Source organism: Myotis lucifugus, unplaced genomic scaffold (assembly GCF_000147115.1).
Source record: "Myotis lucifugus unplaced genomic scaffold, Myoluc2.0 scaffold_494, whole genome shotgun sequence".
Lineage (NCBI taxonomy): Eukaryota > Metazoa > Chordata > Mammalia > Chiroptera > Vespertilionidae > Myotis > Myotis lucifugus.
In genome coordinates, this window is record NW_005871542.1 from 380,799 (window position 1) to 440,293 (window position 59,495).

Here is a 59,495-nt window from a genome sequence, read left to right on the forward strand (position 1 = left end):
GAGGAGGAGGAGGAGGAGGAGGAGAAGAAGAAGAAGAAGAAGAAGAAGAAGAAGAAGAAGAAGAAGAAGAAGAAGAAGAAGAAGAAGAAGAAGAAGAAGAAGAAGGGAAGGAAGGAAGGAAGGAAGGAAGGAAGGAAGGAAGGAAGGAAGGAAAGGAAAGGAAAGGAAAGGAAAGGAAAGGAAAGGAAAGGAAAGGAAAGGAAAGGAAAGGAAAGGAAAGGAAAGGAAAGGAAAGGAAAGGAAAGGAAAGGAAAGGAAAGGAAAGGAAAGGAAAGGAAAGGAAAGGAAAGGAAAGGAAAGGAAAGGAAAGGAAAGGAAAGGGAGAGGAGAAGAGGAAGGAGAAGAAGAAGAAGGAAGAAGAAGAGAGAAACATTGATGTGGGAGAGAAACATCAATCAGTTGCCTCCCTTATGCGCCTCTACTGGGGACAGAATATACAACTTAGGTGTGTGCCCTGACCAGACATTGAATCAGCAACCTTTTATTTAAGTGACCTTAAAGTTAGTGGTGAATAACTAACATAGTGAACACTTGTCTAACTTGGTTAGATGTCTTGTTTATTGTCCAAAATACACACACTTGGTCTATAAGGCAGACACAAGCACTGATATATGTATGTTAATCTGTGGTTCACTTTTTTGTGTTTTTGTTTATTTGTTTGTTTGTTTGTTTTTTAAATGGTCAAGTACTGGGAACTTTAGTTTGGAAATCCTCCCACTGAATTTTTGCATCTGAAAAGGTATAAACATATGTCAAACTCATAGTCTTTCATGGCAGTAAATAGTTTATGCCTCAATAAAAATTTAAATAGAATTTGGGTTTGTTAAACTAAAAACCAGGTTATAATTTTGAGACAACAAATCAAAGTACCTTTGCTTTCAGCACTACTTTGTAGCTTTAATTGTTATGAGGTTAATGCATGAAGGTACAAGAGCAAAGAATCAGAGTGTCTGGGAGTTTCTAAACATGAACTCACACACACACACACACACACTCACATACACAATTAAAGAGTTTGTAAATGTATTAGAGTAATATGCATTACTGGTTAAATAGTTCCAATACAGATGGAAGGGAAAAGAAGGGTTAGGTTTATGATAGTTTTACTTTACAAATTCAGAATGATAAATTTTATCAGCACAAAAAGTCTTCTTGGAGCCAATTATTATGTGACAACAAATACATTTTTTATGAAAGAATGAATATGTGCATCTTAGCTTGAAATTTTTTCCTTTCTTAACACCAGAATCAGATTCAATTAAATAACTAATGTAATTCAATTGCATCCCTTGAATGTCTATGTGTGTCAGGCTCTACACAAACCTCTGACCACATGAAGATAACTGAGACACGACCTAGACCAATGTCCAGAGTGCACAGTTCTAGGGGAGCCAAGGACATGAATATGATATACAGAATCGCTTCAAGTCCTAAACTCACAGTCTGAACAAAATGCTCTGGAACCAGAAAGGACACAGTTAATCCTATCTGTGGTGAGAGGAGGCATCTAAAGAAGTCTTACAGCCCTAACCGGTCTGGCTCAATGGATAGAGCGTCGGCCTTCGGACTCAAGGGTCCCAGGTTTGATTCCGGTCAAGGGCATGTACCTTGGTTGCAGGCACATCCCCAGTAGGGGGTGTGCAGGAGGCAGCTGGTCGATGTTTCTTTCTCATCGATGTTTCTAACTCTCTTTCCCTCTCCCTTCCTCTATGTAAAAAATCAATAAAATCAATTTTTAAAAATGTAATCTCCTGTCAAAGTGAGCATAAAAAAGTTTTAAAAAATAATAAAAATAAAGAAGTCTTACAGAATGAGTAGTATTTCTTCAGGCATATGAAGTGGGGGAGACCATCCAGAGAAATACAGCAAATGCAAAGGAGCACAGTGTTGACAGAGCGTGTTATATTCCGGAACTAATGGTGGTTGGGACACAGCTGTGAGAACCAGCAGCCAACACTTCTGGCAGCCAGGAGAATGAGTGCTTCAGTCCTGGGCAGCTCATCACGGCACACAGTAACCACTATACCCAGGGAGACAGTTCATCTGGAAGCTATACAAATGTTAGAAAACACAGGTTTCTGTTGGGAACTAGTTAGTAGATAGAATATATTGCTTACAAACCAGTAAGGGCTCCTCAGTGTGTTTAGGCTAAAGTCCAACGCATCATGAGCCCTTCAGGCCCATTTGCAATCTGGCACCGATTACATTGCCAGTCTTATCTTCTGCCACACTCCCTCTCTCCAGGCCCTAATTGCAGCTGCAATGCCAGACGTGGTGCCTTGTTAGAGCTGATTAACACAGTGTCGGGTCCATGGATTTGGTGAGTGGTTCTTTTTGATAGGATGATCAGAAACAGTTCTTACATACGGAATAGACAAGAGTATATATTTACAGTGTTGCCCTAGATTTATGGTAACTACCTCACCATCTTTCATAATATATACATAGGGACCTAACCATTTCGTAGAATATCACACTAGTCCATTAAACCAATGAAATTATGTTATTCCGATGAGCAAGAAGTTGGCTGGCCAACTGGAAGTCTTGGTATGCCTCAGGAAAGTGGGAGGTTAACCCCCATAAAGATTCAGGGGCCTGACACATTAGTGAAGTATTTAAGGGTGCGTCAGAATTTTCCATCAAATTAAGGGACACATTATTGTATCTGTTCCTTCTCCGCACTAATAAGGTAACAATTCTTGGTAGGCTTCCAGCTCTGGAACCAGTATACTCATACTTGAGAATGCTGCCTGACCCATCCACTAAGTGCTAGGGAAGGGCTGCAAGATTTGAATCAGGCCCAGAACAGGAAAGGGCTCTACATAAGTCCAGACAGAAATATGAGCATCCCTGATGCTTAGGCCATTTGATCCAGCTGACACCACAGTAAAAAGAGGTTATCTATAGTGGGAAAAGTCACCATGTGGAGTTGAAAGCAAGCCCCAATAGGAGAACCTCAATGTATAACCTGCAGTTCTAGAGAAAGACCATGCCTTCTGTAGGAGACAATTCTATAGCATTGGAAAACCATCTTCTCATGTGCTACTTGTCACTGGTAAAGATAGAGCGTTTACCCATGAGACATCAAGTGTCCATGTGCTTAGAGCTGCCCATCATGAGCAAGTCAGACTCACCAAGTCAAAGGTTGGGTGGATCCAACGGCAATTCATTGTTGGATGGAGTCATACATTCAGGACTGGCAGACAGCTAGGCCGAAGGGTATAGAGAAGCTGCAGGCCTAAGTCACCAAAAACAGGAAAGTATGAGAAACTGTCACAGCCAAGAGGAGACTAAGGAGACATGACAACTAAATGTAATGGGGTGGATGGGATCTGGAACAGAAAAAAAAGGCACTAAGCAAAAACTAAGGCTATCTGAATAAACTGTGAACTTCAGCTAATAATGATGTATCAATATCAGGTCATCAATTATAATAAATATAACATGCTAATGTAAGATTTTAATAATAGGGGACACAGGGTGTGGGATATATGGAAATTTTCTATTATCTGCTTAATTTTTTTGTAAACCTAAAACTTTTCTAAAAATTAAGTCTATTAATAAAAAATATGTAACAATAAAAAATTGAACTTGGACTTTTCACAACATATACAAAAATCAACTCAAAATGAATCATAGAACTAACTGTAAAACCTAAAACAGTAAAAGTTCTAGAAAAACAATACAGGAGTAAATCTTTCTAACTATGAATTAGGCAAAGATTTCTAAGAAAAAAAAGTGCAAATCATTAAAAAAATTGATAAATTGGAGTTCATCAAAATGAAAAGCTTCTGCCTTTTAAGAGATGTTGTTAAGAAAATGAAAAGATATGTGGCAGACTGGAAGAAAATGAACTCAATACAAAGCATTTGCTAGACTACATGAAGAACTTTCACAATTCAATAATAAGAAAAACACTGTAATTTAGTCAGGGAAAAGAATGGTCTTTTTAATAAATGGTTCAAAGTTAGTTAGATATTCTTAAAGGGAAAAAAATCTTTGTCCTCTAACTTATATTGTACATATGTCTTTAATCAAATCAAATTTATTCATTCAATCAAAATTTAAAATTTCTGTTGCTTAAAATTTTTTAAATGAAAACACAAGTCACAGACTGAGAGAAAATATTACATATATAGTCCAAAATATTTTCCATCTAGATGGAAATTCTGTATGTATATATATTCTAGATGGAAATTCTAGATGGAATATATAAAACATTCTTACTGAACTGATATTTCATAAAAGCTAATAAACATATGAAAAGATGTTCAAAATCATCAGTCATCAGGGAAATGCACATTAAATCCACAATGGAATTCTACTACACATCATTGGAATTGCTGGTGGGACTGTAAAATGGGATGATCAGATTGCAAATAAGGAAATATATTATAGTTAAACATATACATCATATAACATAGCAAATTCTGCTCTCAGGTGTTCTATTAGTCGGGATTCTATAGAGAAGCAGAACCAATAGGAGATATGTATATGTACATGGATACTTGTTATGGGGAATTGGCTCATACAATTATGGAGGTTGAGAAATATCACCATCTGCTGCCTACAAACTGGAAACCCAGGAGAGCCAATGGTGTTATTCAGTCTGGGTCCAAAGGCCTGCGAACCAGGGCAACCAATTGCAGTCTGAGGGCAGGAAAGATGAGATGTGATGTCCCAACTCAAAGAGTAAGGAAGAAAAAAGGGGTGAGTCCTCCCTTTCTCCTCTTTTTGTTCTATTCAGGCCCTCGATGGGCTGAGGGATGCCTAGAGCAACCTGCCTTACTGAGTCCACCAATTCGAATGCTAACCTCATCCAGAAACACCCACAGAGACCATCCAGAAGTAATGATTAATCTGAGCACTCTGTGGCCAGTCAAGGTGACACTTAAAATTAAGAATCATAAACCATTAACCTTCATAGGTGTTTACCCAAGAGAAATGAAAACCTGTATCGACACAAAGACCTATACACAGATGTCAGTAACAGCTTGGTCCATAATATCTGAAGACCAGAGATAACCCAAATGTCCATCAGCAGCTGAGTGGATAAACAAAGTATGGCTTGTCTGTGCCATGGACCATTACTCATCAATAAAAAGGAAAGATACATTCAGGAATACAGATGAATCTTAAAAACATTACACTGAGATACTAAGTGAAAGACGCAAGGCACAAAAGAGTGCGTATGATTCCATTTATATTGAAACTAGAGGCCCAATGCACAAAATTCATCCAAGGGCCTTGGCCCCGGCCCCTGCCCGCCACCGCTCAGGCCCCCACCAGCTGCTGTGGCTGGGGGTGGGGGGAGGGGTTCTGCCACCTCTGCCTCAGCCCCCACCCGCGTCAGCTTTGTCCGGAAGGAAGGATGTCTGGTCTAATTAGCATATTATGCTTTTATTATTATAGATCCTAAAAAAGACTCATTTAATCTATGATGGCAGAAAACAGACCAATGGTTGCCTGGGTTGGGGGTTAGGAAAATTCACTAGAATGGGGTACAGGGAACATTTTTGGGGTGAAAAAAATGCTATATATGGTTGAGTGGTGATTATGCATGTATTAGTCAAAATTCATCAAAACATTCACCTAAAATGGGTATGTTTAATTGTAAGTAAACCTTACCCCAATTAAAAAGTTTACTGTAAAAAAAATGGTTCCAACAGTTCATACCAACAATATACCAGCGTCCATTTCCTGATAGCCTCTGTATTTTAGTTATTGCACCTTTCATATTTTTGGTGAAAGTGTAATTTTCACCTTTTGAGATAAGCTCCTGTGGGTTATGTGTTAGGCATCTAAGAATGAAGACCACAAGCCTACAAGTCATTGCCAATAAAGCTATTGCCAATGAGAGCCACTAAGGTGATCATTTATGCTTCCTCCTGCTTTCATTTCTGAATAACTATCCTAATATTCTACTACTCTCTAAGAATGTCAACATTTCAGGTTCATTCCAATCTTGTAGTCAATGTCCATCTTTTATTTTTTGTCATCCTTACTAAATCCTAGGTCCTTATAAGCATGGTAGAACTTTAAAGCTAAATTGTGGAACTAACACCACAGAGTTGCATTAGCCCAAGCACCCTCCATCAGCATCCTCTTCCCCTTTTTGATGTAGACAATTGCTGTTTCTTCAGTCTTCTGCTGCTCCAGCCACCTCTGGTTCCTAAGCTACTCCTACATGGGAATGCTAGGGCCATGGCGGACCTTAGAAATCACATGGTCCAACCTTCTCAGTTTACAGAAAACTGTCCATAGTCACCAGCCTGCAGCGGCAGCTGGATCTGGAATTTCAGACTCCTGGCTCCTAGACAACCACGGTTTCTACTAGACACCAGCTTTGTTAGTCAGCAGATTTCCGCTCACATGAGGCAATCAGATGTGGATCCCCCAAAATTGCAGTTCTTCACACAGCAACGCTTTGGGAACTACTAAAAATATATAATATCGTGAGCTTATCCAAATAGCTTTGTCTGAAGAAAAAAATATGGTTGTGATTTTTAAGATTTAACAAACAATGAGATAATGTGCTGGAAGCCTCTCCAGTGACATCTGTAAGTAGGGCAAATGTATTTGTTTGTCTAGTACAATGATTGTATGTTTGCTTAGAACAACCCTCATTTCTGACTTTATCCTGGCATGATTTAATAGTGTCTTTTTTCACACTGAAAAAGGCCTACTTTGAAAGATAAATTATATTATCACTGTAATTACTTGAGATTTCTAGCTAATAAGCAGCCTTGTCCCAGCTGCTAATTTCTTAGAAATAAGTGTTTGGGAAGAATGGCTTGTAATTACTTTCTAAATTATGCTAGGTTAAAAAAAATAGCATTATTCTCTTCTTACTATTTCAGGAGAAAAAAAATCAGCCAACTCAGTTGCTCAATGTGATCAAGGATTCCAAGTGTCCGTCCATCTGGTCTCCAAAGCAAATTATGGTCCCACTCTGTGAGAAAATACTTTCCATAGAATGTAGTATTAAAGCTTATCAAATTTAACTTGTATACAAATGGAAGGGTTTGAATTTTGCTACCCATGGAATCCCAAAATTGACAGTACACATGTACTACATATATGCATTTGTAAAATCTCTTGTTATAATTTCGGCCGAGTAGGGCTAAGAGGAAGGCCCGAGTTTCTGGAGGCTGCCTCATGCCAGGAGGCCTCATGTCTTCTTCGGGTGCCACTTTAGACCACAGAGCTCCTTAAGACAAGGACCTATGACTTTCTCTCTGAATCCCACATTTACCAACCATGGTGCTTTCAACCACACGTTTCTCCATAGACATTGAACCGATGAAGGACGCTTTCATTCAGCACAGGTTCGTGAGGTAAGGCAGTGACTTCATGTCTGAGGGCTACCGTAACCACTACCACAGACTGGGTGGCTTCAGCAACAGAAATTCATACTTTCACAGCTCTGGGGGCTGGACATCCAAGATCAAGGTGTTGGCTGCATTCTGGGGCCTCTCCTTGGCTTGCAGGTGGCTGTCTTTTCCTCTTGTCTTCATATGGTCTTTCCTCTGAATATGTCTGTGTCCTAATCTCCTCTTATAAGGATACCAGTCATATTAATATATGCTTTTAATGCATTTTTATTGATTTCAGAGAGGACGGGAGAGAGAGAGAGATAGAAACATCAATGATGAGAGAGAATCATTGATCGGTTGCCTCCTGCTCCCTCCTACCAGGGGCCAAGCCTGCAACCTGGGCATGTGCCCTGACCGGGAATCAAACCATGACCTCCTAGTTCACAGGTCGACACTCAACCACTGACCCACACTGGCCTGGCAGGACACCAGTCATATTAGATTAGGAACCACCCTGATGACCTCATTTTAACTTAATCACCTCTTTAAAAGCTCTATCTCAAAATACAGTCAGCATTCTGAGATACTGGGGGTTAGGGATTCAATGTATGAATTTGGGGGAGACACAATTCAGCCCATCCAGGCTATATCTAGGATTTTTCCACGAGCCACCCTTGAAAAGCATTGCACAATACTGTTTCATACACTTCTCCCTCACCACCTGGGAGGCTTGTTTCAGACAAGAGGAAAATTAATGTACCAATTCACTCCTGTTACAGATGTCAAGCCGGGAAGCATGGGCAATCAGGCATGTCCCCATGAGGACCACAGCGTGCCCTGGTGCTCCATCCTGAGAGAAGAAATGAAATGTTATGTTCACTAACTCAACATCTGCTCATTCTCAAAGATGAGAATGAGACAGTGCCCCCCACTTCAGCCTTAGCTGTGCTTACCGGAGAGGCAGGAAAGAGGTTCTTACAGCTTCTTACATACAGGGCTTATCTCTGACAGTTCCTGTCATGCTGTGTTATTTTATTTTATGTTTCTTTGGTGTCTTCTCAACTGGACCAAGTCTTTTCTTTCTATATCCCCACAACCCAGCCCAGTGTTTGACACTCAATAGACAATTAATAAAGAATCAAATAAATGAATTGAAAAATGCTTTTCCAGTATTTCTTTCTCAACCACCCAGCGGACACACACATGTGGACAAAATGTGTTCACTAACAGAGTCCTACATCCGGCCACGCGATCATGTGTGAAATTGTCAGAAGATTTAGAGAACATCAAAATCCCACAAGGCACCACTACATGAAAATGTTACTCACGAGCACGCAGATGGAGAGAACGTGCAGATCAGTCAGGTTGGCTGGTTTTCCATGATGGTTAAGTGAGGTCCCAGAATGGGCTATCTCACAACTGCAGCTCAAACTCTGGAGCCCCTCTGCCTAGGATTGTTACTTACTATTGTGTACTGGCTGCATGGCCTGGGGCAAGTTACTTAACTTCTCTGCATCTCAGTTTCCTCATTTGTAAAACAGAGACAATAACAATACTGCCTACTTCAAGGGCTGTTATCAGGAAGGAAGAGTTAATACATATCAAGTTCTTCGGACAGTACCTGCAAGATAAGTGCTGTGTAAGTGCTTGCTACTCTGGCCATGTTAATATCGCCACTGTTAATGGAAAGAGAATCATTTAGTTGGGTCCCCATCTACCCCTGAGTGCACCAGGGGGCTCCTCAGGGCCCTCTGTCCCTGTCCTCACGGGCAGCCCTTCTCTGGGCGTCCCCGCCTGAGTTCCCGCCCTCCACACCTGGCTCTGGCCAGAGGCTGCCCAGGTTGAGGCTGCTTGTCTGTCACTGCTGTCCGGGCCAAAGACTGCATCCCTTTTCCAATTTGTATGTCCTGTGAGGTCGGAGGCAACAATAAAGGCCATAGCCGCCCTCTCCAGAAAAAGGAGGAGGGAGAGGAGTATGAGAGGGAAGCCTTGGTGCTTCTCAACAGGAAAGCACAGCAGGGGAAGGAATGGAAAGGAGGGAAAAGAGGGGGTGGGATTGGAAGGAGATGGGAGATGGGAGAATGTAAAGGGGAGGGGGGCAGGGAGTCCACGGGAGATGGTAATGGACGCTCCAGGTCAGGTTTGAGAGCTTTTTCAGTGTCTCCCCCACATAGAATTGACCCACAGCCACCAGCTCCCCAGCACCAGCTGTTTCCACTTCCGGAGCATATGTTCAGTCACATAAATTGTTTACTAACTTCACATCCAGAGGAAAACCTGGGGCTCATCTACACCAACTAGAAGAGCAGAGATAAGAAGAAAAAAACTCAACAACAAACGAAACGAGAAAGCAGGCACAAGAGCTACGGGCCCAGGAGACTAGAGCAGCACATTCCCCTTTACTTTCATGCCTTCCAGGATATGGGGGGGTGGGAGGTGAGGAGGTGGGGCAAGTGTTGTGTGTGCTCAGCTTCCAGCGCCACTGCAGCAGGTTAGCAAAGCCACTGTCCCGACTTCCAGAGAGAACTGCATAACCAAGAACAGGATAGCACAGCAACCCATGACAGGAGTGTGAAAAGTACCATATTTGAAATCGGGGTCACAGTGAATGACTCTTCAATTCATATTGTGTAGTGTTAAGAGGACAGATCAGATCTCCAGTTTGAGTCCCAGCTCTGCTGCTTGTGAGCTGTGTAACCTGGAGTGAGTTACTTAACCTCTCTGTGCCTCAATTTTATCATCTATCAAATAAGGGGTTGTTGTGGATAAAACGAGCTCATATTAAAGCTTTTGAATAGTGCCTGGCATTCACTAAGCCAATGTAAATGTTCACTATTTTTATTATATACTAGAGGCCCGATGCACGAAATTCGTGCAAGAGTAGGCCTTCCTTCCCTTGGCTGCCAGCACTGGCTTCTCTCTGACACCCAGGACCCAGGCTTCCCTCGAAGCCCAGGCTTCTTCCAAAAGGTCGTCCAGAAGGACATCTGGTCTAATTAGCATATTACACTTTTATTACTCATATATTTTTAGCTAATTTTAAAAACTAGAATTTATTATGCTCTGATTTAATTCTGATTTAATATGATGCCAGTCCTGATAGTCCTAAAGTATCTTTGTTAATTTCCATGAAAATACTACTGCTTCACCCTCCCACCCCAAAATAATACAAGCTTGCAAATTTCCTGAGTAGTAAGTATAAGAAAAGGCCACCTGCCAAAAGCAGATGGAATTTCTACAATTAGCATCATCAATACCAAGGACTTGATAAGTACATCTAACCTGGGGCTGTGGCCAGAAGGAAAATGGATTGGAGGAAGCAAATAAAAAATATGTACATACTAATTATAAAATCAGAAGAATTAGTATTCTAAAAATAATAGTGCAACCAGACAATGAGGCTAGATTAATATTTCGCATCTCTTTCCTCAGCATCTCTAAGGCAGTTTCCCTTCCTCCAACATACACACACACACACACACACACACACACACACACACATAAACACGCATGTGTGCACACTTTATATACACCCACACACACGTAAGCATACACACTCAGTCTCATAGGTATCTACAATCCAGGGAATTAGTTTCCAATGCAGAAATATTGAGTAGGATGGCTAATAGAGCACAAGTTTAGAAGTCAAGAAAAAGAGACCCTCACCCTGACTCTCGTGGATTTCTAGGTGAGGTGCAATCTATACCTTGAATCCTCAACTTCTGTGAGGCAGAACATATAATTTTACATTTTTCCCCAATGTCTTGAGCATATCAAGTAGGAGGGAGAGGATAAGGAGATGCTACCGGGAACCCCTTTTCCAGGTCAGGTTGTAGGCCCCGAGACTGAGTGCGAGGGTTCCCCCACCCCGCCCCAGCCAGGTGGAGAGCCCACCACGTGACTGCAACATCCAACCCCATGGGTTCTCAGATAGCATTTGGGTTCCTCTGCAGATATTCTTCCAGCCCTCCTTCCAAGCGTGAGTTGGGGATGAGTAGATACTGACTGTAAAGATTGTTTCCTTCTTCTGAGCATATATCCATCTAATATGGCTTTATCTGAAAATTTATGTCCAAGCGGCTACAGGTTTTGAGAACCCAGTGAGTAGGGCAAACCCCTCTGCAAAAGCAACCAGTTTGGTCATGGAGTTAAATTTAACATGGATCATGAAAGTCCTGAAAGAGCTTCAGAGGTTAACTTTGCCTCGTGCCTCCAAGTGAGCAATTGACACCACTATGAATTAAGTTTTCTTTCACCAGCATCGCTATAGCCCAACACAAGTTGGAAAAAATGGGAAAACTCCATTTTTCTCTTAAATGAAAAAGGGCTTGCCCCAAACTCGTCTTGTCTAAACATACTGTACACATGGTTCTTTATTCACCACCCCCAGTATGAACTCATCTCCTCACCCATTTCAACTGTAAATATTATATCAATTGAATGTGTTCTCTGATGGTTGTCCAGGAATAGCCAACACTCCATTATCTGAGGTGCAAGTTAACTATGCTCTGTAGGGCAACTCTTTTTAAAAAATATATATTTTTATTGATTTCTGAGAGGAAGGGAGAGGGGGAGAGAGAGAGAGAGAAACATCAATGATGAGAGAGAATCATTGGTTGGCTGCCTCCTACACAGCACCCACCGGGATGAGCCTGCAGCCTGGGCATGTGCTGTGACTGGGATTCAAATCATGACCTCCTGGTTCAGAGGTCGATGCTCAACCACTGAGCCATGCTGGCCGGGCTGTAGGGCAACTCTTTATCGCCTCAGCCTGCCCGAAGCTTCCTTGTAGGCCGCATGTCGGATGTCTATTGTACCTGCCTCCCCAAAGGGCCAGCCACCCCCAGAGAGAGGGTGAGTAAAGGGCTGGGAAGCGAAAGGGAGGAAGAGGTGGGGGCTGGTTACCTCCCACCTTAACTAACTTCATCATTTCTCCTTCTTCTTTGTGGATAATTAAAATGTGAACATGCTCTTCAGCATGTTGCCTCCAATCCTGCTGAAATTACCTGGACTCTCTATTTATGTCCAAATGACTTTCTTCCCCCAGCTCTCAGAGTACAGGGTCTGTGTTGTGTTTCATGAGAACATTCAGTAAAGCCATCCAAACTCATCTGACTATCACTGACAGGTTGGTTTCAAGCTGTGTTAATTAAAGGCGAGTTGACTCATCTATAAACAATAATTCCCTCATTTCCCTTTGAGCAATTGTCAAGTGTGCTTGACGCACAGCAAGTGACCTTCAAATACAAGGCAGGGTGGGGGGCTGGCCCGGCCTGTCAGTGTGGATTTGGCAGCCTGAATCGCTCCAAAGAATCCTGATTTCTTACGCCTGAACTACTGACCCCTTGGCCTTGAGAGCAGGACGGGAAGGAAGGTGAACTCCCGCTGATTCAGGACCCTCCCAGGCAACCTTTTCCACCGTGTCAGCAGTATCCACCTCACTTTCCTCTCCTCCCTCTTCCGCCCACCACAAGGCCTGTCCCTGGAAGCACTTGTCAGTTGCCAGAAATCATGACCACTGGGAAACAATCCAAAAAAGCTGGGTGGCTGCTTTATTTTCCATGGCCCCCATGGTAGCACGTGGCCCCGGTTTTAGCCGTGGGTCATAGGTGTGGACACAGCATGGCCTAAAGGACGGAACACGGGACCAGAAAAAGAGAGGCCTTCAGCGACTCCAGTACCAAGCACGTGCGTGGCCCGGAGGCCAGCCTTCTTAAGGGCCGGTCTGGGTGAAGGCCGAGAAATGTTCACGGGGTTTCAGACTTTTCTCCTCTAGCTCAATTCCTCAGAGCGATACTTCTCGGTGTTGAAGCTGCTGGTCTGAGGACCACACTTTTAGTGGGAAGACAACCGGGCCCCCACGGCAATGTCATGTCCAGGAGGTGGTCATGAAACAAGGAGGAAGGGCCCAGAAGTCAGCATGCCTGCCCAGTGGGACCATAGGAAACTCCTTTAAAAACCAATATCAGGTCCTGAGCTGGAGAAACATCTCTTTTCTTTGAAAAACGTTGCTAATATTCCACTTTGCCAGGAATATTGCAGCGCCTTGGGCTCCAAAGGCGAAACCGCCACATGGGGACCTGCCTTTCCACTTCATTAGCCCCTGATGACAGGCGCAGCCCAGCTTATGTCAAGTGATGAGAAACTGGGTTGTGTGAGCAAACATCCCTCATTCCCATTTGGCAAAGCCTTCCTACATAAGGTGATGAAACCTTCCTCTCTTTATCTTACCCCCTCAACTGCCTCGGAACCTCTCATCTTCCACATCCAGCCCTACGGATGCAGAAGCTGTTTGCAGATTCCCTCTGCTGGTGTCCTGGGTCATTCAAAGACGCCCATCGACAGCCCACCAAGAGCCCTGTGTGAGTGCACGCGGCTGTCACTGATAAAGCCAGTGGGTGGTGAGCGGTTCTTTTCACACTTCACATCCTGGAGCTTATCCTGGATTTGTGTGGGTGGCACCTGCTTGCACCATGCACCCTCGTCTGAGATTCTGCCTCTTCCACTGGAGCCGGTTGAGGCCTTCCTTTGCCCCTCATAAAGCAACAGCTCCTTGCCCAGTGCCGTGTGTCTAGCTGGCATGTCTACTCTGCTCGCTAAAATCCCCCCTGGAACTCACCGGTTAGATCACCCACTGAAATGTTTCCTGCAATTGACTTTCAGGGGAAAGAAGCCAGGCATCTAAAGGAAACAAACCGGTATCATGGCTTTTTGAAAAAAAAAAATATAACAAAACATCTTCCAGAATGTGTTGGGTCCCACACACATTTAGCTCAGGTTCTTGCCCTTTGGACATTGGCACGGACTCAGTAATCCCCCCTGGTGTTTGGAATGAATGGTTATTGTGGGGCCCCTCATCAAACATCGGACAGAGACCACTAGGTTCAATATTTTACCCTAAATCAGGAAATCAAACCAAGTTTTCTAAAATAAATATCAACTAACAGAATGAATAACAAAGAAAGAGAGAGAGGGGTTGACTGACATTCTTAGGCAAAAACTCATTTTCGGATGATTATGGTCAAGGCCTTATTCTCCTGAACCTCAGAATCGCAGCCTACTTTTCACTGTACTGGGTACCTGACATCCATTCTCACGGCTCTTCCCAGAAGCCCGGAGATGTGGGTGTTCTTAGTCTCCTTTTGTCAATGAGAAGGCTGGAGATCATCTGACCATTATGCTGCCTGGTCTTAGGGTGAGCAAGCAGGACAGACATACACACAAACCTCTTGTGTTGTGCTTTGCTTGACTGAACTTCACAGATGTTACATTTTTTACAAATCGAAGGCAAGACCCTCCACCAGCACAAAGATTGTGACTCACTATTGCAATACTTGCTTTGTTGGGGTGGTCTGGAGCCAAACCCACAATATCTCCGAGGTATGCCTGCATTTTCAACTGAGGCCTGCTTGACTCCAAAGTTGATGTTCTTACCTTTATGCCTAGCATCCAGAAAAAAAAAGTTCACTAATTTTTTTTTATCACCAATTCTTAACAGTCAATTTTGTTCAACAGTTACTAAGCACCTATCATGTCTGGGTTGTGATAGGGAGGACAGAATTACAGCTCCTGTCTTTAATTGAACAGAATAGCGCTTTCTTTTAGGGAATCTTTCCGAACAAACACTTTCAGAAAAAAAATTTTTAATTGAACCTGAGATGGTAACTTGACTCTTTGATTCAATTTTTTAACCAACCAGCTAACTTAGACAACCTTCACCAAATTAAGCATCCTGTGTTTGTTCATGCATTTAAAGCCCTAACTACTGAAAAAGTTTAATGTTTTCTCCTAAAAAAAGGAGATAAAGGTGTCTTTTCTTGTCATATCATGAAGATAAGTAAACAATACAGTGTCAATGCAGTTATATTAGCTTAGATTCTCATGAGGTGTTGCCAGGTATCAGACCATAAAAAAGAAGCAACACTGCCTGACCCATGTGGCTCAGTGGTTGAGCATTGACCTATGAACCAGGAGGCCAGAGTTCGATTCCTGGTCAGGGAACATGTCTGGGTTTTGGGCTCGCTATCCAGTTGGGGGCATGCAGGAGGCAGCCAATCAGTGATTCTCTCTCATCATTGATGTTTCTATCTCTCTCTCTCCCTCTCCCTTCCTCTCTAAAATCAATTAAAAAATATTTTTTTTAAAAAAGAAGCAACACTAAGCATTAGTTCAAGGTATTTTACTTAATGAGGTTGGAGTTTGGTTTCTGAAAATCCTAATTTTATATGCGCAATGACAACTGCTGAGCAGGAGTTCTGTGACTGGGGCTAGTTCTGTGAGGGGAGCTGCTTTGCATTACACTGTGGGCCGCCATTGCAGCCCAGGAGAAATCAGTGAGCGAATCATGCATGTTGGTGAACATTGTTGATGTCTTAGTCTCCTGAAGCACCTGGGCCTGGCCGCCACGGAAAACTGCGCCGAGTATAAGCAGGTCATTGTGTGTGAGTACTCAAAAGGATGTTTCCACAAGATGCTTCTGTGAGTGAATAAGGCTGCTTATTGTGAGCTTTTCTTCACCAAAAAATAATGACCCTGATTTACGAGGCCGATTTGGAACAGAGCCTAGTAAAATCCACTGCAGAGCGAAGCTTTGCTTTGAAAACCTTCTCTGTCCTTAGCGGTACACTAAGGGAGGATTTTCTTTCCTTAAGTGATATTTGTTAAGCCACTTTAACTCTGTTTTGGAACAAAATTGGGAATTTTAAAAAATTCATATAGTAATTAAATTTAATAAAATGTAATTCAACAGTTACAGTCCATGTTCTCTAGTGTCCAAAGTATTTGATTTATTACAAACTTATCAATAGTACCCATTTCTTAAGCTAATGTCTAATCTGTTATGAATTCATCCAAAAAATAGTAATTTTCATAGCAATAGAATAAGTGTTTTCAATGGCACGTATGAAGCTGCATTCGACCAAAGTAAAACTTTGGGTATAGCAACGAATATATAAATGAATGAAGAACTGATTTAGCAACCAGTGGGTTGATTGGCCATAGAAAAATTGGGTTGGGGGTAGACTTTATTTGTTTTTTAAATACTCCAATAGTTTAGCATGGGCCAGCACTGTTCTAAGTGCTTTATAGTTATTAATGCATGCAACTAGTCTTCATAACACTCATATCTAACTTAGAGATGAGGAAACAAGCAGAGAGAAGCTATGTTGCCCAAGTTCACACACAGCTAGTGCTAGGGCCAGGACTCAAAACCCAGCCAGTTAGATTCCAGAGTCTACACCCTTCACCATTGTGTCAGGGAGCCTCCCACATATGCTAGCCCTCTGTTCGTGAACACTTTCAAACTGGCTTGGGTTCTAGGCAGCTGGCCTACTACATCTGGCCTAACACCTCACCTGCTCACCTGCCTCTAACTTTCAAAAAGCTCATGTCTGTGGGTGAAACATTGCTTCTAGAAGGACACTGCTGCGATGGAAATGTACTAACTGGGAAAGAAAATTCCAAGGCCGTTAGTACTCAGTGACATTGAGCAGGGAATTCTCTTCTAAGCTGTGAGTCATCAGAGAGAGGTAAGGGCCTTAAGAAATAAAACACAAGATCACTTTGAAGGTAAAGAGAGAAGACAAATGAGCCCGCATCAGGTCCTGCTAGCAGGAAGTTCAGGTAGGGAATCTGAGAAGCCTGAAAAGAACTTTGTGAAATATTCCTATGAAAAACTCATGGAAGCATTGGTTTTAACAGTGAGAAAAATGGAAACACCCAAATACTCATCAATAGGGGGTTGACTAAATTACGTTCATATGATGACCTGATCCATTGTCATTAAAAGAAGTTCAGCACATTAGATAGGGTACGATTCCAGTTTGTAAATATGTACATAAATTAGTGCTGTACACGCATGCAAAAATCTCAACAGAATATACTTAAACTGAAATCTGAGGGATGAGATTACTGGAAATTACACATTTTGCGCTTTATACTTTAGATTTTTTTTTGCATCTTTGTAATGAATATGCATTACTTTTTATAAGAATGAAAAATAATCAAGAAACAAGTTTGTGCTTTTTTTTCTAGAAAAGATAAGCACGTGTGTTAAGGGAGAAAAGGGGGGAATCGGGCCATTGGTTTTCCTCATCATCCTGTCAAAACCAGCCACAATAACCCCCCGACACTGAATCCGAGTACAGCTTTTAGGCTGTTGACTTCTCAGCAGCATTCAAAACACACTGCACACGGCGGTAACTCTGGTTCCACTCAGTGACTGGCAGACCCCTTGCTCTGTGGGCTTTCCTACTCTCACTGGTCATTAACATGGAGGGCTCCTCAGAGCCCTGCCTAGGCCCTTCTTCTGACCTTGCCCATGTTTACTGGATGATTCCACGCTTGCCTATGTTTTCAATGAGAATGCCCCAGAGTCTCCGAATTTCTATTTCTAGCCCAGACTCCTCTTCTGACTCCAGACCAATGGGTGTCAATAACTCCATTAGAGTGACTTCAAACCTGCATGACCGAAACTGCATTAAAGATGACCTCATGACCTTCTGCACCAGCCTGTTCCTCTTTTGGGTTTCTTACTCAACTGGTACACTTTCCCACCTAGTTCTACCAGCCAGAAGTCTAGGCCCTCCCTATCCCTCCACCCCCAGTGCTTATCCACCTACAGGTATCTCACAAATCTCTCTACACCTCTTTGTCTCCATAGCTTCCACTTCAATTCAAGCCGCCATCTCCTCTCAATGGAGTTATTTCAATGGCCTCTTAACTGGTCCTCTTTAATCTATGCTTACCTGTCCTCACTAGCACTTTATGCATCAGAGTGGAAAATCTGAACACACCCGCCCACTGACATCCCCTTCAGTGGCTTGAAATGTGTTCTTAAAGCAAAATCTTTCACATGACCTAAAAGGCCCTGCATGGCCTCACCTTTACCTTATTCTCTCCCATACTGTCTTTGCCCCAGTCTCTTAAGCCTTCTTTTAACATGCCACTGGGCCTTTGCCTATGCTTTTACTTCTGCCTGGAATGCTCACTTGCCCTACCACCCATTCCCTGTTTATCTTTACTTTTATTCAGATCTCAACCCAAACATGATTTTTCTTAGGAAAATTTTTGCTACTCCCAAGAGAGCTCTCATCTCATGATTTACCTATCATTCATAGTACACCCCATTTTGTCAGTATACATTTACTTGTGAAATTTTTGGTTAATGCTTGTATTCACACTAGATCACAAGCTCCAGATTGTAGGGGAAACACCAGTTACTTGTTCTTATTACATCTCTAGCAACTATAATAGTATTTGAACTCTGTAGGTGCTTGGGAGATATTTCTTGAATACTATAAATGAAATAAACCCTATTTGCTATTTACCTATTATGTATTGATCTTTGTTTCAGTGGACTCTAAATCAGATGGAATTTTTATTAGGTTTTAGATGCAGTGTTATTTTGGCATGCAATGGGTTATTTATATATTTAAAGAGGAGATAAAAAATATTTCCAAACTTTTGAAATTTTTAATCAAAATACTGGGATGATTATTTAAGAGGATAACAAGAATCTTAAACTTATGTATGTGAAACAATCAAGACCATATTTCAATAATCACAATAATTAGAAAATAATAGTTCCATATTAATTAGAGATTTTTTAAATATAAAAATCACTTCATAATGTATTAGGAATAGTGGTATAATCTCAGGTAATAAAGTTATTAAACAAGAAAAATCTTGTGTTATTAAGTTGTTACCCTTCAAAAACTAATGGTTGAAAAAGCAGACAAACAAAAACCAAAAACTCATGCTTAAATTTGAAAAGTAGAAGACCTAAAAAAAGAGCAGTTATTCAAATAAGGAATTTACTAGTAGTTTGTCTTAGAAACCTATGCCCTCCTTGCTACATGGGGAGGTTGAGTTGAGGTGATAAAGCAAATCTTCCAAGATTAACAGTACAGGGTGACTTTCTTTTTGTGAGTGACCTTATTGGCTACCTAGCGCCTCTGTTCTTAAGTCTCATTTTAGAACACAGTTCACTTTGGTCTCCTAGTTTGGGCATGCGGTTTTCATTACTGTACATTGCTGACAGTAGAATGGATGACGCAATACAAGCAGTAGGAGATGATTTATTCTTTATGAGGGTCTATCGAGGTTTTGCTGCCTTTTGTTCCATGCACCCCAAGTCTTTGTCAAGACTTTGACAGACGGAGATACTATGCATACAAGAGATTCTGAGTTGCTCAGTATGATTTATTAGACGACTGGCTTTTCATTTGTTTGAGAAAGTGCTCTAAGTGGAAAGGGAGGACAGAACCCACATAAAAGCCTGGGAGCTGCCAGCCACTGAAACATAAAACTGGTTCAGAAGTGACTCCATCTAATAAAAAAAACAAAAACACCATGTCCCATAAATGGATAAGTTGAACTTCATGAAAATTAAAAGGTCTGATCTTTAAAAAGACACTGTTAGGAAAATGAAAAGACAAGCCACAGATGGGGATACATATTTGCAAAATCACAGATCTGATAAAGAACCCGTATCCAGAACATATAAAGAATTCTCAAAACTCCATATTAAACAAACATCCCAATGGAAAAAAAAACTTAGCAGAATGTTTGAGTAGACACTTTATCAAAGAAGATGTACAGTGACAATGAAGTATATGAAATGATGGTCAACATCATTAGTGATTAAGGAAATTCACATTTAAACCACAATAAGTCACTACCACATTAGAATGGCATGAAATCAAACCAAACTGAAACAGAGCTGACACTGTTAAGTGCTGGTGAGCAACTGGAACTTTCATCCACAGGCACTTAGCAGTTTCCTGCAACATTAAACACCCATTTCATACAAATCAGCAATCTCACTCCGACATATTTATCCAAGTGAAATGATAACTGGGTTTCACACAAAAACCTGAATGTGATTGTCTATGGTGGCTTCATTTTTAATTTTCCAATTGGAAACAATTCAAACATCCATGAACTGGTGGATATATAACCAATCAGTGGCATCTCCATATATTGGAATACTACTCAGCAACAGAAGGGAATAAAGGACTGATAAATGCAGCAGTGTGCATGAATTTCTTCCACCCTCCACGCCCCAGGAGGATGTCATATCAGAAGCTCACGTTCACCGAGGCTGGCCAATCCCCTCAGAGCAAAGAAAGGTGCCTTTGGTGCTTCTTCTTAACTCTCTAGGTTTCAGTTTTCACTGAGATTTTGGCCTGATCATTCCTTACTATCTCCTCAATGTCTTAATAAGATACTTTAGAATCTTTTTATCCAGAAATTTTAGTTGTCAGCAGGTTGATCCAAATAACATACTAGTAGCCCACCATGCTACCAGAAACAGAAGTCGAGGAATTGTATTTAATAACAGTCAAAGAAAAGACCTGGTAAGGGTTGATTCAGGACCCTGGATAGAGAGTCAGGGCACATCCTTAGGGAAAAGGAATGTTTGCCCAGTGCTACTCATAGCTCATCGCAGAGGAGGGTGCTGGCTCACAGTGCTGGATTGTGCAAGAGAAATTGCAGTGCCCGAGGGGTGTCCTTCCAGGAACAGCATCAGAATAATCTATTATGTTTAGTGAGCCCAATCCCATGGTTTCTTTTAAGTTACCACCACTCCCCCCAGTCTGTGTAGCCAGAACCATATGAAAATGGAACTGTGAAGTCCTGTATGCTGGTGGCCTTGGCTTGCCTCTTCCAGAACCGCCCCTGCCCTGTTCTCATCTTGCTGCTTCAGACTCAGTTTTCCTTTCTCCCTCTCCAGCTTCTCTTCACTTATCATGCTTGGTGCTCACCACTCTTCTTTGGAAATGATTTATGTGCCACTCCGACTTTAATACCTTTTCCATGTAGTCTCTACATCACATCAAAAAGAAAAATCGCCTCCTTGTGCCGAAAGCATACTATGAAAACCAATAGCTTCTTGCCCTGGCGGGTGTGGCTCAGTTGGTTGGAGGGTCTGCCTGTGCACTGGAAGGTCATGGGTTCAATTCCTGGTCAGGACACATATCTAGGTTGCAGGTTGATGTATCTCTCTCATCTCTCTCATATCTCTCTCTCTCGCTCTCTCTCTCTCTCTCTCTCTCTCTCTCTTCCTTCCTCCCTCTCTAAAACAAACAAAAATACCCAAATAACTTTTTTTTTCCTTTTAGTCACCAGCACTAAGAGAGATGCAAAGATCAGCTTTGGGGGCATATAAGGATAAACAATTAGAGTCATGGTGTGTTGGAACTTACCTATTTCCTAATATCTAAGATTGGGCTTGTGCAATAAAGATGTGTAATTATGTCATAAAACACTAAGCCTGCAAGTAGATGGTTCCGGGTTAGATTAGTGTCTCAGCATGTGTGAGGCCCTAGGCTCTTCCTTTCCGCTCTGTCCTCCTCCTGAGAAGGCTCGGTTCTGGGGTGTCACAGGGTGGCTGGCGGAGCTTCAGCCCCAAGGCTCCACACACCGTGTGCAAGGCAGCAGGAAAGGAAGGGGACGCTCTTCTCACAACCTTCCCTTTTTATTGGGGATAGCATTTCCTCATTGAGCACAGGGACCAGAATATGCTGTCTTATTGTCCTAGGGCTACCATCACAAAGTACCAAAACTGTGGTTTAAATAATGGAAATGTATCATCTCACCATCCTAGAGGCTCATGGTCTGAAATCAAGGTGTCTACAGGGCTGGGAGGGAGCACCTGTCCCAGACCTCTCTCCTGGGCTGGTCCCTGGCTGGTTCTCCTTTGTCCCTTTATATTGTCTTTCCTCTAGGCATGTGGTCTCTGTGTCCAGATTCCCCCCCCCCTTTTTTTGAGGACACTGGTCACATTGGATTAGAACTCACCCTTGTGACCTTAGTGGAGCTTAATCACCACTGTAAGACCCTATTGCCTTTAGTAATAAGGTCAAATTCTCAGGTACTGATGGTTAAGACTCCAATAGGCCTTTTCGCTGGTGAAACAATTCAACACAAGGCCACTCCAGAACCAAACACTAGGAAAGTGATTAGCTGGTTCAATGCTGCTGAGAGGTCAAGTAAGTGTGGAGGGAGGCTTGTCCACTGGACTCAGTTAGATGAAAATGGCCCAGGATATTGTCAAGGGTGGTGATATAGAGCGATGTAGGTGAAAACCTAACAGGAGTAGCAGGAGAAGAGAATGAGAGATGAAGAACTGGACACATCAAGTATGAACGATTTTTTTTTTCAAGATGTTCTGCTACAAAGTCAGCAGAGGCTGCCCCTGAGATGGAATCTTACTAGGGCACCATGCTTCCACTGTCTCCTCTGATCTGACCGGCTGCCAGCTTCCCCTTGCTCTGTCTGGATGGTGGCACAGAACAAAGCATCTGAAACTCTGCTCTTTGTGATTAGAAGCTTTCCAGTGGGGTCCCAACTAAGCAATCAAGCCCTCCCCAGACAGAAATCTGAACGCGGTGGCTCTCTCTGGATCAAGCTGTTTGTCCATCACCCCTCCTGGCTGCAGAGCCTAATCTGAACCTCTTCATGCTGACTGTTACAGGGCCGAAGGTGAAATATGGTTTAATTCTTTCACATTGTTGATGTTGTCAACAAACCAGATGTCCCTTTAAGTGAAATAAAACACTTTCTTTTCTGAACTCAGTTTGAGGTAACAATTTGAGTGTAATGCCAGGTCTAAATATAATATAAAAAGTAGGTTTTACCTTCTTCTAGAACAGCAGTTCTCAACCTGTGGGTCGCGACCCCTTTGGGGGTCGAACGACCCTTTCACAGGGGTCGCCTAAGACCATCGGAAAACACATATATAATTACATATTGTTTTTGTGATTAATCACTATGCTTTAATTATGTTCAATTTGTAACAATGAAATTGGGGGTCACCACAACATGAGGAACTGTACTAAAGGGTCGTGGCATTAGGAAGGTTGAGAACCACTGTTCTAGAAGAAAAAATTCTGGCTGTGCATCATGTATGCTTCAGGACAGGAGAGATCCACTCCCCCAACCCCCTGCCCCCATTTCACAGAGAGACGCAGAGGCTGGAGCAGGAAGCTCTGAGCCCTAGCCCAGCCCACGGGGATCTGCCCTCCTCAGAAGCCAGCCTCGCAGGGAGGAAAAGGAGAAACCTGCCCAGAGGGATGTAATAGGAAAAGACTTTCATCCTTTCCTTTTTACGCATTTTCTACATTGTGAACTACAGCATATATTCCAAAGGACATATGTAACATATACTATGTGCAGTTCCCGCCTGCTCTTTTTCCTACATTTTTACTGTGAAAAAACAACAACACTAAAACCAGATGCACAGAATGAGCCTTTGAAGGTCACTGCTCTGAAGGGTGTGCCTACGAAAGGAGATGAGGTAACATGACGTCCTGCATGTATTAACACCGACCCCCAGGGGGACCTGGGTAGAATAATAACCTCTTGGCTCACACTGCTTATCTCCCCTCAGCAGCACTGCAGGCGGGTCCTACACAGGCAGGAATCAGGGCCGGCCAGCCCACCCGCCTGAGCCCTGCACCCCTTGCCGCTGGCTCAGCAGCCAGGCAGCAGGGCAAGGCTGGAGCAGCGGGCTCTTCTTGTCATTGTTTAGCTGTGGCCTCTTCCTGCAAGATGGTGCACAAGGTCACAGCCGGCAGGAACTCCTGCTAACTCAGCACAGCTTGATGCAAATACTTAAAGGCACCGTGCACGTATAAACTGGTTATTCGCTCATTGGAAAAAATTTTAGAACCCTAGATCCAGACTCTCAATTCACATGGTAGAAGTCCTTTTAGCCAAACATTGTACCAATTGGTCATCTAATTAAAAAATAATTCAAACGAGTGGGTTGTATAATCCTAACTGCATTATAGAAATTGACTTTTCATTGATTCTTAACCAGCCCTAGGGTTCTTATTGGTAAAATGGAGTAACTATCTTTTTAAAAGATTTTATTTTAAATTACAGTTGACATTCAATATTATTTTATATTAAATTCAGATGTACAGCATAGTGGCTATGTAATTTACAAAGTGGTCCCCCCAATTATTCAAGTACCCATCGGGCACCACACCTAATTGTCACAGTGTCATTGGCTATATTCCCAATGCTGCACTTTACATCCTCATGACTATTTTGTAACTACCAATTTGTACTTCTTAATCCCTTCACCTTTTTCACCCATCCTTCATCGCCATACCCCTCTAGCAACCATGTGTCTGATCCCAAACATGTCTAACATTAAACATTGAGTAAATGTGAGCTATACACACATGTAAGAAAGAGCCCTAAAAACAAGGAAGGGCATTATTTCCTAACCTGCTTCTTCTAGGTTTGTGTTCACAGCCCCAGGCCTACTTTTCTGCTACCTGCCCTCCTCCCAGATATAAAACGGTGACAATTTGCTCCTTAAGGGAAATGACCAGTTCAGCCACCTTAAGTCTGCATTTGTGGCAATGGTTTAAAAAGAAAATCCAAAAAGTGAAGAATATGAACATGGTAGGCACGGCTGAGGCTCAAAACATGGTTGACTTGACACGGATGTGGAGGTGGGATCAGGACGGTCATCCGTGAGTCCGGCTGCAGCTGAAATTGTTTTCCTCCCTGAATAAGAGGGAGACATCCCACCTCCTTGTGGAAGATTGCCCACTAAGGATGTGGGGTTGTGTTTATGAATATTTAATTTAGACCTTTTAATGGGTTGGTTTTTATCATCCTTATTGTTTAAAAATAATTCTGACTTCATCTTCCCAAAAAACATAAATGAAAGCAAAATAGTGCTGAGAAAACATATCCTATGGCTTCCTAACCATTTGCTGGTTTTAGTGTCAGGACTCGGTGCTTCTTGTGTAGACTTGAAGTTAAGAACATTCTCTGAAGAGCTTCATCCTCCCGCAGTTCCTGTCCTTCACCTCTGTTACTGACAGAACTTGTGGGTGATTAATTAGTCACAGATCTGGAGTAGTCATGTATCTTGAGACTCCGCACCCCTTCCCCAAAATATCGAGTATAATGCTCTAGAGTTCATCAAGTGGAGGATGGTTATGCTAGTTCTCCCTGAACAGATTGAATGGCAAGAGAGAATTCACCTACTAGCTAAACTAGTAACTCCTGGACACAACCACATGCTGAAAGTGACAGGACGGGTGACTCAGTGTGAATCGAGAATGAAGACCTCTAAGATAAACAAATAATGAAGCGTATTGAAGAAAAAAGAATATTTAACTATATAAACTGTCCCACTATTATCTCTCAGTCGATCAATAGCAGCTGACATTTCATATGGTACTTTACTGATTATAAAGTGCCTTTTGGAACATTATCATATCCTCAAGTCCCTGATCTGAGAAAATGCAAAAGGGTGACTTCCCATTGGAGGTCCTCTTAATGAACTTGGAAAATAAATAATGAGGCCATGTCCTTTATTTATATAAACTAAGCGTCTGAGAAAGCTGTGATGGCTTGGCAGTAGGCTGGCCACATTAACAAAGGACTTAAAGCTTGTATCCTTAAGAACTAGATTAAATCAACTTAGACAAAAATCATGCTGTTTTATAGTAAACTTCCTTGGTCAAAGTTTCACCAAGACTCCTTAATCTAGACAAGTGCTAGATAAGGGAAGCTATTTCCCAAGGCCAGACTTTGCTGATGCCTGATGGGGCTGGGGCTGTTGGAGGAGTGCATCCAAGAAGTGGGAGAGAGAGAGAGAGAGAGAGAGAGAGAGAGAGAGAGAGAGAGAGCTCATGGACATGGACAACACTGTGGTGACTGTAGGAGTGTGGGTGGTGGGTGGAGGTGGAAGAGGGCATAGAGGTGATAAATGGTGATGGAAAAAAAGAAAAGAAAAAAAGAAGTGGAACATGACATTTCTTATCCTGAAACAAATACTTTTGTATCTTTCTGAACTCTGCATTGCTGGCATATGTGTGTAAATACCAGACTATTTGACACCAATATCCAGGTTCTCTTCTTCCTGGCATGGGTTCCTGGGACTAGTCCTCATCAATAGAATGTAAGTAGAAAGGGTGTATGTCACCTCCGGACTGAGGCAGGTAAGTGGACTGTGGTCTAGTCATTCTTCTTCTCTTCTCTAATCTGCTGATAGACTGCAAAGTACTGACAGAGGAAGCCAAGGTACCCGCAGAGGGCAAAGCCACCAGAAGGAAAGAGCCTGGATCCCCGAGTGAGTGTGTGGAGCGGATCTCCTGCCTCCTGAGAGAGCCACGTCAAACTGGGATGAATGTGAAAAACAATCTTTTGTTTTGAAAAGCCACTAGAATGTTCAGTTTTTTGTTACTGCAACCAGCATTGCTTGTTATTACTAATGCCAAGTAAAAATCATTTGTAAATATTTGCTATCCCAGAATTCAATTTAATTATTACAAAACTGAATCCATGTCTACTTTAATATTTGTGTTCTGGCATAGGACATACCATTTTTTAAAAATAATAAGAGTCCCAAAGCCCCAGGACATAGTTGTAAGGTGCAAATGTATAATGTCAAAACTTATTACATGACATCTGAATCCAAAAAACAGACAGGAAGGTGGGGTTTAAAAATAAAAAATGAATAAGTTATAAAAAATGCAATACTATATAAGATTGATCCAATATATTTTAAAAATTGAAAGAACTCTACCTTTTCATAAATGTCAAAATACCACAAGGTTCTTTTTATATCCTCAGGACTAGGCCAGTAAAAAAAAATTTTTTTTTAAATCTTTATACTGTAGAATTAAAGGTCATCTCTGGAGACCTCAATAATATACTTATAAATAATTTCTAAAATCCTGTCTGCACAATCAAGGGCTGTTTCTGAACCCTTTTCTATAAAAAAACGAGCTCACACCCTTGTTTTGTGATTGAGACGCGATTATTTCTGTCCCCTCCCTGGGGAAGCTGAGCTCATGAGGAAATGGGGGAAAGCATGGCCAATGTGTCCACTTCACCGCCTTCGCCTTCCATCCTTTTCTTAGCACCTAGCACTCTAGGGGCTGCCACTCCCTCAGTGGGACTCTTCTTCGAGTTTTGTGAGGCCCCTAACTCGAGCTTTTCTTGGGACGGGAGCGGGAACCCAGCGTGGGTGGGACTCCCAGTCCCCAGCGGGGCTTCAAGCCTGCAGCTTGTTCTGGCTTCGTGTTTCCACACCAGGACGCTCCTGCAGGCCACCTTTGTGACACTGTGACCTCAGGCTAATGAAATCTCATTTCTCTCTTCTCATCCCCAAGTCTCTCCCATTATTTTCCTTTGTTGGCTCTGGATTGCTCCAAAGGATGCCCTACCAAACGTTGCCTCTGGGGGCCCCAGTGTGTCTGGCTCAAGAGGGGGTGTTGGCTGGGGCCGGGGTAGACTGGGCGGTGATGTCAGGACACGGTCTCACTGACATGCCTGGTCTCGCCGGTCCAGCCTCTGACTGTGAATAAAACGTTTCCTCCACTTTTCTGTCCCCCAAAAAGACAAAGACAAATAAAGCCGGGTAAAGAAAGCAATCATTTACTTTGGTCTTGGGACATTTCTTTTCTCTGACATCTCTCCAAGGGCCGGAGCTCCCTCACACTGTGCACAAGGAAGTGAGTGACATCTTGGAGAGGGTGAGGAAGTTGCTGTACATTAGCGATAGCCATGCCCCCCTCCATCAGTGTGTTTACAGAAGAGAAGAGCCCCAGGCCACTGATGTAACTGTATAAAAATAAAGGAATGTGTGGCCAAGGAATAATCCAAATACTTGAACTGAAAACAAAGGGAAGGGGTCATTTTTACAGCCCGGCTCTAGTCCCTGAAGGGTGGATGTGGATGACTAGCCCCGGCACATCTGTATTTACACGAGCTGGAAGACAGAAATTACTAACACGCAGGGAGAGTCGGAGGGGGCGGGGAAGTACCCTGCAGCTCCTCAAGTCTCAGATGAAGTAATCCAGTGAGACTCCTCAGCCCGGCTAACGTTCCATCACATCTAGCATGACTGTGCCATCTAGTGGCTTCCCCAGGACTGCCTCCAGTGGGAATTTCCCGTCAACTACAGTCAAAGGGGGTCAAAGAGCATCTCCACGGCCTCTGCATGAAGCGATTTCCAAACAGCATGTAGCTATTTCCAAATTTCTCAAGTCAGTCTTGGAGTGAAAGCCCCATGAACTCCACTCAGATGCCTGACTTCACGCCACTGGTTTCATCATATCAGAGCCTCTGCTCGGTGCCAAAATGTGTAGCATGACTTTACCAGAGACACCAACCAGCTTCGCAGACTCAGTCACTGCCCTCCAGAAGTTCACTGCTGAGGGGAGAAGTGACAGACTTCCCTTTCCTTCTCTTAAGGTGGGGAGGGTACTAGCAGCAACGAATAAAGACACCGAAGAAGAATCCCCAGGCTCAACAGCCATCCTTCAAATAACCAAAAGCCGATGCTCTTCACACAGGAACAACATCGACCTCCCAAATGTCTTGCTCTGAAATGTTGACGATCTTTGCTCATTTTAGCTCTACGTGTGAAGCCTTGTCACACCAACTTCTGGCTCCCTCTTCCTTTCCCTGGGTCCTCCTGCTTCCTGTCCTGTGCTCTGAAGGCCACCAGTACCTACTTGCCTGAGGTTGTCGCCAGCCCTCAACTGTCCACCACTCTGACAGCTCCCTGCTCGGCACCTACATCTCAACGGGTGGGCTCAGTGCCAGCCTCAGTGAAAGAGTCAGAAGAAACTCGGGGAAGAAAACGATTTCCGGACTTTATTTTTAAAGCTGCTTTGAAAGGACTGCACGTTTCATGTCCATCTATAGCAGTGGTTCTCAACCTTCCTAATGCCGCGACCCTTTAATACAGTTCCTCATGTTGTGGTGACCCCCAACCATAAAATTATTTCCCGTTGCTACTTCATAACTGTAATTTTGCTATTGTTATGAATCATAATGTAAATATCTGATATGCTATATGTGTTTTCCAATGGTTGCGACCCACAGGTTGAGAACCACTGCTCTATAGGAACACATGGACGCTCCGAATGGAATAATAGCTGAGCCGAGAAGGAAGCAGGGCTGCGGCCAATGCCTCTGTATCTTTCAGAAAAGTTGGACAACTGACATGTGCCAGGATTTTTACAATGCATGCTGCTTTTGAAACTGGATTGTTTCAAATATTTGACTTTTATTGGGTTGTGGTTTTTCTTTTTTAGAGAAACAATGCCCAGAACCTAAAATTCACCATCTTAAAGTTACGTAGTTCAGCAGTTTTTAGGTCATTCGTGGTGTTGTACAGTCATCACTTCAAACTAATTTTAGAACATTTTCATTACCCCCAAAGGAACCCCGTACCCAGGGTGGTCATTTCTATTCCCTCTTCCCACAACCAATAATCTACTTTTTACCTCCATGGATTTGCCTGTGCTAGGTATTTCAGATAAATGGGATTGTACAGTATATTGGCCTGTACTGGCTGTCTCCTTTTATTTAGCATGTTTTCAAAGTTCATGCATCTGGTAGCATTATAGTACTTTATTCCTTTATGGCTAAATGGTATTTCATTGTATGGATACATCACACTTCATTTATACGTTCAGTAGTGTATGGACACGTGGATTATTTCCATTTGGGGCTATTATGAATTATCCTGCTATAAACATTCATGTACAAGTTTTTGTGTAAACATATGTTTTCAATGCTCTTGGGTATATATCTAGGAGTGGAATTGATGGGTCACATGGTAATTCTATGTTGAACTCTTAGTGGCCAGGAATGTATGAGGGTTCTCATTTCTCTTCCTCTCTGAGAGGAAGGGAGAGGGATAGAGAGTTAGAAACATCAATGAAAGAGAAACATCAATCAGCTGCCTCCTGCACACCCCCTACTGGGGATGTGCCTGCAACCAAGGTACACGCCATTGACCGGAATCGAACCTGGGATCCTTCAGTCCACAGGCCGACAACGCTCTATCCACTGAGCAAAACCAGTTAGGGCAGAATGACTGAGTCTTAAAGTCAGAATGACTGAGTCTTAAAGTCAGAACCATCGGTTCTCCAACCGATGCAAGAAAGTTCTCTGTGATTTTCCTGACAGTCATTTTATTCACTTCAGGCAATGACAGGGACCTCTTTTCTTCACAAGGCTCACCATTCTATTTATCATTTCTAGAATGCCCTTCCTTACATTTAAAGCTTGCCATCTTATAATTCCCTGTAAAGTTTGAGATCACATAAAAACTCCTGAACTATATCATGCCGCCTACCGTGTCCCTGTCCTCAACACCTCTCTCCATTAAGCTAACCATCTCCAGATGTTCACCTTGTCTACAAAGGCATGGATCCCATTCCTTTGCATCTTTGATGCCTTCTTCTAGATACTAAAATGTGCCAACATCCTTCAAAACATGCACACTCAAATGTGAGCAAGCTGTGCTCCTGGCAGTAGGGATACATCAAGAGCATCATTTGGCCCTGACACTTAGTAATGTATTCTAAGACTGACTTTTTGCAACTGTGTAATACAGTGGTTCTCAACCCTAATGCCACAACCCTTTAATACAGTTCCTCATGTTGTGGTGACCCCCAACCATAAAATTATTTCCATTGCTACTTCGTAACTGTAATTTTGCTACTGTTATGAATCGTAATGTAAATATCTGATATGCAGGATATATTTTCATTGTTACAAATTGAACATAATTAAAGCATAGTGATTAATCATAAAAACAATATGTAATTATATATGTGTTTTCTGATGGTCTTAGGTGACCCCTTTGAAAGGGTCGTTCAACCCCCAAAGGTTGTGACCCACAGGTTGAGAACCGCTGGTGTAATACATGAGCACAAATTGCACTTGCACCAATCAGCTAAAACCCTCAAGACTTTTATTGAATGATTTGCTATTATCCCGTTGTTCTCAGGCAGTTAGTTTTTAAAGCTCATGGGACTTGATCTTTTGTTTTTAAAATATATTTTTATTGATTTCAGAGAGGAAGGGAGAGGGAAAGAGAGACAGACACATCAATGATGAGAGAGAATCACTGATTGGTTGCCTCCTGCACACCCTTTGCAGAAACCTGGGCGTGTGCCCTGACAGGGATTTGAACCATGACCTCCAAGTTCATAGGTCAACACTCAACTACTGAGCCACGTGGGCTGGGCAGGACTTGATCTTTATTAAATCTCATCTTTTAAATTTTAGTCTATAAAACCAGCTTGCTAGCATCTGTTGGATTCATGAATCTGTTTCCACTTCACTACCTCTCTCAGCTTTATGTCAATCACAAATTAGAAAGGCATTTTTATTGGTCTTTGGCCAATTCATTCTTACGAACCATATGGAAAGTTTCTCTTGTTGTATGTAGCACTGTTATATCATTAAAATACCTGTTCACTTGCTTATCTCTCTATTAGATTGAACTCTCTTTGTTATTGTCAGTACTGGTTACTCAGTAAATGTTTGTTGAGTCTAGTTGAATTGAATCTTAGATGCCAGCTTAGAGCTTTGTTGATAGAACCACTTGCCAAACACATGAGACACCTGTCTCTTGCTAAAATCCTGCTAAATGTTTAGCTATGTGAAGCCATGGTCAAGAAAAAAAAATTTTAAAGAGCTGTTCTTGGTTCATTAATACCTTTTGCATAGCTAACAATTCACTTCCTACAACATCTTCCTTATTAATAGCTTATATATTTTTTAGCCTTTTATATGTGCTAGTATCTGTACTAAGCATTTTATGTATATTATATCATCCTATTCTTAGAGCAAACCCAAGATACACAGATTAATGCTGGTAATTGATAACCTTCTTTCAGAATGAATTGAGACCAAGCAGGGACTAGTAAGGCCTTACACATTCATTTCTAATGCTTTATTTGTTGTACTTAAAACAAGGCTGCAGAATTATAAAATGTAAATATTCACTAATTTGAAAGGCTGGATTCATTTTGTTTTTCTGTTCTCTATACTTGCCTGCATTTTTCAAGTTACCAAACGAATATTTCAAAGAGCAAATCCACAGATGCGTGGACATTTAGATGCTTGGGGAACTGCTGGGGCCGCCATTCTTTCTGACCCGGTCAAAGGAGGTGGGTCAGCAGATTTTACATTGCATCACAACACATTCAAGACATGTCAATAAAACATAAAAAAATCACTTCAGAATGGTCACAATATTCCTCATAGATTCTTCTAGAAGACCAATTCACCCCACAGCACTGAGGTGAGAGAGTAACCAGACTTCCTTTGGGTCTGTGGATTCCTATCAGTAGCTCCAACAATACGCTTCTATTTAAAGAGTTAGGCAGGGATATTAGGAAATGAACTAATAAAAAATCATAGTGCTCTGCAAATTTACTGCACATGTTGGCAAATAGGAGGAAATAAAGCAAATGGTTAACAATAATTATTTTTAAGTTACAAGATCAGGGTGTGTGTTTTTTTTCCCCACACTCTTCTTATATGTTCCAAATTTTCCACAGGAAAAAAAATAAAAATTTATTTTTATATATCCTCCTTTGTCTTCCAATGTTTTACTGTTCACCTAGACTCTAGGACTGTAGGTCCTAGAGCAGTGGTTCTCAACCTTGGGTGCACATTAGAATCACCTGGGAATCTTTTTAAAATCCTGATTTCTGGGCCTCATCCTCCGGAAATTCTGTTTCTTTGTTACTAATGTTGTGGCCCCACCCCATAACAAAGAAACAGAATTTCCGGAGGATGAGGCCCAGAAATTAGGATTTTAAAAAGAGTCCCAGGTGATTCTAATGTGCAGACAAGGTTGAGAACCACTGACCTAGAGGTTTGCCCGCATTCGCAGAGTGCTCCCCTTTAACACTAAAAGCTGCAAGTACTCTAGGGAATTAAGTGCCCCAGGTGCTATCAGTAAGGGCGTCCAGGCTCACAGCTTTCTGTCTGAAGAACATCAGGGAGCTGTCTCTCTAACGCTGGCTTTGAAACGGACAAATCTTCTGGTAATAGGCTGGCACATGGCCCACTTTTTATGATCGATCATAGAAATATGGCTGATGAAAAGGAAAGTGACATTTTAAATCGTATCTATTTGTATGTAAGGCTCGGAGCTGTTTTAATACCTCCGTATAATTCATCATTTTGAAGTGAGCCATTTATCTCAATGGCTGTGATCTATAGCTTTTTCCAGGACTGATGGGCCACATGTCACAGTACAATGGGCTGAGACAGCAGCTGTAAGTGATGAGCAAACACTGACGTATTCCTTAGAAACGGCTCTCCACACTCACAGTTTTCAAGAGATCTTATGTTGAGATAACAACGTAATGTGATCATCTTAAATTCTATATCTTTGCACCCAAGAATGCTGGGAGAAGGAAAATATATTATTAGAAGTTGCCTTTCTTATGGTTCTTAACTTTTCTGTTTTTAGTTTGTTTTTCAACATGTTTCAGTAGTGTCAGCTGCCTTAAATCTTCATTAAAGTAGACATTCAAAAAATAAGTAAGAGAGAGTCATGCATTTAGCAAATACTCATATTTCGACAAGTATGGACGTGGCCATGAAACCTAGTGTTTGGATATTGAAGTCTTAAGGAATGAAAGCTTTGCTTTTCCTGTTCGATTAGTTTTAATTAGTAGATATCTGCCTCTTAAGCTTTATTTTCTCTGCAACTTCTCCCCCACCATTTTCCCTTCCCAGGTCCCTGCCAGAGTTCACGCTGAACTGCTCTGCGTTCTGCCTCTCAGCTAGGAAACTCTGAGGTTTGCTTTCAACATGGAAAAAAGCCCCTCATGCATGGATCAAAACTGGCACAAGTTAAATCACTTCATTTCCTTAGACCTTAATTAAGGGGACTGCAAAAGTGTTAATTTAATTACACTTAAAAACCTAATTGAAAATCAGAAGTCCACCAACTTCTAGGTACACAAAGAATTTGTAAAAGGAAGAAAAAACGTGGTTTTAGGCTGCTTTTAAATTAGATTCCATTTTAATTTTATGAACTGAATTATTGATACTTGGGTGGTCTCAAATGTTTGATATGTTGTGTGTATGTGTGTGTGTGTGTGTGTGTGTGTGTGTGTTGTTTTGTTTTAGTGGTTAATATGTTGAGTCTGAGTCCAGATAGCCTTCCAGGATCACTAGCCCAATTATTATTCTTTCAGAAATTAATACTATAACTTTAAAAGGTAAAGAAGGAAGACCATACAGAGCCTAGTGGGGCAGCTCATGCGAGAAACCAACTTGCATGCTTTGGACAAACAGGCCCAACCTGCCATTTAAACAGTGTGGGGGCCGCATCTAACCCTGCACCGTCCCTGCAGGTGGCGTGGACTCACAGGCCCTGTGGCCGGTGGGGGTGGCCACAGCACAAGCTGACCCCCAGGGCCCTAACTCTGCAGGTGCAGCACCTCACCCCTGGTCTGTGCTGGGGCCCCCGCAGAGCCTGGCAGCCTTGGGAATGCCATCCTGAGATGAAAGAGGGGCTTACTTTGTCTTTCGTCCTTCCTGCTGCTGGTTTAATTGGGTCCTAACCGGAGGACATTTGTCAGGATACCAGGACAGCACTGACTTTCATTGGGTGCAGGCTTTCCATCCCGGAGCTGCTGGGAGACACCGGGGAGCCCAGGGCCACTTGTGAATCTTCTCCTGCTCTTTGCCAGGCACTGTCCTAGGCCCTAAGTGTGTCAAGTCCACAATCCCTACAATCCCAGGAGGTAGGACCGCCATGATCATTTCCAGCTTCCCACCCCTGAGGACCCTGATGGTGAGGTCGACACTTGCAGGGAGCACACGGCTGACCTGGAACTTGGAGGGAGGAGGCCTGGCTCCACGCTCCCACCCACCGGGCCCGCCGCACCCACCGAGCCCACCGCGTCTCCAGTAAGATGGGGACATTCGCCTGCGGTCTGTGTGGCGCCTTGAGGTCAGGAAGGGAAAGGCAGAGTTCCTCTCGGCTTTCAGGGCTACCTATAGTTTTTCCTTTTTAATTTTAAATGTGTGGTTTTTCTTTGCTAGATACGTCTGGAAAGCTCCGGAAAATTTTCCCCTGTTCTTAAAACAATATTTTAAAAAATAAAAAAATCTTAAAACAAAGATAGAGAAGGAAGGAAGAAGGCAACTAGGGAGGGAGAAAGGAAGGAGGCCCAGGCAATGGGAAGCATTTGTGGGAAGTCTGTTTGGAGGATGGGAGGAAGGACAAAGTCAGGTACCTCTGTCTCAGGTGGTGTCCTCGGAAAGTCCTGTGGCCACCAAGTCCTGGGAAACCAGCAGCTACCAGCAGCTCATTCCGCTCTCCGGCTTCCTCCAGGCTGAGCCTCTCCCACCACCCCTCCCACCCCGGCCCCGCCCCAGGAAGGAGAGGGTAATGTTCATCAGCTGTTGCTGCACGGTGTCCTTTGGGTTTCCAGTGCTCCCATCACCTGCACAATCAGTTTCTTGTTTTAAATCCCTTTATGGAAATGCCTAGAATGCTATCTGATCACTTGGCTGGACCTAAAACGTCCTGTAGTACCTTCCTTAGCATGTGGCAGGAGGGGTGGCCTCCCTCCCTTCCAAGTGCAGAGAATGGGCCTTAGGAACAGCCTTTCAATTCCTTTTCTCGTCCAAAAAATTTACAGAAATATAGTGTTAAGTCAGCCCAAATGCTCCCAGTTTGTGACCAGAAATGAAATTATAAATGCAGGATGCCAACGAGTGAAGAGGTTGCACTTAGTTTAACCTCATCCCACCCCTGCCCCTTCAAACGCTTACCTCCTCTCTGCCCATAATTATGTGGGTTTTGTTGTAGCTGGTTTATCTAGCTACTAAATCTAAGAGATTCAGACTCTCCTCTTTTTTTCAAGAGTTTTCCACCAAAAATGCAAAAATGGTTTTGGGGATGTCTCCCAACCACCATCCAGTGATATCATCAAATCACAGGGGTTCGCTGCAGTGTGCGTCCTGTCAGCCAATACTGACCAAGGGCTGCCATGGGCCAGGCCCTGTGCTGGGTGGGGGCAGAGAGCTGAGCTAGACTCGGTCCCTGCTCTCCAGCTGCTGGGAGTCTAGTGGAGGGCTGACCTGAGGAAGAGGATGGCAGGTGAGAGGCCCCTGTGGCTGCTCAGGAGAGAGGTGAGCCCAGCCTTGGTCTTTCCTGACAGAGTCAGATTGGAGAATCTGGCGAGACTTCTTCAACAAAGTGATAGAAAGTTAGGCCTTCAAGGTAAAGCCCGGAGAAGTCTACGGGAAGGTATTCGGGGTCTGAGCAGAAAGGGCAACCGTGGGGATTGAGGGGTGCAGAAGATGGTCCATGTTGAGCAAGGGGGATCCAAAGTGGGGAAGGCTACCATCTCAGTGATGGTCAGACACCCTGATGCTGGAATCATCTTGTCTTTCACACACACATTCTCTCCATTCTCTCTCTCTCTCTCTCTGTATCTGAGATCTGAGTCTGGTGGAACTGGCCCTCAGGGCCTAGGAGACACTGTGACCGCCTGTGACTCACATCTCCTCTCTGTGACTCCCTGACCTCAGCCCACTCTTCCCCCTGCTCTCCTTTCTCCAGTTGCCTTTCCTCAACCCCACCTTGGGGGTTTTATTTTCCATCCCTTTGGTGGCCCTGCCGTTTGCTTGCTTGCTAAATGATTTATACATTCCAGGCTGGATCCAAGACCATGTGGGATGAAAACCAAATGCAAATTGACTAAGGAAAGGCCAGAATAAACACAAACTTAAAGACCTCAAACTAACAGTTTCCAAGGCTGTGCATCCATCTGAGCTGCCCTCTCCAGCTCTCCAGCTCACTCGGAGCTGTCCTCACAAGGTCTGCCAGGCGCTGGAGGAAGGTCCCTTGGCGTCCCTTCTTTTCCTTTTGAAGATGAATGTGGTCTCAGGCTTCCACAGGGAGCCTCTGCTGGGTCGGCAGTACCTCTGCCAGTGCAGTGGCCCGTCTCCAGCCACACACACACACACACACACACACACACTATCCCTCCTGTCATCCTAGCAGCTCTGTCCCTATATTCCTGGGTCAGATTTTCACCTTCTGAAGGATCTTCAGGAACCACACCTCCCACCTCCTGGGGAGCATGTGTCTGGCCCACCCAGCGCAGGCAGGCACTATGGGAGGGACCCTGGTCATCACTGTGATCTCATTCCAGACTTTCTTCCTGGGACAGGACCTTGGACCTCGGATATATTTACAATAACTGCTTCCTCCTAGTCAGGCTTTAGGGAGTCAGCACTCTGGGCTCCAATCCCAGCTTTGTCACTAAAGATAGTTTGTAATCCTGGGCAAGTCACCGTAGCCCCTAAGTACCTATTCCTTCAGCCATTTAACAAATATTCATGTAGCAGCCACTGGCACTGGAGGTATAGAGATGCACATGATTGAGAAGATGTCTTAGAATTTACAGTCTGGTCGTGGGAGATAAGTGAGTTTTTTAAAATCATGGCGGGTGGGGAAGAGAACTTTAAGAAAACAATTTGGTAATATTAAGAAAAGTTGAAATATGAATGCCCTTTGATCCAACAATTCTAAGCCTGGGTAGGTACTCTAAAAAAATTCTTATATATTTACACAAGGAGAAAACAACAAAGATAAAAGAATTTAAATGTCAACTCAGAAGAGAATGAATGTGTGGTATATTCCCACAATGGTGTCGAGCAGTGAAAATGAATGAACCCAAGCTGCACACATCAGCATAGTCTGCCTCACAAACATGATATTAGCTTAAAGCAGCATGGAGCAGAAAACATGTGAAGTGTAATGTCATCTACGTAAAGTTAAAATATGCAAAATAACATTATATATTATTGAGCAGCAGCGGTATTTTTTTTAATGGATAGGAATGAATAACGCCAAATTTGGGTTGGTGCTGTCCTCTACAGAGAAAAGGAAGAATATGGAATATGGGTCATCAGCTGTACTGATAATGTTCTTTATCTTAACCTCAGTTGTGAATACATAGCTATTTACTGTAATGTTCTTTAGAATGTGTGTTTATTTTAAATGTTGCCTTGAAATTTTTTTTACTTTATTAAGGGTTGATATGTGCTATGATGTGATCAAGAGTGGCTGGCATGGGGCTATTTGGATTGAGTGGTCGAAGAAAACTTCTCAGACAGGTAGCAGTTGAGCTGAAAACATGAATGACATGAAGGATCCAGCCACAACAACATCTGGGGGAGGAGCATTACAGGTAGAGAGAAATTTTAATGCAAAATGTCAGGAATTGTGAAGGGTCTGAGGTTGTACATTGCCTGCAAGCTAGCAAGGTAGCCTGCCATTTTTGTGGGAGCTGGCAGTAGACACAAGACATCTGGGTCAGAGCAAGGGATTTTATTATTCATGCCAGCAGGCAGCGTGAACTTCATGTTCACATGGGTTCTCCATGCTCCCTTCCCAGGGGCACTGTTCAGAGGTCAAGTCAGTAAGACGTGCTGGTGGATTTGGGTGCGGGAGATAAGAGAACAGTAGAAATTTAAGGTGCTTTCTAGGTGTTGGGCTGCATCCACAAAAGAACAAATTGAGGGTCAAGGCAAGGGAGGACAAGGACACCTAAGTACTTGTAACCGTTGAGATGCCTAATGCATATCTAGGTTCTTAGAAAACAGTTGGGTGCAAGCATTTGCAATTTAAGGGAGGGATCACTGCTGAAGGAATAGACCTGGGAGGCCCTGTGGGATGACAAATACTTAGAGCCCTGAGATGAATGAGGTCGCCAGAGAATGCTTTCTGAATTCACCAGACTTCTCGGTCAGTGGAATCACCTGGAGTGCTTGTGAGAAACACAGACTCCCAGATCCCGTTCAGATCTCGAATTCTAAAACTTTATGATCTATCTAAAGTTTTTGCATAAATTCTTTCACCAGTATTTATTGAATGCCTGTTATATTTCAAGCACTGTGCTTGGTGGTGATGGGTGGAGCTATAGCAGCATTTTGTGGTCACAAAGAAAGACCAAGGGAACACTGAGATCTTGGCAGATTTTGTGGAACCAATGGCCCGGCATCCAAACTTGTCATTATGAGGGAAAATAACCCCCTATTTATTTAGTCCATTATATTTGGCCGGGGGGGGGGGGGGTGTTGCTTGTTTGTTACTTTCGGCCAAAAGCATTTTAACCTAATACACATTTTTTATTACTATATTTATAAATCTAGTAAATTTAAATAAAATAAAACAAATCATTATGATTAATGTTTCATTAACTCAAGTTGCGTAGGCTAAACTCCCTTAAACCATCATTCTCATTTACACACATCACTTATTAAAATCTCTTAGACATTTTAAATTGCTTGTATAGACTTAATAATAGTTGAGTTTCTGGTTTAACACTTCAAATAATTGACCTGGCAAGTTTACAACCAATTAAGCCAAAATGTTCTCAGATATTTAAACATCTCTTCTAAATCTAATAAGTTAAACTTACAAATATCGTGAATGTATCCTAAAACTATTAAGGAGCTCAGTCAAGTTTTCTTACATCTTCCAACTTAAAATCAATTTCACGTTTTAAATCAGAGTCATACGTTTCCACTTAAAGAATCACTTAAATAAGAAACACACGCAAGATTATTCCTAAGCTCAACATGAAAGTACCAATATTACGGGTCTGATTTATTTCATCATCGCCATATTTAATTCTAAACATTCCCAGATGCGGAAAGTCACTTACTCAACCAGGGAGCAGATTTTTTACCTCAAGAGAGTCAGAGTTACTGGGTCAGGAACTCATGACCACAATATGGTGAACATCTCAGATAAGCTGAGGTCCCTTAGGAGCAGAGTCAGAAGGCATGTGAGCGCCCTGACCCTTTCTGTGGTCACTATGACAACAGAGGACATCCTTCCGTGGGCTTTGATTTTAGAACCTTAATTCCAGTCTCCTCTTCGCTATTCTTCTGTATTTTTTAATTATTAGAAGAGATGAAAATCAACAGCTCCACCCAAGTGAGCTCACTTCCGTTATTACTTCATTGGCTTCTATGCTCTTGGTGCTCTGCAGACATTGCTAGCATATTTCCATGCTGCTCTAAGGGAACGTTAAGGCTGTTGGACTTAATCCTGAACAATTGGCCCCATGCCATGACTCTAAAGTCATGATAATGACATAAACCATTCCCCTTCCTTGGGACTTGTTAGGAATTCCCCAAATAGGATGATAGCATCTCCCATTTCCTCACAACTACTGTATTTGACTCGGCAGGATCTTGGCTCCAGGTGCTGCTGTTCACCCTCCAGTGTTGCCTGCCGGGGACATCCTGTTCATTAGCTAATCTGCCTCAGGCTCAGATGCATCAGCCCCTTCTCTCCACTGGGGTGCGGGGAGTCTCCTTACCATCCCCACCTCCGTTCTCTGTAGTCACCTCTCTAGCAGGTAGACAATGGCCTCCTGTTGGACTGTCCAGCCTTCCTTTTTTTTTAAAAGAAAATATTTTTATTGATTTCAGAGAAGGGAGAGGGAGAGAGAGAGAGAGAGAAACATCAGTGATGAGAGAGAATCATCGATTGGCTGCCTCCTGCACGCCCCCTCCTGGGGATGGAGCCTGCAACCGCGGCAGGTGCCCTGACCAGAAATCGAACTGTGACCTCCTGGTTCATAGGTCCATGCTCAACCACTGAGCCACACCGGCCAGGCTGCCCAGCCTTCCTGGTGTGGGAGTGAGGGCACCGGGCAGCAGAGCTGGAGCAGCATCTGTTTTAGACTCGTCACTGTGTCTAGATAAGTGTGGACTAAAACATGACAAGTATCAATAGTAGCAACAACAGTACTAACCATAATATCAGGAGCCAACCCTGAAAGCTTACCGTGTTCACCACCATAAGCTAGGTCAGTGGTCGGCAAACTGCGCTCGCAAGCCACATGCGGCTCTTTGGCCCCTTGAGTGTGGCTCTTCCTAAGCCTTAGGAGTACCCTAATTAAGTTAATAACAATGTACCTACCTATATAGTTTAAGTTTAAAAAATTTGGCTTTCAAAAGAAATTTCTTTTTTTTTTAATATATTTTATTGGTTTTTTACAGAGAGGAAGGGAGAGAGATAGAGAGTTAGAAACATCGATGAGAGAGAAACATCGATCAGCTGCCTCCTGCACATCTCCCACTGGGGACGTGCCCGCAACCCAGGTACATGCCCTTAGCCGGAATCGAACCTGGGACCCTTCAGTCCGCAGGCCGACGCTCTATCCACTGAGCCAAACCAGTTTCGGCCAAAAGAAATTTCAATCGTTGTACTGTAGATATTTGGCTCTGTTGATATTTGACTAATGAGTTTGTCAACCACTGAGCAAGGTGAATCATCATATTCAATCGCCTCAGGAACTCTGAGATAAGTGCTACATGTTTCCTCATTTTACAGATGAAGAAATGAGGCTTTAAAAGATTGTTTTCCACAGCCTCCAGCTGGCGAATGCCAGAAGAAAAACTTGAATCAGGTCCATCTGTGCTGTGCTCTGGGGACCGCATTAGTTTTAATTCCATCCCCCAGAGAGAAAGCTGGCTGCAGCACGTCCCAAATCCGTGTCTGTACCTCTGCTCAGCATCTGACAAATCAGGGCTGTTTCCGGCCTTGGTGATCTGGAGGGTGGCCAGCCCTTTGCACTCTTTTCCTCGAGGGCCCCTAACTCCTGCGCACTCTAGACTTTTCTTTCCTCCCAAGTGGCTTTGTACTTGAATGACTGTACGCAGACCGCCCCCACCGGCCAGATTCCCTCTCCACTCCATACCCCAAAGGCCAAGTTCTCAGCCCACCTGAGCCCAGTGAACTAAAACTACCAAAGAGCTCCCTGGGCACAAATAGTTTCTAACCATAAGAAATAGAAGTTTATTTAACTTCAATTTTTTGCACTGTGATGCCAAAGCGTGTTTATTATCCTGATATTTGGAACTAATAGTGTCTTTTCCCATTAAAAACACTATGAAGTACAGTGGTTAGGTTCCCATTCCAGCCCACCTAGGTCTAATAGCCATATGTACTTTGAGCCAAGCTCATTTACAATAAAGAGTACAGGACAAATGTCTATCACAAAACTAATGATTTTTTTTTAACAAAAAGAATAGAAATAGAATGTAGGAAAGTTTGTATTTATTAAAATGTGTAGACTTGGGGGAAAGCATGTTTAAAGGAAAGTGAAGATACGGATGGAAGATTTGGGAGATTCTAAAAGGGACTTCTGGGTACTTCAAAAGACTTCGATGGTGGAGGGCTTGGGTACTTGTAATATCTAATTATATGTCAGAGGGGAAAGTCTCCCTTTTCTCTGACACAGAGTTGTCACCAGCTCTGACTCTCAACAATGATACCTGGGCTTTTCTTGAGTCGTGTGACTCACAAGCAGAATGAAAAGAGGCAGGAAAGGTCATCCTGAGGGAACTGAGTGGGGAAAAAAGAAAGTTGAGGGAGGGCACAGTAGAAGGGGATAAAGAGGAGGGTAGAGTTGTCTGATGAACAGCTATTTGATCTATGAGTGTGCCTCGGAGTACAGTCCCCCTGGAGGGGAAGACAGGGTGACAGGTGAAACCCAACCTAGCACCCATGACCCCATCAGCTCTGAGCAGCCTGACTGCCGTCTGAAGAGAAGGGATAAGTGTGTTTTATGCGATGGAGTAGAAAAGAAGGGAGCCATGGTTAGTGCTGTGAATGGAACACATTTCTCTTTAAGGAAAAAAAAGAGATTTGTAGTGTCTGCGGATTATGGTGGTGTAAATGCTCCCACTGTGGGCATTTTCAAGCAACAAATGGTTTAACAATAACTGGCTCACCAATTCTTGAATATTTAATAATCAGCGTCCACATGCTGATGTGAGCTGCTCCAACACACCACTCCAACAACAGACAGGGCGTCTAACCACGTATATGTTCAGACAGTTGCCGATCCAACCTCCCTACTCAAGCCTGCACTGTTCTGCTCTGTGTGACATTTTTCGATGGTTAATTATTCAAAACTGACAGAATATTAATGAAATTCAGTAAAAGAGTATCTCAAAAAGCACATTCTTTGCCTAAAAACCACCAGAAACCCTAGGGGCAGAGGGCCATTTGATTCATCTAAGTTTAAATTCAAGAATCATCACAGAGCTAGATTCTTGCGACTACATTACATTTTCTGATGACTGTGCTTTTTATGTGATTTTTTTTTAAGTAAAAGAAAAAAAATCAGCCATGATCTTTTCTGGAACAATTTAAAACACTTAAACACCAGAGCATGTTTTCAGTAAAATTGTAATCCATTTCCAAAGTGGGTGAGAAATGGAAGAGAGCGTACCTGCTGATCTTATTCTATGTTCCCCGAATCACACTGTCAGAAGCAGGGGTCTCAGACTCCAAGTGCTGGAGAACGTGGAAAGGTTTCTGCACACAGAGTGCCCCCCCCATGGCGTGGAGTTCTGGGGGGACTTAAACTCAGAGAAAGGGCAGCCAGAGATCCCAGAGGAACAGGAGACGGGAGCAGCCACATCCCCTCCAGCATCTCCCTGCTGGTCTCCGGCCTACACAGTCACCATGACCTGATCCAGGGGTTTCCGTTTCAGATCGGGCACCGTGGCCTCTTTGCTGGGGTACCCCACGGGCAGCAGCATCAGCAGCTTCTCATTTGTGGGGCGGCTCAGGAGCACCCTCAGACGGGGGCCACAGTTGAGAGGAGTGGTAGTGACCGTCACCAGGCCTGCGTTCTAAAACGGGAGAGGAAAAGAGTACATGGAGACGTCAGCGGCAAAGTCCGGCTCTGCTTCAAGGCTGGGGACATTCCAGTCCCTGTTAGACCTGCTTGTTCTTTCAGTTCCCGGACGTTGGGCAGCAAAGAGGCACAGGGTATCTTGACTCTTGCCTGCTCTCCTCAATCCCCCCAGCCCCCACCTTCTTTTAACCAAACAGTGGGAAGGTTCTTGAAGAAGAAAAATGCCAGTCTTACCTTTCTTTAAGCTTAAGAAATAGGAATGGTTATTTCATGGAAAGAATTTTGGGGAATCCAACTACACTAAAGGAATGACAAGAAACCAAGTGGTTCCTATGATCCAACCATGGACAGAGCACGGTCCCCAGCTGATAACCCCACATCCAGTGAGAGAGGACCCAGCAGCCAAGGGGGGAGGCAAAGAAAATACTTCATCAACCTCTCCCCAAGCCCCCCAGATCATAAACAGCTGATAAAAATCATGTGTAGCCTTAAGGCACCTCCGCAGCTGGCCCTCTCCACCGCTGGCCCTCTCCACCATTGCCCCCCCCCCACGCCCACCTCCCCTGCTTGTCCAATCACCGCCAAGCCTGAGTCAGAAAGTTCTGGAACTGCCTTTGAGAGTCCAGCACAACTCGTCACTATGCCATCTGTCCAGATGGGGGCTTTGGGAGATTTCTCTTTCCTCCCTGGCAAATCAAGACCTGTACTCAGAATGATGCCTTATGGAACGCTAGAGGGCAGCAAACTCAACACTAAAGTGGCAAAAGGCTGCTGAGTCAAAGGCCTGGAGGCCACTTGAGATCTGAGCTTGCTTCTCCCAGGACACCCGAAACTAATCTAATATTGTACATCAACTATAATTGAAAAACAGAAAACTATTTAAAAGGAAAAAAAGATGGATGGAGGTGCCCTGCGGCACAGTGATTCATTTATTTATTAGTATACAGAATCAGGAGGGGGAAAAAAAAGATTTCAGCTCCTTTAGGACAAATTTTCAAGTAATCTATTTCTCTTTTGTGCAACAATGACCATACTTTGTGAGGTGTTTTTGACGCGCAGACTTTTCTTGGAGATAGTGAAGAAGCCCACAGTGACTTATTGTTCCTTGGCAGTATGATCACTCACTCTTATAGTCTTGTTTGCTTGACTTGTTTACCGGTTTACTGTCTCTCTCCACCCCAAGACCCCAATTCCCACCAGAACACACAGTTCATGAGGCGACTATTCCTGGTGTCTCCCAGGATCTGTCACAGAGAAGGAACTCGGAGGGGATTTGTTGAGGGAATGAACTGACTCAGGTGAAAGGCATACCTCAGCTACTCGCTTCATGCTTAGTATTGCTCGAGCTACTAGGTAGATGGACTTTTTTTAAGTACATGAACATGTTTCTAATGCAATACAATGTAAACTCAACTTCTCAGAAGCTCAATGATATTGTCCTCCTTACAGTTTTCAAGCATTTGATCAGCTCAGATAACAGCAAACACAGCTAGGAAACCACTCCCTGGAACTTCCAGGCTCTGAAAGTGTGTGTCTCCCAACACCCTTGACCTTCACATGTCACAGGTGAAGGCAAACAGAAGGGCCTTTCTTCTGAGCCTGCAATGATGTTTCAGGTGAATTTCCAGGAAGAATTCCAGCTCATTGAACCATTGTACTCACCCAGCCTGCTTTCAGAGTCAGTTTTCACATCAGAGTTACCTCCCTCAGGAATTCAACTTTATAATAACAATTTCCGAATGTCCCTGAACCAGAAACTCAGCTGCCCTCTGTGAATAAGGCCACCGCTTGGCCCCCAAGCATCACCTCTCTCTCCAGGGCCAGGTGGGAGGCTGACCTACCTGCAGGGCAGCGAGGAGGATGCCACACGCGATGGACACACTGATCTCGTTGTAGTAGTGGACCTTCTTTTTGCCATTGGCGGTAAAACCATGTACTTGTTTGAAAATGAGAATCAAAACAGGAGCTGTGTCCAAGTACTCTTTAATCCAATTAGTTCTGAAGGGGAAAAAAAGAAAGATATTTCAGAGAATATTTGCTCTTATGATTTTTTGTTCTTTTCACTACTTCGCTTATTTATGTTGCAAATAACAAGGTTTTGCAATGAGAAGACCAAAGCTAAGATTTGACCCAGACCTGATATATATGCTCAAGGCAATACAGTGGTGAGACCAGGCCTAACTTTCATAATTCCTCACAGAGGCAGGTTCAAACATTTGAACACCTAAAACAAAACTGGGAAACTGACGCCATCGTTGTTTCATTGTAAGAAGTCAAACCAAACATCCCTCATCCCACCACCGTTTGTACCTCAGTTTCTTCAGGTCTGTGACCCATCGTTGTCCCATCCTTTTCAAGTAGTTTATTTTCTCTTCCTCCTCAATGATCTCCCGGATCTGATGCTTCATGTCCGGGTCCTTCACAACCACGAAGGTCCAGGGCTCTGTGTGGGCCCCACTGGGGGCTGTTCCTGTCCCCCATTAAAATCAGAAATTAACACTGCAGGGAAATGTGAGACTGTGGATTAAGAATATAGAGGGAGATTCACACTTGCTGAAAATGAAGTTACCTCTTCTGGCAAACAGAGCCCTTGGCGGCAGCCCCTGGTGTGTTGCTGCTGCCTCCTTTCATTCGGCCTCACTGTAGGAGGCTCTGCACCCGCTGGTTGAGGTCAAGGCCAGTGGGTCTAGGGCTGGAGGGACCTAGCACTGCTTCTCGAACTAAGTGGGAGAAAAATGTCCCTAGGAACTGAATCAGGACCACAGAGGGAACTCAGAGGGGGAATTCTGATAGCCCAAATTCTCCAAAATGTCATCTGTTTTGATATCCTTGAAAAAGGATGAAGTCATAAAGTTTATGGTAAAATGTAAATGGTTAAGTCGTTTTTAAAACACTCCTCCAAAGGCAATGGAACTCTAAATTTTTTAGTGCCAACACCAAAGCTCTGAGTATGGACTGTGGGGCTTGTGGCTTCGTTGGGACACACAAGAACTCTTGGTCCTGGGTGCTCAGTGCACACATCAGTGTGTCTTCTGCCTCTCACAGGCTTCGGGAGCACTCAGCCCACACCTAGATCATCCCAGGGAACCCAACAAAGCTTCATAGTACATCTCGGTGCCCAAGGAGCTTGCATTTCCTTTTAGATTCCAGCCATGGCCTGGGCCAGCTTCTGATCTGGATCTGATCACCCCTCAGTCCTAGAAATGGCCCCACTGTTCCTAGACCACAGTGACCCTCTGGTGGGATATTTCAGAAGCAACTATTCCTTTCTTCCTACTGAGTAATTTAATGGCATAAAGTCTACATGAGGGGGGGCTCAGGCCTCCAGCCTTGATGACGTCCTTGTTTGCCACCCACGACTCCTCATGGTAGAGGGGGCATGATTAAGTTGTGAAATGCTTTAGCAAGTCAGAAGCTAAACATAAAGCACACATTTCTACACAGAGGGATTCCAGTTCAGTTTGTACCTATGTTATCTGCCCAATAAATATTTGCGTCACTATCCTAAGAAATAAATTCATCCCTAATATTTTTAATTATACCAAATTTATCTAAGCATCAGATGTGCACACACATATATAGATACAGATAATATACACAGGCGCAATTTAATAACTGCTATTAGTTAGATAAAGGACTCAACAATTTAGTGCATTTGTACTCTTAATTGAAATGAATAAAACTCCAATCACAGAAGACTCTCAAATAAGGGGCTTGCTCTTATTTCTCCTCCCACTTTCTTGTAGTTCTCATGTTTGTTTAGTTTTTTGTTTGTTTGTTTTTCTCTGTAGAGATAGCAATTTACATTGAAAATTAGTGTTTCTTGTTTGGTTTATTTTGCAAATTCACAAAAGTAAATTTGGTAGGTCATCAGAATATAGTGTTAGAGCATTGTGGAGTATGATAGAAGAGACTTGGTTCCAAAAAGAGAAATATATAAATGAGAGAGAGAGACAGAGAGAGAGAGGTGTTTTAAGGGGAGGGGAAAGAAAAATATTTATCTTCCAATGTATAATAGTGTGTTCAGAAATTTTTGTTTTTATGAAAGTTCATAATGTTCAGTCATTTCAGAAGTTTTGAACTATTGTCACATCTGCTCCCAAGGAGTTTATAATAGTCAGACGTTTATAGAAAGTGGGAATAATTATGTTTCTGGCAGTCCGTCAGCACCTGGGTTAGACTTTATAGGTAAGCTTATCACTCTAGGCTTCCTTCACCGTGTTTGAGCTTCAACATTGCTCAATATTGTCACCACAGTAATACAGCTGGCATTCTCAACGACCCAGTGTGCGATTACAGACCTGCTGTTTTGATGACATTCTCAATGACTTCCATTGGGACTTGCTCGTTACTTATGAATCTCACTGAGCGTCTCTTATTAAGAAGCTCATAAAATTCCTGGGATCTCGTAACCATTTCCTCCTCAGGATACCGGGTGTGGGAGAATGGGATGTGTTCAACACTTTCCTCGGACTCTTGCCACTCATCAGCATCTGCAAATAAGAACAAGAAAAGTAGCAAATTAAATGATCTCTCTTAGTCATCAGGTGGCCACTTGGGAGAAGGAGATAAAGTTCTCAAAACTTTATGAGCTCAAAAGCATCAACAAAAAAAATGAGATGTATAGATCTATAGAATCTTGACCTCTGATCTTGACCATCCTTTAAACTCCAGATTGGTTATAAATCAAGAAAAAGAAAAATTTCCCCTACACAAAGATGAGGAGTGCAACTTTTTATTAATAGTGAACTAGCTAGTTTGAAACACTCTCTCATCAGCTGAAAACCACTAAGATCACTCAATAAAATATTGTTACAAGTCCTTTTAAAATCACCGAATTGTTGACAACATAGTAAGAAATCCCCAGGCCAAAACTAAAGAGAAAATATGAACCTACAGAGGTAAAGAATCACAGAAGCTGTCTTTTCCCTAATTGTGTTTGTCAATCCCTACACATGTCAATGTCCATTTTTAGATTTCCAGGAATCAAGAGGGACAGAAATCAAAGTTCAGGCCCCAACAGAATGGGGAGTCTCATAGTCTGGAACCTTCCCAGAAATGAGGAAAAATACCAAATCTACATACTTAAGAAGCCCAGTCAACTCCAAGCGGTGTAAGAAAAAGAAACCCACACCTTTTATGGTAAAATATAAAATGTTAAAAGCAGTCAGAGGGGGAAATATCACCTTAGGAAGACTAACAAGAATAACTGAATTCCTAACAGCAGCAAGAATAATTGCATCGAATACCAGTGGACTAAATGCTCCTGATAAAGGCCAATGAGTTACATGTTTAAGCCCTACTGTTTTTTAATTAGAAAGTATAGTTGACATACAATATTATGAGTTTCAAGTGTAAAGCATAGTTACTCTGAGGAATTGTACAAAGTGAAAGACTTTTGTAGGCAGAAGGGAACGGGAGCAAGGAAGTTGTTGTAGGCAAAAAACTGGATTGGTAATTGCAAAGTTAGATTCTTTTAGGACATGGCAGGACATGGCAGGGTCTATCAGGCGGATGACCTCACTAGTGCCGATCAGGCGATTCCTGGTCAACTGGTTTATGATTCCATTTCTGGGGGATCTGAAACTGTAATTAGGTTTGGTGATGTGGAGCTTAGCATGTGTGACTCCAATTTGGGCCCGTTTTTTTTCTTAACACATCTAGAACATAAGAATTTAGAGAGGTTGAAAGTAAAAGGCTAGAAAAGTTATACCATTCATCTCATAAGCATATCAATATCACATTTTTTAAAATTAAGGGTCACTTTATAAATTTATTATAATATTAAATTATAAAATAATGTAACATTACATTACATATTATAATATTAATATTTCATTATATTAAATTATAAATAATAATTATAAGAAATTCTAAGAAAGCAATTTAAAATGTGTATGCAAATGTTAATCAATAGCAGAGTGAATAAATTGTGATATCCTCTGGAAATGGAATATATACATGAAAGCATTTTATCTGAATGTGAAAAATGAATGGACTTCGGTCACATGCCTAACCTGGATGAATTTTACAAGTATAATGTTAAGCAAAAGAAGCAAGTCAAAAGAATTTTAACATGATGATTCTATCATTTAGGAATGCATACATAGGCAATAAATCTGTAAATAAAAACAAAGAAATAATTCCCATACATTCAAAGTAATAACTATTTCTGTAGGGTCAGGAAGAGGTTGTTACTAGAAAGGGACATAGGGGGTTTTATGGAGTGCTAAAATTTTTTATTTCTTAACCTAGATGATAATTATATGGATATTTGTTTTAAAATTATTTGTTAAGCAATTCATCTATGTCTTATACACTTTTTCAATAAGAATATTACATCTCACAATTTTTAAAAATAAGAAGGCCATAGAAATTAATTACCAAAGAAATCAAACATGGATCAAGTGACAAGAACTGTGAGGTTAGAACATCCAAAGAAAGAGAAGACAGGCATGTTCTCAATGGGGTGAAAGTTTAAGTGGGTAAGGTCTAGTTTAAGTGGGTTAGATCTTTAGTGATGAAGTCCTTGCCGTGTTACTATTTTTCAAAGCACAACAACAAAACCAATTTTTAACATTCCTGTTTCATATTTAAAATTTCAAGGCTTTCAAGAAAGATTTAGAGTTTGAAACAATCAATGGGAACTGAAAGTGTGAACAAAACTGGCCATGGGTACTTCCTCTTCTGAGCAAAGAGCATAATTACAATCAGTGGAAAATACCACCCCCCACCCCCTGAAGCCCAGTCAGCTCCAAGCGGTATAGGAACAGCTCTCCCCCTGAGCTGTTCACTTTCCCTCCCAAAAATGTTGAGGGAAGAAGAGGAGACAGTTTTAAACCTCCGATGGCTTTTCTGTGTTGCTGTGTCCCTGGCTCGTGGTTTTTCAAGCATAGGAGTGACTGTTTGCAAAAGGAGCTGAGCACTCCACCTGACAAAGTGAGGGGAATAGAACTTGGGGCAGAAAAGCCCAGAGGCAGATCTACAAAATGGAGAATCAAAAGACCTTTGGAAGGAAAAAAAGGCTGCCCCAAACTAATACATTGGGTAAGTGGTTGGTGGGTGGAGAAATCACTGAAAAAAGGGGGGGGGATGATTTCCATAGGCAAGTAGGTGTGAGTGGGAAGGACAAACACTGACAAAAACATCAGGAGGCCATGGGCCTGAAGCTCAGTGCCAGGTGGTCTCATGAACCAGTTCTGGACTAGAAGGGGTCAGTGGGAAGGAAAAAATGGGACATCTGTAATACTTTCAACAGTAAAGATAAATTTTTCAAAAAGCAAGAAAATAGATATCCAAGAGGCAAGATGTCACTTTGGGAGCCTTCACATAAAGATGAGAATGACCCACGGAAATGGAGGAAAGAGAGCAAGAAGATCCAGGGCCTGAGGGTCTGGGACATCCCAGGTGGAATTCAGGTAGAGGACTGACCTTCTCTGATACTGGCTCACACACACTTCACTCCCAGGCATCTGGGGATGGGGAGGGGGAAGGCAGGAGGGGACTCTCATGAAGGGGGACTGACTCCAAATGGACTGAGAACCCAGCTACAATACTAGCAGGTTCCGCTTTGCTCACAGCTCTTAGTGAGAAACTTCTTTTGACACTTTGCTAGCCAGGGCAGTCTGGCCCTGGACTATACACATGTAATGAGAAGGCCCAGTTACTAAGTTAAAAGAAAGTAGGTGAGAGGGGGGAATGGCGACAATCAGCTATCAGCTTTTCAGCAAAAAATTCTGAATCAAACCCAGATGTCATCATCACCAACCCTGAACTTCCTCAAATGTGCCATTAAAGACTTTCAACACCAATGAGACTTCCTTCCCCATTTGTTAGGAAGTCTGGCGGCCTCTGTAATCAGTACACAGTCAATGAGCAAGACCATGAAATGCTTCCTGAACTGAAACGTAAATTAACAACTCTTAAGATCCATTCAACCAGCATTTATAGAAACGGGAAGGCAGCTTACGGGCATGACTTGGCAATTTCTGCAGCTTCTAAAGTCCAGGGTAGGTGCTCTCCCTGAGTCTAGCAGAATGAAGAACTGGCCTAATCACTGCTGGCTGGATTGTCCTGCAGGGCAATCTGAGCGGTGCAAGGCAGGGAGGGGGGGGGGGAAGGGGAGTTGCTGTTTCTGGAGTCTCTCCCAGGCCTGAAGGTCTACGTCCCGCCGAGGGAAAGAGCCAGGCTCAGAGACAGTACCCAGCGACCACCAGGCCATGAACCAACACAAATGCAAAAGGCACCAGTTCTCTCTCCTTCCCCTTGACCTCCTGAGGGCCCCCAGGAAGGTGGTCCTCACCAAGAGGAAAGAGAACCACCTCTGGAAACTGCACAGCTGTCCTGCCTCCATCCTAGGCCAGCCCAGTCACCCTGGCGAGTCATTTGAGCTGTGAAGCCCATGCATTTCCAAAACAAATGCGTGCTATTGTGGTCTGCTTTTTAATATACGTCCTGTGCTCCCACACTTGGGGTTGGCTCTTGATACCAGGAGTAATTCACCTTTTATTGTTGCTTTTATGCCAAGGAACACAAAATTGCTCCGTAATTAGGTTTAATGGCCAAGTAATTCCAGGTCACGTCTCTCCTTTAATGCTTAACATGAAAGTGTTTTCGTGGGGGTTTTTTATGGCATTTCTACAGAAGTTTCTTTTGTGTTTCCTGATGCTACTCCAAAATTTTGGCAAGAAGGCCAAATATTTTCAAGCTATGAATCTACAGGCCAATTGGTGTCATGGCATCCTTGTTGCCTCCCTGCGAATTTTGGGAGCCTCAAGGAGCAATGTAATGAGGCAGAGGGAGATGGGCTAGCACCGTAGACAGATTCTGAAGGTGAGGTTGGGAGAGACTTCAGGGCTCAACACCTGTCCTGGGGACGCCTCCTTCCCGACCATCACTCTGACTCCTGCGTGGCCTCTCAGTCAGCTACCTCCCTAGCTGTGGTCTAGACTGACTATTTCAAGGGCAGCAACAGGGGTGGGTGGGGGTGGGGAGTCTGTGGCACCCAGATGAAGAACCTTGACAAGAGCAACACTATCCTTTTTCTATTTCCATTTCCAGGAACTTCCATGAGTCTGTGACATTTTATGGGAGCACTCTGAGGCTCTTACTTTGAGATAAACATTGCAACTTCTCCTTAGACCTCAGCTAGAAAAATAGGGAACTGAAAGTACTAGCAGGACACCATGCTTGACTTGTTCTCAGAAGAGCTTGTGTCTGACATGACACAAAGGAGCAGGGCCTCTCTAACGGCCCACCATTCCCCCACCCCCTGCCCACACACACACTGATTCCTGGCCTCTGAATGTGAACTAGGAATTCTCTGCGGGTCAGAGCTGGACGAGGTTGGATTGGAACCCATACTATCCTTAACTCCCACTAGAATGGCCTACAACACTTATTTTACTGCTTTGTCCCTTACTGCTAATTTTCAAAATGGTTTTGGCTGGTATCTACTTGCTGTCATCACAAATACCTCTGTGTTTCTTCAGTAATGGAACCCTTTCTCTTCTCCAATTATGCCCCTTCCAAACCTGCAGTGCCCACAGTGGTCCTCTCTTAGACCATGGCCCCCCAGCCAGTGGTTAGGAGCTGGGACTTGGGTGGCAGAGGAGACTGAGTTTAAACATTAATTCTCCCCTACCCCCTGTGTGACCTCAGTTGTTCTCACTTGTGTAAACAACAAAAATTTCAACAAGAGACTGTGAACTCTTCACTCAGGGCATATCTGCACATGGCTGTTGAGGGGGCCACTATGCATCAGATTCATTTCTTGGTGGGAGGACTACAGAGTGAAGAGGTAGAGGATTTGGGGAAAAGAATAATCAGGTTAGAGAACCAGAACTGACCATAGAGCTTTGCTCTGTGTCCCCAACCTTCAGTCCCTCTCCCCCACCCCACCCCCAGGTCTCAGATTCCCCACCAGCCTTATCAATCCCTTTTGTATCCCATAAACCAGTGGTTCTCAACCTGTGGGTCGCGACCCCTTTGGTGGTCGAACAACCCTTTCACTGGGGTCGCCTAAGACCATCCTGCATATCAGATATTTACATTATGATTCATAACAGTAGCAACATTACAGTTATGAAGTAGCAGCAAAAATAATTTTATGGTTGGGTCACAACATGAGGAACAGTATTTAAAGGGCCAGAAGGTTGAGAACCACTGCCATAAACTCTTAGGTCTTCAAATCCAGTGGCCTTTCCTCCATGCACTTTGCCTCTGAGCTCTCAGGGAAGTTTTAACCCTGCAGGCCATCTCCTGCCACCTCTGTTCTAGGTCATTCTCCTATTGCAAAGGCAGCCTAGCAAACTGGCTGTGTGCCTGGGCCCTGGAACCAGACTGGCTGGGTCCGCGCTCGAACACTAGCTGCTCAGGTAGTGACTTAGCATATTTGAGTCTCAGTTTCTTTATCTTCAAAACGGGGGGAAATAACAGTGTCTACTTCACTATGTTATTATGAAGACTAAATTAATTCACTTCATGTAAAATGTGACACTGGATCCCGTAAGTGCTACTTGTAATTATTATTTTTTTTAATATAGTTTTATTGATTTCAGAGAGGAAGGGATAGGGAGAGAGAGATAGAAACATCAATGATGAGAGACAACCATTGATTGGGTGCTTCCAGCACGCCCCACACTGGGGATTGACCCTGCAACCCAGGCATGTGCCCTGACTAGGAATCGAACTGTGACCTTCTGGTTCAAAGGTCAATGCTCAACTACTGAACCACGCCAGCCAGGCTTATTATTATTATTACTAGAGGTCTGGTGCACAAAAATTCGTGCACTCGGGGTGTTGGGTCCCTCAGGCAGGCCTGCGCCCTCTCGCAGCCCAGACCCCTCAGAAGATGTCCACCTGCTGGCTTAGGCCTGCTCCCCAGGGGAGTGGTCCTAAGCTGGCAGTCAGACATCCCTCTGGCAGCTAGGGAGCCCTCTGGGGATATCCACCTGCCAGCTTAGGCCTGCCTGCGCCATTCACCTCTTCCTTCTCAGGTCAGCCATGACCTGACCACCCGCTCACTACCCCACTTCATTTCACCCTTCCCCAGATCAGCGCCGTCCTCCCATCTTCTCAGCATCTTTCCCAGGGGTTTGCTCTTTTTGCTCCTCTTACCTGAGATGCCTCCTAACCCTTGCCAATCATGTCCTACTAATTTGACAAGCCTGGTTCATCCTTTTGCTAACTCCTCACCACACCCCCAGGCCTTCTTCAAACAGCTTATGATCAGTTCCACCTGGTTCATCTCTTCGTTACTCTCTGTTGCCTGTTTATTGCCTTGTCTGCTGACTAAGACATTCAGCTCTGAGGACAGCCGCCACTTTTGTCTCTAACCCACAGGGCCTGGCACAGTCAAAGGTAGCAAGTCCCTACTTCGAGGCCGCTTTTTAAATTTCAAAGTCCTTGACCAACACCTGACCACCAATCCCACGGCCGCCCCCAGCCTGTGATGTGTCCCTTCAGAAAGGTTTCACCAACCACAGCAGGTGGGAGCCAGGAAAACATCAGCCCTTCTGGCTTTTTACTCAGAATCCGGGAATAAAGGGGGGTCAGTGCCAGCAGGCGAAGGCTGACCACCTGAGAGGAGAGACCTGTCCCTGTCACTCACGAGTCTGTTAGTAACAGAGGTAGCTGACCTGCCATCAGCCAGCGCCCATCACAAAAACGCCACACAGCATGGCCCACAGCTTTACCTTCTTCCACCTGCTGGAGGTCAGTGCTGTCCTTCAGGTCTGCATCCACCCAGGGCCGAGCCTCGGACCCGGCTCTCGCCTCCCCTTTCCTTCTCTCCACGCCTCTATCCGCATTTTTAAAGATCCACACGATCAAAACGCAGACAACTGCTATCAAGACCGGAGTGAGGGAAAACATGCTCACAAGTCGGAGAATGGAGTGTGCACCTCCCCACGCTGGTATTTAAGTCAACAGAGGGAAGGCGGAATGCCAGGAGAGGGAAGGAGGGGGAGAGGGGCGTGCCTGGAGGAACCAAGTGAACTCCAGCTCTGAGCACTTGCCAAGGAGCAAAGGTCACAGCTGAGTGGGTTGGGGTGTGTTGTGGGTTTGGTAATGCACGAGTGCATTCACCTTTTTGAATTGTGTGCTCCACAATGCATTCTTAGACAATGATTGCCAGGGTCGCGCTGAACACGTCCAGGCACCACATCCTGCCAGCAGCGGTAGACCGCATTCATCTTCCTCCCGGATGTTTTCTCTGAGAGCGTGTTGTGTCTTCAATGTGCCCAGAGCTAGCAATTGCCTGGAGCACTCCTTTGTAACAGAGCCGATTTTCAGACACCAGCTCAGATCTGCTGGGAGAAAATTCCCAGGAGAGGGGCCTGATCATCTACATTTTAAAACGGATTGTTCCTGAAACTGCCCTGAGGTTTTCATATTTAAAAAAAATAATAATAAAGCCTGTGTCAACACGTAGAGTAAAGAAATTCTTATTTTGCATTAGAGGAAAATGTTGGTCCAGGAAAAGTGATACAAAAACTTTGACAGTTTGATTGATTTATAATAATTTAAGTAGGGCCTTTTAAAAAAGTCTTAATTTCGGTTGCTCTAACAGAAATACCATAGGCTGGGTGGCTTAAATAACAGAAATTAATGTCTTAGCGTTCTGGAGGCTGAAGTCCAAGATCAAGGTGCAGCCGCCTTCCCTCCTGGTGAGGACCTTCTTCCTGGTTCTCCAATGGACGCCTTCTTCCTGCCCTCTCTCTCTGTCTCTTCTTCAAAGGTACCTGTCTCACCTGGGAGGGCTCCACCCTCATGCCCTAATCACCTCCCAAAGGCCCCACCTTCTAACACCATCACCTTGGGCAGTGGTCGGCAAACTCATTAGTCAACAGAGTCAAATATCAACAGTATGATTGAAATTTCTTTTAAGAGCCAAATTTTTTAAAACTTAAACTATATAGGTAGGTACATTGTTATTAACTTAATTAGGGTACTCCTAAGGCTTAGGAAGAGTCACACTCAAGGGGCCAAAGAGCCTTATGTGGCTCGCGAGCCGCAGTTTGCGAACCATGGACCTTGGGGGTGAGGGCTTCAACATATTAATTTGGGGGCCATCACAACCCCTGGGTGTTAGCCTAAAAAGGCCCATGTCACTTGCTTCTTCACGGCAAGCTGGGACTATGGGCATTTGGGAGGTGATTAGAACATGACAGTGGAGATTAGTGCCCTTATGAGAAGAGACCTGGACACTGGCCAGCTCTCTCTCCACCCGTGAGGACATATGTGAAGGAAGCCACCTATGACCCAGGAATCAGACTTGCACCAGACACCAAACCTACCAGCACTGTGAGGTTGGACCTCTGAGCTTCCAGAACCATCAGAAGTGAATATTTGTTTTTTTAAAGCCAACCAGTTGGTGGTATTTTTGTTATAGCAGCCTGAGCTGACTAAGACCACCTTCCATGGCTCATGCTTAGCTTAGGAGGAATACAGAAAAGAGGTTTAAAAATATGTATAGCACAGAAGAAAAGAACTTGGCAGTTCTGATCAGGTAACGGTGAGAGGGGAAACCAGCAGAGAGGAGCCAAGACAGATACTGGTGGATGATGCATGGAAGGGAGATGCACTGTTTGGTCCCCAAGCTGTCTCTTATCCCAAAGCACTTGGCAGTATTGGTCTCGGCAAAGGGTAGCCTTCCTAGGGCTCTTGTTCATAGATTTCCAGGAGACCATCCCCTTTCACTCCATGTGAATTCCTGCACTGCTCATGTGGATGGTGTGAGATACTTTTCCATCACTTATTATTAGAAATTAGTGGCCCACTGCATGGATTCGTGCACATTGAAAGGGAATCTGGTGTGGGTGAACCAGATTTGGGGCTAACAGGGTCCCAGCAGCAACCTAACCTATTGGTTGGAGTGTCTGCCCCTGGTGGTCATTGTGCGTCATAGCTACCAGTCGAACGGCTGAATGGTTGCTTAGGCTTTTACAGTTGAATGGTCGCTTAGGCTTTTATATATATAGATTTTTGTTACTCCAGATTCCTTGGCCATTTTAATCATTTCATTTCCATTGATGGCAGAAAACTTAATGTTGCTATCAGAACAATTCTACCCCTTCTATTGCACAATGGAGAGAATAAGACTTCTCTCCTCCCCTTCCTTTCCTTGATTACCTGCATCATATTCTGGTATCAGAGGAGAGGCTTCTGGGCCTGGGTCGGGGGCCCTTTTTTGCTGGGTTCCAGAGAAGGGTACAGTCTTAAGAGACAGGAGCAATATGGGCTCCCTCCACATCAAACCTCCTCAGCCTCCCCACTGCCTTCAAGCCCAGATCACAGGGCCCTTGGCTGCCCAATCTTCACGCCCCTTTGAGCGGTTACTAAATCTCTGGGAGACTCTCCTGGGATTTGGATACTGGGAGAAGGATTGACAATTTCAGGCCTCTCATTCACTTTTTGCCTTATGTATATCTATACTATTTGAATACTTTCCTATTAGCATGTACTTTTTTGTATTTTTTGATGTGATAAAATATAATAACATAAAATTTACCATTTTAGCCCTTTTTAAGTATACATTGGCATCAAATACAGTCAGGATGTTGTGCACCCATCACAACTATTTTCAAACTGCTTCCCCCACCCAAATAGAAGCTCTGTAACCATCAAGCAAAATCACCCACTTCCCCTTCCAGATCTAACCTACTTCCTGTCTCTATAACTCAGCCTATTCTATAGATACTTTCTATAAGTGGAATTATACAATATTTGTCCTTTTCTGAATGGCTTTTATTTCACTCAGCATAATATCTTCAAGGCTCATCCATGTTTTAACTTGTATCAGAACATCATTCCTTTTTATGGCTTAAATGTGCTGTTTTTAGTAACTGAAAAATAAAAAATGCATGTGGCAGTGTGGTTGAATTGCCGGAATTTATGCTCTAGTGCATGTTCCATGTCTCAGTCTTGTGACTGGTGATCAAGGGGGATGGACTGGCCCGTCTGCAGAGCACACTGTGAAAGCTCCATTCTAGAAAACACATTCCCAAGGCACACATGTGCTTTTTAACTTTCAATGCTGATGTCAAATCTGATGACCCCTGTTCCATTTCCTTCCTGCTTTCCTAACATCCAGCCAGTGTGTTTGCAGGGGAAGTCAACTGAGTGAAGGGGGACTTTTCAGGAAAGAGACATCTTGGGTGCTGAGTGAGGTAACACTGTTCTAATGATTCACAAGAGCAAACTGTTATCACGCATTTCTATCAAGTGCTCATTTAGCAGGTATTATACCAAGTGTTCAAGCCAAAGGCTTGAAATAGGATGTGCCAGTATCTGTGTTATAATCTTATTTCAGTTTAGGTGTGAAGTTGGGAGGTGGGGGTGGGAAGGATTAAAAATGTTTTAAACCTAACTGGCTGCACCTAAAACCAGTCCACACTCACTAATAACATCAGAGGGTTTTATTATATGTATACTAGAGGCCTGGTGCACAAATTCGTGCATGGTTGGGGTCCCTCAGCCTGGTTGGTGATCGGGCCAATTGGGGCCAGCCGGCCAGGGAGACCACGGGAGGTTGGCTGTGGGAGCGCACTGACCACCAGGGGGAAAGCTCCTGTGTTGAGCGTCTCCCCCTTGGTGGTCAGGGGCGCATCATAGCTACCAGCCGGGTCGGTCTGTCGTAATGGTGCTTAGGCTTTTATATTATATAGATACCTGCCCT

The 59,495-nt window shown here is 43.4% G+C and overlaps 1 protein-coding gene across 1 annotated transcript; it reads right to left on the reverse strand.

Annotated features, from left to right (window-relative positions):
• Nucleotides 1–43,306: 43,306 nt before the first annotated feature.
• Nucleotides 43,307–55,690, reverse strand: IYD (iodotyrosine deiodinase). The gene is made up of 5 exons (XM_006103605.3): nt 55,513–55,690; nt 48,118–48,309; nt 46,127–46,286; nt 45,658–45,814; nt 43,307–43,811 (listed from the first exon to the last, which is right to left on the reverse strand). The coding sequence occupies exons 1-5, from the start codon at nt 55,688–55,690 to the stop codon at nt 43,629–43,631; spliced, it is 870 nt and encodes a 289-aa protein (XP_006103667.1). The 3' UTR covers nt 43,307–43,628.
• Between the last annotated feature and the right edge of the window lie 3,805 nt (nt 55,691–59,495).

Bases quoted from the DNA above. Each gene is read 5' to 3' on its own strand.
- IYD (XM_006103605.3), bottom strand. From the start codon at position 55,690: ATGTTTTCCCTCACTCCGGTCTTGATAGCAGTTGTCTGCGTTTTGATC. The intron at 48,310-55,512 runs GTAAAGCTGTGG...TCTTATTTGCAG, and splicing joins CCTCCAGCAGGTGGAAGAAG to ATGCTGATGAGTGGCAAGAG. The intron at 45,815-46,126 runs GTACAAACGGTG...TTTCCCCTTCAG, and splicing joins ACAGACCTGAAGAAACTGAG to AACTAATTGGATTAAAGAGT.